Source organism: Saccopteryx bilineata, chromosome 1 (assembly GCF_036850765.1).
Source record: "Saccopteryx bilineata isolate mSacBil1 chromosome 1, mSacBil1_pri_phased_curated, whole genome shotgun sequence".
Lineage (NCBI taxonomy): Eukaryota > Metazoa > Chordata > Mammalia > Chiroptera > Emballonuridae > Saccopteryx > Saccopteryx bilineata.
The window spans coordinates 236,425,202-236,496,598 of record NC_089490.1 but is presented as its reverse complement, the minus strand read 5'-3'; the positions used below and the strand labels follow the sequence as shown (position 1 = coordinate 236,496,598).

Sequence of the window (71,397 nt, the reverse complement as noted above, 5' to 3'; positions counted from 1 at the left end):
TCAAGACCCCGAGGTCGCCAGCTTGAGTGCTGACTCATCTGGTTTGAGCAAAGCTTACCAGCTTGGACCCAAGGTCGCTGGCTTGAGCAAGGGGTTCTACTGAAGGCCCACGGTCAAGGCACATATGAGAAAGCAATCAATGAGCAACTAAAGAGCTGCAATGAAGAATTGATGCTTCTCATCTCTGTCTGTTCCTGTCTGTCTGTCCCTATCTAGCCCTCTCTCTGACTCTGTCTCTGTTAAAAAAAAAAAAAAAAAAAAAGAATCCATGTGACAAGAATGCTCTAGATCAGGGCTCCCCAAACTATGGCCCGCCGGCCGCATGCGGCCCCCCGAGGCCATTTATCCAGCCCCTGCTGCACTTTCGGAAGGGGCACCTCTTTCATTGGTGGTCAGTGAGAGGAGAACTGTATGTGGCCCCACCAGCGCCGCAAAGCGCGGCATCGCTCACGCACAATACTACTTCTGGTGATGGGGGACGCATGCGTCACGGCTCCGGAAGCGCGTCATATCACTTGTTACGGCTAGCAGTGACAAATATGGAACCGGACATTGACCATCTCATTAGCCAAAAGCAGGCCCATAGTTCCCATTGAAATACTGGTCAGTTTGTTGATTTAAATTTACTCGTTCTTTATTTTAAATATTGTATTTGTTCCTGTTTTGTTTTTTACTTTAAAATAAGATATGTGCAGTGTGCATAGGGATTTGTTCATAGTTTTTTTTATAGTCCGGCCCTCCACTGGTCTGAGGGACAGTGAACTGGCTCCCTGTGTAAAAAGTTTGGGGACCCCTGCTCTAGATCATTAAAAACATTTTTTTCTTTGTTTATTGATTTTTAGAGAGAGAGGGAGACAGAAAGAGAGAGACATCAATTTGTTGTTCCACTCATTCATGCATTCATTGATTGATTCTTGTATGTGCCCTGAGTGGGGATCGAACCTGCAACCTCGGCATGTCGGGACAACACTCGAACCATTTTGCTGTGATTCTCTGCTTTCTGATTTTGGACCTTCATCCTGAAGGTGCTGCTTATAACCCCCATAAGAATAATGTACACAGGTTCCTGGGTCCTAGACCTATCCATTCAGAATCTCTTGAAGGACCTGGACATTTCTACATTTAGAAACAAACATGCTCACCTTGGCAGCACGGATACTAAAATGGGAAAGATATATACACAGAAGGTTAGCAAGGATGACACGCAACTTCGTAATGCGTTCCATATTAGAAAGAAAAAGACAGAAAACACTTCATGGGCCATATGGATGCCTCGCAGAGTGTCATGTTTTTTGTGAGAAAGGCCTGCGGGGTATTTTCTCAACCAGGTTGATATCTTCTGGGAAGGTCTTTAAAAAAATAAAGTTTCTGATCTCTACTTCAACCTCTTGAATTGGCATTCCTGGAAATAGCTTTTTCAGGAACAGTATCAGAATGCCTTATCAATATAGTAATTACGGTGTTTTGTTTGTTTAAGTATAAAGGGGTACAGGAAAGAGTGGACATTGAGAGGGAAAAGCTGTTGTTCTCCTGGATCAGTGAAAGCCAGACATTTATAGAGAACTCAGACTTGGTCCTCCCCACCGGAAGTTAAGGGAGGGGAGGAGTCCACTCCTCGGCACCCACTGAATGTTTGAGAGGCAGAGTTGCAAGGATTAAGACCTGCCTGGGTTCCAATTCCAGCTCAGCCGCTGAGTACCTGAGGACTGCAAGTTAGTCAGCGTCCCCTGGGCCTCGCTGTTCTCGCCTGTGGAGTGGAGACAGGGCTGAGACGTGTCTTGGGACTGTGGAGAGGCTCAGGTGACAGCAAAGTGGTAAGCCCTGTGTTCGGCACATAAGTGTTGGCTGTGTGTGAACTGGCTGCGATTATTGTTACCATTGTTATTACTCTATGCCAGCGGTTCTCAACCTGTGGGTCGCAACCCCGGCAGGGGTCGAACGACCCCGTCGGGATCGCGACCCACAGGTTGAGAACCGCTGCTCTATGCCAACACCTGGCACCTGGCACATCCCATTGCCCTAACAGTGTTCCTTTCAAATGAATAATACTACCCTCAAGCTACAAATGAGGAAATAGATGATGGAAACTTAGTCTGAGCCCTGAATTGATCGTGAGACCCCACCGCCAAAATTCATACCCTTTCTATTGTATCATGATTTCTTTCCTAAAAGTAATGTCTGGCATTAAAATGTTTGTTTGTTTGTTTTATTTCAGGAAACCATTTCTGAAAATTGCGTGGTGATTTTCTCAAAAACATCTTGTTCGTACTGTACAATGGCAAAAAAACTTTTCCAGGACATGAATGTTAACTACAAAGTGGTAGAGCTGGACATGCACGAATGTGGAAGCCAGTTTCAAGATGCACTTTACAAAATGACAGGAGAAAGAACCGTGAGTCCGTCCTGTCGTCTGTGGTGCTTTTCTCACCTAGTAGAGATGGTGACCTGGGGTGAGGGGTCACCCTTGTGTTAGGAAAGGGGACCCAGATATTCTCTGAGAATCTTACATTGATAAAGAAACGGCAGATCCGGGAACTAGGTTCATAGAATAGGAAATAGTCGAGTTTATTAATTTTATTTTCCTTGGGGGGGGGGGTGTGTACCAGCAGGTATGGAGGTGTCAGGGTGGCTCGACTGAATCTTTTAAGATCCTTCTAGAGCTCCTTCCCTTCACCTGGACAGAACAGACCAGGGGTCACTCTTCAGTTACTGTGCCAATAGGAGTGCTTTAGTGCTCCATGTACTTAAGATTCATGAAATTGGTGCATTATCATAAAAAATATATAATGTTGCCATTTTCCTTATGTGTGGGTGGAAGAAATTCATTAGTGTACTCTTCCCCTTTAGTAAACAAGTGTGAGAAATTTAAAATTGTTAACAATTAGAGGCCACCTTTTCTTTTTTTACCTTTTATATGCCACAATGATTAGGAGGAAGTCCCCAGACTGTGAGCATCTGTCTACATGGTTTTCTGCTCCTGACAGGAGGGTGACCCCTGTTCTTTTGTTTATCCTACAGGTGCCAAGAATATTCGTCAATGGAACTTTCGTTGGCGGTGCCACGGACACCCATCGGCTTCATCAAGAAGGGAAATTGCTTCCACTGGTTCATCAGTGTTATTTTAAGAAAAGTAAAAAATTTCAGTGATGGTGTTTGAAGGATGTTTTAAATATGTGAAGTATCTTCATGACAAAGTTGTTAAACTCATGAACAGTAAATTGCTATGAAAACCTCATCTTCCTGCTTACCAGTTTTTGAGCAAAAGAGATGCTATTTAAAACTGAGGGGAATGGGCCTGACCTGTGGTGGCGCAGTGGATGAAGCGTCAACCTGGAAATGCTGAGGTTGCCGGTTCGAAACCCTGGGCTTGCCTGGTCAAGGCACATATGGGAGTTGATGCTTCCAGCTCCTCCCCCCTTCTCTCTCTCTGTTTCTCTCTCTCCCTCTCTCTCTCCTCTCTAAAAATGAATAAATAAAAAAAAAAAATTAAAAAAAAACAAAAAAAAACTGAGGGGAATGGAGGTGCATCAGTGGATAAGAATATGGTTTTTTTGTTTTTGTTTTTTTTACAGGGATGGAAAGAGTCAGAGAGAGGGATAGACAGACAGGAATGGAGAGAGATAAGCATCAATCACCAGTTTTTTGTTGCGACACCTTAGTTGTTCATTGATTGCTTTCTCATATGTGCCTTGACTGCGGGCCTTCAGCAGACTGAGTAACCCCTTGCTCGAGCCAGCGACCTTGGGTCCAAGCTGGTGAACTTTTTGCTCAAGCCAGATGAGTCTGCACTCAAGCTAGCGACCTCGGGGTCTCAAACCTGGGTCTTCTGCTTCCCAATCCAACGCTCTCTCCACTGCGCCACCACCTGGTCAGGCAAGAATATGTTTTATTAGGAACTTATATGTGGATTTTATGTATTTGAGATTCTTTATGATGTATATTGTTCAGAGGGAGTACCTCCTGACCTTGTATGGCTTTCAGTGGTGACGAGTGATGTGTGATTTTTCTTTTAAAATATATATCAACTGATAGAGTTGTGAACTTGGCAGGGTCACGTCCCTGTGCTGTGTCATGACAACCCTCACACCTTGTAGTATATTAAATGGCTAGACTGGAACGCAACTTATGTCAATAAGAAAAGGACTTATCTCGTTCAATGACTTAGTAGTTCCAAAACTGCACCTGTGGGCCATGGGATAAAAGAAGCAACGGGCCTGAAATGGAGTCCTAGTTGTTACACCGGTGTTACCAAACGGAGGCACCTGCCTGCAGCTTCATCCTTTCCCAGGAGTGTCACAGTAACCAGCTACTTGGGACTCTCCTGGTCTGCACACTGAGGAGGTCCACCTGACGGACCTCTGCCTCCCCCACTCCGCTGTAAACCTTCTCTCACCCTTTCTGCCTATTAAAAAAAAAAGAAAGCCCTTCATTTTGCATTTTTGCCGCTCTTCAGCAGAAAAGGAAGAGTAAGGAGAGTTCAGCCTTGAATGAAGATGAATTCGTGAAGCCATTCAGAAATGGAGCTGAGTTTATAGGAAGGAAGCACCTAAGAGCTTAGCATTTCCCTCGGCAATGACACGGGCTGACAGCCAGGCACTGGGAAGCAAAAACCTACCCAGAGCGGCCCTGGCCGGTTGGCTCAGTGGTAGAGCGTCGGCATGGCATGCAGAAGTCCCGGTTCGATTCCTGGCCAGGGCACACAGGAGAAGCGCCCATCTGCTTCTCCACCCCTCCCCCTCTCCTTCCTCTCTGTCTCTCTCTTCACCTCCTGTAGCTGAGGCTCCACTGGAGCAAAGATGGCCCGGGCGGCGCTGGGGATGGCTCCTTGGCCTCTGCCCCAGGCGCTAGAGTGGCTCTGGTCGCAACAGAGCGACACCCCGGAGGGGCAGAGCATCGCCCCCTGGTGGGCAGAGCGTCGCCACCTGGTGGGCGTGCCAGGTGGATCCTGGTCGGGCACATGCGGGAGTCTGTCTGACTGTCTCTCCCGGTTTCCAGCTTCAGAAAAATACAAAAAAAAAAAAAAAAGAACCTACCCAGAGCGAGGAAGATGAGTTTGAACAGAAGCAGAGTGCTGCTTTGTGGTCGATGTGAACCAAGACGTCTGGGACAGTCTTGCAGAAGACAGCTGGTGGCCATTCAGAGACACCACTAAAACACGAATTTGGGCTATGTCATGCTCTTGTGATATGTTAGAACACTGGGATAGAACCGAAGGGAACCAAAGTTTTCCTACCAGGGAGCTGCTTTTGAGATACTGACTTTAAGCAGTTTATTTTATTTTATTTTATTTATTTTTTGTATTTTTCTGAAGTTGGAAACGGGGAGACAGTCAGACAGACTCCCACATGCGCCCGACCGGGATCCACCCAGCATGCCCACCAGGGGGCGATACTCTGTTGCAACCAGAGCCATTCTAGAGCCTGAGGCAGAGGCCACAGAGCCATCCTCAGCACCCGGGCCAACTTTTGCTCCAATGGAGCCTTGGCTGCAGAAGGGGAAGAGAGAGACAGAGAGGAAGGAGAGGGGGAGGGGTGAAGAAGCAGATGGGCGCTTCTCCTGTGTGCCCTGGCTGGGAATCGAACCCGGGACTCCTGCACGCCAGGCCGACGCTCTACCACTGAGCCTACCAGCCAGGGCTAAGCACTTTAATAAGACATGAAAGACTCAGGAAGAACACTTGACTCCCCCTCCTTTCTTGCCCGGATTCAGAGAAACCTGCTTCAGAAAGATCTTAAGATGTTACCTTAGCCTAAGTGGAATTAAGTGTGATAAACAAGAGGTTTCAGGCAGGGGCCCATTAGCCAGACACCCCGTGTCCCACTATCTGAGTTGCCCAGCAAGCATGCAGGTTGTGCTCTTCCTCAACAATGTGAAAGTCACCCATTCTCACTTCTGAAATCTAAGACCCTATTCCCCTTTGTCCTTTGTCCAAAATATCTGACACAGCCAATACTGTTTTGCTGTCTTTGGAATTTTCATTCCTGTGTGCGTTCCCTATATGCGTGTATTAAATTTTTTATTTTTCTCCTGTTAATCTATCTCTGCTAATTTGATAATTAGCCCCTGCTAGAAGTCAGCAGGTGAAGTATATATGTATTTTTTAGCCCCCACAGAATAGAGAATGGCACATCCTCTGTTCTGCATTAAGTCATGAGAAATTTTACATGCTTGCTGTGTTGTTAAATCTCTGTTACCGAGTAGAAGAAGTCTATTACCTTGTGTGTGACTGTGATTTATAATAAGAACTAGCTAATGGCTTTTATCCCTTGCCTGGCACACTGCTCTTGAAACCCTTGGAATTTTCTGTGAAGGGAGCCAGAAAGGGGTCTTTTGTATTAACGAGGTGACATCTGGAATGCCAGTAAGGATGCAGGTTGCCCAGGTTGCCAGGGGAACCGAGTAAGAGTTGGGACCGTTGAGGCCTATCCCCACTTGAGGGAGGGGGGACGGGGCTGCAGATTGAAGTCAGTCAATGGTTTCATCATGCCTGTGCAATGAAGCCTCTGTACAAACCCCCAGGTGGGTTTGGAGAGCTTCTGGTTGAACACCTGGATTCAGAGAGTGATGCACCTGAGGGCATGGTAGCTCTGAGCTCTCCCCAGTGCTGTCCGTGGGCATCTCTTCCATCGGGCTGTTTCTGAGTCACATCTTTACAATAACCTGGTGATCTGGTAAGTTTCTGAGTTCTGTGAGCTGCTCTACCAATGAACTGAATCCACGGAGGAGGTCCTAGGAATCCTCCATCTCTGCCAGTCAGTCAGGTGTCTGCTGTGGGGGTGGAGGGGGCCAGTCTTCTAGGACTGAGCAAAGGCTGGCTGGCATGGACATTCCGTTTTAACCAGGTATGCAGGTTTCTGGTCACCGAACCCAGGGCGAAAGGGGAGGGATCTGGATGGGGAGGTCACCACACAGCACGGGGTCCTCAGTGAAAACCATCCTACCTGCTCCTTAGAGAACACTCCTGTTAGATCAAGACAGAAGTGTTCATTTCACTTTCCACACTTAACCAGGTATGATAGACGACTAGGTAGGTGACTTAAGCACGAAACTCAAAGTTCATTTTTATAAAGGGCAGGTGGCATTTGAGAAACGGAGGCAATGAGAGTCCCAGCACGGTGCATAGGGACAGAGCAGACACTCATCTGTAACGACTGTTCCAGTCACAATGCTGCAGGAATATGCGCAGTGGACGGAACCACGGAGAGGACAGAATGAACTCTACACGCTAATGAACTCTAAGCAATGTGCTTTTTGCATAAAAAAAAAAAAAACACAAAAAACCTTCCTATTTATTGACTTGAAAGAGAGAGAGATGGGAACATTATTCTGTCCCTGTATGTGCCCTGACCGGGATTTGAACCAGCAACCTCTGTGCTTCCGGTCGACCAACCGAGCCATCCAGCCGGGGCCACCATGTTTCCAGTATTGACTCGAAGACGGCGAACTGGCCACTGACTGGGCAGTGACGTGACTCAGTGGCTGGTGCATTTGGGGCGTGGAGACGCTGTGTGGATGGAGCAAGACCCCGTGAGATTTCATCTCGTAACTCGGAGCAGCGCACGATGAGGGAGGGGGTTGTTTCCTGCTGCGGTTTTCCATTGGCCCTTTTCGGGAGGAAGCTGGCCACAGGTCACAGAGACCGCAGGGTGGTGAGGGAGGGTGCTGCATGGTTGTATCGTGCACCCGGCAGGGTTTTCCAGGCCCTATGACTTTAGGGGCGCCTTCCATTTCTTCTCCCTGCCCAGGCCTTTGCCTGAGCAACTCTGTTACCATGGACTGGATGGCAAGAGGACAGCTTATTTCTCTCAGCTGACCTCGTCTTTGTGAAGGCCCTCTGCAGGCTCTGCACCCCAGGGCAGGGGGCAGAGAGAGAGAGCAACAAAGCAAGCTCTCGTTTCTCTTTCAAATGCACCAATCCGTTACCAGGTATTAGATTTAATTACTACCCAAATTCCCATTATCTTCAAATATCATCACACTGGGGTGAGGGTTTCAACATATAAATTTTGGGAGACATTAAGTCCATAACACCTTACCTTAGAGCTTATAAAATAGAGTATCCAAGAAAAAAAACCTTTTTGTCCAGAACCATAGGCTAGAAAGAATGGTGACTAGTTTAAGAAAAGTGTTACCCTTTATCTAGTCTTTTACTTTTTGTTTTTAATTTTTATTTATTGATTTGAGTGATACAGAAACATCAATCTGTTTCTATATGTGCCCTGACCGGGGATCAAACCAGTATCCTTTCTGCATCAGTCTGTTAATCTACCCAATTGAGCTATCCTGCCAAGGCTGTCTTTTTTTTTTTTTATGTATTTTAATTTGTTGTGTTTACATAGATTCAAGTGTCCCACCAAGTATATCCCCCCACCCCCGTGTTCCCCTCAACCTCCCCCTTGCCCCCCTCTTTGCCACACCCTGCCCCCTTCCCTGCAGGATTTGCTTTCCTTCTCTCTATAATGCCATGTATGTCAAAATAATTGCAGCATTGTTTACAATAGCCAAAATCTGGAAACAGCCCAAGTGTCCGTCAGTGGACAAGTGGATTAAAAAGATGTAGTACAGCCTGACCAGGCGGTGGCACAGTGCATAGAGCATCAGACTGGGATGCGGAAGGACCCAGATTCGAGACCCCGAGGTTGCCAGCTTGAGCACGGGCTCATCTGGCTTGAGCAAAAGCTGACCAGTTTGGACCCATGGTACCTGGCTCGAGCAAGGGGTTACTCAGTCTGCTGAAGGCCCACTGTCAAGGCACATATGAGAAAGCAATCAATGAACAACTAAGGTGTCGCAACGAAAAACTGATGATTGATGCTTCTCATCTCTGTCCGTTCCTGTCTGTCTTTCCCTATCTATCGCTCTATCTGACTCTCTCTGTCCCTGTAAAAAAAAAAACAAAAAAAACTGTGGTATATACACACAATGGAATACAGTGCAGCAGTGAAAAAGAAGGAAATCTTACCTTTTGTGACAACATGGATGGACCTGGAAACTATTATGCTAAGCGAAATAGGCCAGGCAGAGAAAAAATATATATATGACCTCACTCATTTGAGGAATCCAATGAACAATGTGAACTGAGGAGCAGAATAGAGACAGAGGCGGGATCAAAGGGACCAGAGGGAAAGTGGACAGAGGGAAAGGGGATGAGAGCATGGGAATCAGAGATGGAAAAGAGATTGTCTTTGTTTTTATTTTTTTTTAACAGAGACAGAGAGAGAGTCAGAGGGAGGGATAGACAGGGACAGACAGACAGGAACGGAGAGAGATGAGAAGCATCAATCAGTTTTTCGTTGCATGTTGCGACACCTTAGTTGTTCATTGATTGCTTTCTCATATGTGCCTTGACCATGGGGCCTTCAGCAGACCAAGTAACCCCTTGCTTGAGTCAGCGACCTTGGGTCCAAGCTGGTGAGCTTTGCTCAAACCAGATGAGCCCGCGCTCAAGCTGGCGACCTGGGGGTCTGGAACCTGGGTTCTCTGCATCCCAGTCCGACGCTCTATCCACTGTGCCACCACCTGGTCAGGCTGGAGGGCATATTTTGATGCGACTTGATCTCACTCTCTTCCTTACTTCCAGCTCCAATCTTAGAACTTTTTGGAAAAATTTTATGGGGATTCAGAGAGAAATCAATTTCTGCAAATTGGCACTGAAACAAAATGTGTACTTACATAGTTGACTTCTGTGTTCTCTCTTCCCAAAGGCAACATTGAGTAGATATTTTCACACAAGAAATCCTGTTTTAGGCCCTGGCCGGTTGGCTCAGTGGTAGAGCATCGGCCTGGCATGCAGAAGTCCCAGGTTCGATTCCCGGCCAGGGCACACAGGAGAGGCACCCATCTGCTTCTCCACCCCTCCCCCTCTCCTTCCTCTCTGTCTTTCTCTTCCCCTCCCGCAGCGAGGCTCCATTGGAGCAAAGATGGCCAGGGCGCTGGGGATGGCTCCTTGGCCTCTGCCCCAGGCACTAGAGTGGCTCTGGTTGCAACAGAGCCATGCCCCGGAGGGGCAGAGCATCGCCCCCTGGTGGGTGTGCCAGGTGGATCCCGGTCGGCGCATGCGGGAGTCTGACTGTCTCTCCCCGTTTCCAGCTTCAGAAAAATACAAAAAAAAAAAAGAAAAGAAATCCTGTTTTAGCCTGACCGGGCGGTGGCGCAGTAAATAGAGCATCGAACTGGGATGCGGAAGACCCAAGGTCAAGACCCCAAGGTCGCCAGCTTGAGCGAGGGCTCATCTGGTTTGAGCAAAAAAGCACACCAGCTTCAGCCCAAGGTCGCTGGCTTGAGCAAGGGGTTACTCGGTCTGGTCTGCTGAAGGCCCACGGTCAAGGCACGTATGAGAAAGCAATCAGTGAACAATTAAGGTGTTGCAATGTGCAACGAAAAACTAATGACTGATACCTCTCATCTCTCTCTGTTCCTGTCTGTCTGTCCCTGTCTTTCCCTCTCTCTGACTCACTCTCTGTCTCTGTAATAAATAAATAAATAAATAAATAAATAAATAAATAAATAAATAAATTTAAATTAAAGAAAAAAAAGAAATATGCCTGACCTGTGGTGGCGCAGTGGATAAAGCGTCGATCTGGAAATGCTAAGGTTGCCGGTTGGAAACCCTGGGCTTGCCTGGTCAAAGCACATATGGGAGTTGATGCTTCCAGCTCCTCCCCACCTTCTCTCTCTCTCTCTTTCCTCTCTCTCTCCCTCTCTCTCCATTTCTCTCTCCTCTCTAAAATGAGTAAAAAAAAATTTTTTTTAAATCTAAAAAAAAAAAAAAAGAAATAGAAAGACAATTACATGTTTGCAGTGCATAGAGTTTATTTGGTACCTCTATCAATTTCTACAATAACACAAATGACCAGGAACAGTCTGCATAGTGCCCATTTGCAATCCATGTCTAAAATTATTTTTTCAGTATGGTATTTTGCAAAAACAGTCAAGATTTCACAATATGGGTGAAAACTTTTATCTTGAAATAAATTGAATGCATTAGTATTTCTTCCATTTTCTATCAGAAAACAGCAAAATTACATTGTTGGGTATTTTATTCACATTGAAAACTTGGAAGACTTGACAAAGCATCAGTAAGATTATCACCAGACCCAGGATCCCCCCATCCTCTCTCTTCAGGGTCCTTTTGTAAAAATGACAAGGTTATAAATCTGAATCATGTGCTTTTAAGCTCCAGCTTGACAACTTGAAGTTTTCTTTCAGTTTTATAAAAGATTCCTGCTTGAAAGGCAAAGTGGATAAAAATGAGAATGTCAAGAGACAGACACCTGGCCTGGCTACTTTGTATTGCAAGTTACAACGTTTTACAGCTATAGTCGGCCTTTTGAATAAAATTTGCTTATAGGCCCGAAATAAAATATTTTTCTTTTGTCTTGAAAAATTCCCTTAAAAAACTAACCATTTCTGGAACTAACAGTATTTTTCATTGTGTTTAAATATGCAACTTGGTCCTTGGATATGTTAGATCAAGTTCAGCTTCTTAGATACTTTGTTATATAAAACAATAAAAATCCTCTCAAACTACAACAAAATATTACTGATGTTAACAGTCACATATGTATTATGCATAAGTATCCCAGATTATACTGTTAATGGGTGCTTAAACTACTAATGAAGTGGTTCTCAAAGTGTGCGCCAGGGCACACTGGTACACCCTAGAAGATTTCCAGGTGTGCCCTATGGTACTCCAGAGAAATATGTGCCTGTTAGGGACCAAAAAACCAACAGAGTTTTTGGAGTTTAGATTTTTGAAGGACAGAGGTGTGGGGAATTGGCTGTATGCTGACAGTCTGCCCAACCCCCACTTCCTTTGCCTGATTAGGTTGCAAAAGGTTGTTAAGCTGTGGTGCTGGATTGTTTACACTACCCCCCATGTTCCCTGGGAAGACTGGAGGCAAGTTTCTTCTATCCTTTGTTTGGTATCAAGTTAAGATGATATGTATGGTGGGGGTTTTCTGCACTCAACACAATTAAGAGTAAAAAGAGAGGAATTTTTCAATGTATTGATGAGGAAATGAGAATTTGCCTTTCAAATATATGCCCAAACATTGAAGAAATCACTAGAACACATTAGGCTCATGTTTCTCATGAACACAAGAATGAAAAAACTTAACACATTTGCTCCAGGACCTGCCAAATTTACTAAATCTTACTAGAAATGTATCTACATATATAAAAAGATAACTTTTTGTTGTTTTTATTTTTTAACCCCTCTTTTTTACAAATTCTAAAAAGCATAACTCAAAAATAGTAACATAAAAATGTTTTTTAATGTCAAAATAAATTTAATTTTGTCATATTTATTTCATTTAATTACCATAAAAGCAAACTTGGACTTCATATTTTTTCTTTAATATTTGACTTGCCTGACCAGGCGATGGCGTAGTAGATAGAGCGTTGGACTGGAATGTGGGAGGACCCAAGTTCGAGACCCTGGGGTTGCCAGTTTGAGCACGGGCTCATCTGGCTTGAGCAAAAAGCTTACTAGCATGGACCCAAGGCCACTGGCTCGAACGGGGGGGTTACTCAGTCTGCTGAAAGCCTGCGGTCATGGCACATATGAGAAAGCAATCAATGAACAACTACGGTGTTGCAACGAAAAACTAATGATTGATGCTTCTCATCTCTCTCTGTTCCTGTCTTTCCCTATCTATCACTCTATCTGACTCTCTCTGTCCATGTAAAAAAAATTTAAAATATAAAAATAAAAAATTTAAAATTTAATATTCGACTTAATTATTATAACATATTTCTCAGAAATTTGTATATGTGCGCCTACAATTATTTGTAGAATTTTAAATGCACCCTGACTTCAAAAAGTTTGAGAACCACTGTACTAATGTATAATCAAATTCTGGGTTGGTTTTTTTCCCCAAAATTTTATTCATTTTAGAGAGGAGTAGTAGGAGGAGGAGCAGGAAGCATCAACTTCCATTTGTGCCTTGACCAGGCAAGCTTAGGACTTAAAACCGATGGCCTCAGCATTCCAGGTCGATGCTCTATCCACTGCACCACCACAGGTCAGGCTAACCTTTTAAAACTTAATAGTTAAATTCCCATTCAGGCCTGACCTGTGGTGGCGCAGTGGATAAAGTGTCGACCTGGAATGCTGAGGTCGCCGGTTCGAAACCCTGGGCTTGCCTGGTCAAGGCACATATGGGAGTTGATGCTTCCAGCTCCTCTCCCCTTCTCTCTCTCTCTCTCTCTCTCTCCCCCACTCCTCTCTAAAATAAAAAAAAAAAAAAAAAAAAAAAACTATAATAAATTCCCATTCAGTACATAAAAGTGAAAGCTCTAGAAGACCCTTAGAGTTCTTTACTTTGGAAATACTAACGCTATTAAGGCATTACTTAATGTATAGACCCTATGAAAGGAATAGTATGCCTGTGTTGGAGAGTTAGTCATATTTTAAGGCAGTCAAAAAGCTCATGTTTTTCACTTTATTTAAGGCTCCTGCTTAATTTATATTCTATGCAGGCATTATTCTGTGTAATTTAAATAATCCTCAAGTGGTCAATTATGGAAATCAAAGCTTTTACACAAAGCAAACACATTTAGAACTAGATAATACCTCTCCCAAACCAATTTAAAAAATGCTTTTATAGGTATCTCATCCCTTTGGAGAATTTTTTCATTATCAGAATCTGGCTATAAAAAAAAGAAAATGTAACTCAAATGCACTATAAAAGTTATGTTAGTAGACCAGACCAAAGAGCCCATATTTAGAACAGCACAACAAAAAATTTGTTTTCCAATGTATATGATTTAAGATTTAATTTGACTGTATATGGATTCTAAACAGTTTACATTGCAAAAAAAGCCTAACCAATAATTGAAACAGAAGTTCCCATTCACACTGGTATTGATACAGAATCCATCAGTTACTTGGTCACAGTATATAAAATAGGAGGTCTTTCACTTCAGTCATTACCCTTAATAACCCAAGGGTAGCCCTGGCTGGTTGGCTCAGTGATAGAGCGTCCGCCTGGCATGTAGATGTTCTAGGTTCAATTCCCAGTCAGGGCACACAGGAGAAGCGTCCATCTGCTTCTCCATCCCTCCCCCTCTTGCACCTCTCTCCTCCCCCCCTCCTATAGCCATGGCTCGATTAGTGAGTTGGCCTTAGGCATTGATGGCTCAATGGTCTCTGCCTCAGATACTAAATAGCTTAGTTCCAAGCAACAGAGCAATGGCTCAAGATGGGCAGAGCATTGCCCCCTGGTGGGCTTGCTGGGTGCAACCCAGTTGGGGTACATGACGGAGTCTGTCTCTGCCTCCCCTCCTGTCACTGAATTAAAGAAAAATAATAATAACCCAAGTGTTCATTAAATGAAACCAGCAGATAAATAGTTAACTTACTATTTCTTTTGTGCAAGCACAGATTCTGGTAACTTCTAAAAGTACTTAAATTTGAATATATTTTAAAATTAAATAGTATCACGTGTTCATAAGGTCAGTATGATGGTGCTAAGCAGAGGCAAAAGAAAAACCTTCTAGGCTCAGAAATTTTTTGTAGTTTCATTGTATTTATACAATTCATTCTCATTGAAAACTATCACCTCAATTTCAGTAATAGAATTCGGTAACATAACTCATCTATGTAGTTTATGTTTCTTTCTACCAATTTCCAATATATATAATTTGATATTTTCAGGGTTTAGGGAAATGTGTCATTTATTATAATTTTACTCAAACAATATGCTTAACTACAGTATTAGTTTTTTTAATGTAAAAAACATTACCACAGGATTATTTTAAATTAATTTCAAAAGTGAATAAAAGCTCACCAATTAAAAAAATGTTGATACTCAAACAAATAATAGATAAGAACTTCCCAAGCCTGTGGAAAGAACTAAAGCCTCAAATTCAAGAAGCAAACAGAACTCTGAGTTTTCTTAACCCCAACAAACCTACTCCAAGGCACATCATAATGAAATTGGCACAAACCAACGGCAAAGAAAAAATTCTCAAAGCAGCCAGGGAAAAGAAGAATACAACATATAAAGAAAGGCCCATTAGATTATCATCCGATTTCTCAACAGAAACTCTACAAGCTAGAAGAGAGTGGACCCCAATATTTAAAGTCCTGAAAGAGAGGAACTTTCAGCTATGAATACTATACCCATCAAAGCTATCCTTCAAATATGAAGGAGAAATAAAAACATTCACAGATACAGAAAAGATGAGGGAATTTATCATCAGAAAACCCCCACTCCAGGAATTACTAAAGGGGATTCTCCAATCAGATACAAAGAACAAAAAAAACAAACAACAAAGCCACAAGTAAAAGCTCCAAGAAGAACACAATAAAACCAAATTTAAACTGTGACAACAACAAAAAGAAAGGGGGAGGAGAGGATGGAGATTAACAGTAGCAAAGGACAATGGAGTGCAAAAGTACTCACAAAATAGTGCACTACAATGAACAGGGTAGGAACCCTTTTCATTACTTAAAAGTAACCACCATTGAAAAAACCACCACAGAAGCACATGATTTAAAAAAGATAGCAACAGAGGAAAGATGTATGGAATACAACCAAATAAAAACAAAAGATAGAAAGATGAAAGAGAAGGATCAAACAAGACACAAAACTAACAGAAAGCAATCTATAAAATGGCAATAGGGAACTCACAAGTGTCAATAATTACACTAAATGTAAATGGATTAAACTCACCAATAAAAAGGCACAGAGTAGCAGAATAGATTAAAAAAGAAAATCCAAATGTATGCTGCCTACAAGAAACTCATCTAAGTAACAAGGATAAAAACAAATTCAAAGTGAACGGCTGGAAAACAATACTCCAAACAAATAACATCCACAAAAAAAAGCAGGCGTAGCAATACTCATATCTGATAATGCTGATTACAAGACAGCAAAAGTACTCAGAGAAAAAAATGGCCATTTCATAATGGCCAAGGGGACACTGAATCAAGAAGACATAACAATTCTTAATATATATGCACCAAACCAAGGAGCACCAAAATATATAAGACAGCTACTTATTGACCTTAAAACAAAAACTGAGAAAAATACAATCATACTTGGAGACCTCAATACACCGCTTACGGCTCTAGATTGGTCATCCAAACAGAGAATCAACAAAGATATAGTGGCCTTAAACAAAACACTAGAGCACCTGGATATGATAGACATCTACAGGACATTTCATCCCAAAGTGACTGAGTATACATTTTTCTCCAGTGTATATGGATCATTCTCAAGAATTGACCATATGTTGGGTCACAAAAACAACATCAGCAAATTCAGAAAAATTGAAGTTGTACCAAGCATATTTTCTGATCATAAAGCCTTGAAACTAGAATTCAACTGTAAAAAAGAGCAAAAAAATCCCACAAAAATGTGGAAACTAAACAACATACTTTAAAAAAATGAATGGGTCAAAGAAGAAATAAGTGCAGAGATCAAAAGATATATACAGACAAATGAAAATGACAATACGACATATCAGAATCTATGGGATGCAGCAAAAGCAGTGAAAAGAGGGAAGTTTATATCACTTCAGGCCTATATGAACAAACAAGAGAGAGCCCAAGTGAACCACTTAACTTCACACCTTAAGGAACTAGAAAAAGAAGAACAAGACAACCCAAAAGCAGCCGAAAAAAGGAGATAATAAAAATCAGAGCAGAAATAAATGAAATAGAGAACAGAAAAACTATAGAAAAAATTAATAAAACAAGGAGCTGGTTCTTTGAAAAGATCAACAAAATTGACAAACCCTTGGCAAGACTTAACAAGGAAAAAAGAGAAAGAACTCATATAAACAAAATCCAAAATGAAAGAGGAGAAATAACCACGGACAACGTAGATATACAAAGAATTATTGTAGAATACTATGAAAAACTTTATGCCACTAAATTCAACAACCTAGAAGAAATGGATAAATTCTTAGAACAATACAACCTTCCTAGACTGAGTCAAGAAGAAGCAGAAAGCCTAAACAGACCTATTAGTAGAGAAGAAATAGAAAAAACCATTAAAAACCTCCCCCAAAATAAAAGTCCAGGCCCAGACGGCTATACCAGCGAATTTTATCAAACATTCAAAGAAGACTTGGTTCCTATTCTACTGAAAGTCTTCCAAAAAATTGAAGAAGAAGCAATACTACCAAACACATTTTATGAGGCCAACATAACCCTCATATCAAAACCAGGCAAGGATGGCACAAAAAAAGAAAACTACAGACCAATATCTCTAAATTTCTTTTCTTTTTATTTATTCATTTTAGAGAGGAGAGAGAAAGAGACAGAGAGGAGAGAGAGACAGGGGGGAGGAGCTGGAAGCATCAACTCCCATATGTGCCTTGACCAGGCAAGTCCAGGGTTTTGAACCGGCGACCTCAGCACTTCCAGGTCGATGCTTTATCCACTGCGCCACCATAGGTCAGGCCAGACCAATATCTCTAATGAATACAGATGCTAAAATACTAAACAAAATACTAGCAAATCGAATACAACAACATATTAAAAAAATAATACATCATGATCATGTGGGATTCATCCCAGAATCTCAAGGATGGTTCAACATATGTAAAACGGTTAACGTAATACACCATATCAACAAAACAAAGTACAAAAACCACATGATCTTATCAATAGATGCAGAAAAGGCTTTCGATAAAATACAACACAATTTTATGTTTAAGACTCTCAACAAAATGGGTATAGAAGGAAAATATCTCAACATGATAAAGGCCATATATGATAAACCATCAGCTAACATCATTATAGGGCCACTACAATCAAAACAGCACGGTATTGGCAGAAAAATAGACACTCAGACCAATGGAACAGAATAGAAAACCCAGAAATAAAACCACATATATATAGTCAAATAATTTTTGATAAAGGGGCCAACAACACACAATGGAGAAAAGAAAGCCTCTTCAATAAATGGTGCTGGGAAAACTGGAAAGCCACATGCAAAAGAATGAAACTGGACTACAGTCTCTCCCCCTGTACAAAAATTAACCCAAAATGGATCAAAGATCTAAACATAAGACCTGAAACAATTAAGTACATAGAAGAAGACATAGGTACTCAACTCATGGACCTGGGTTTTAAACAGCATTTTATGAATTTGACTCCAATGGCAAGAGAAGTGAAGGCAAAAATTAATGAATGGGACTACATCAGACTAAGAAGTTTTTGCTCAGCAAGAGAAACTGATAATAAAATAAACAGAAAGCCAACTAAATGGGAAATGATATTTTCAAACAACAGCTCAGATAAGGGCCTAATATCCAAAATATACAAAGAACTCATAAAACTCAACAACAAACAAACAAACAATCCCATAAAAAAATGGGAAGAGGATATGAACAGACAATTCTCCCAGGAAGAAATACAGATGGCCAACAGATATATGAAAAGATGCTCATCTTCTTTAGCTATTAGAGAAATGCAAATCAAAACGGCAATGAGATACCACCTCACACCTGTTCAATTAGCTATTATTAGCAAGACAGGTAATAGCAAATGTTGGAGAGGCTGTGGAGAAAAATGAACCCTCATACACTGTTGGTGGGAATGTAAAGTAGTACAACCATTATGGAAGAAAGTATGGTGGTTCCTCAAAAAACTGAAAATAGAACTACCTTATGACCCAGCAATCCCTCTACTGGGTATATACCCCCAAAACTCAGAAACATTGATACGTAAAGACACATGCAGCCCCATGTTTATTGCAGCATTGTTCACAGTGGCCAGGACATGGAAACAACCAAAAAGCCCGTCAATAGATGACTGGATAAAGAAGATGTGGCACATATACACTATGGAATACTACTCAGCCATAAGAAATGATGACATCGGAACATTTACAGCAAAATGGTGGGATCTTGATAACATGATACGAAGCGAAATAAGTAAATCAGAAAAAACCAGGAACTGCATTATTCCATACGTAGGTGGGACATAAAAGTGAAACTGAGAGACATTGATAAGGGTGTGGTGGTTACGGGGGGAAGGGGGAATGGAAGAGGGAAAGGGGGAGGGGGAGGGGCACAGAGAGAACAAGATAGAGGGTGACGGAGGACAATCTGACTTTGGGTGATGGGTATGCAACATGATTGAACGACAAGATACCCTGGACTTGTTATCTTTGAATATATGTATCCTGATTTATTGATGTCACCCCATTAAAAAAATAAAATTATTTAAAAAAAAAAAAAAAAAGGGCATCCATATCGGAAAAGAAGAAGTAAAGGTATCACTTTTTGCAGATGATATGATCCTATACATCGAAACCCCAAAGAATCCACAAAAAGACTACTAGAAACAATAAGCCAATACAGTAAGGTTGCAGGATACAAAATTAACATACAGAAGTCAATAGCCTTTCTATATGCCAACAATGAAACATTTGAGAATGAACTCAAAAGAATAATCCCCTTTACGATTGTAACAAAAAAAATAAAATACCTAAGAATAAACATAACAAAGAATGTAAAGGACTTATATAATGAAAACTATAAACCATTGTTAAGGGAAATCGAAAAAGATATAATGAGATGGAAGAATATTCCTTGTTCTTGGTTAGGAAGAATAAATATAATCAAAATGGCCATATTACCCAAAGCAGTATACAAATTTAATGCAATTCCCATCAAATTCCAATGACATTTTTTAAAGAAATGGAACAAAAAATCATCAGATTTATATGGAACTATAAAAACCCCCGAATAGCCAAAGCAATCCTAAAGAAAAAGAATGAAGCTGGGGGCATTACAATACCTGACTTCAAACTATATTATAGGGCTATGACAATCAATACAGCATGGTATTGGCAGAAAAATAGACACTCAGACCAATGGAACAGAATAGAAAACCCAGAAATAAAACCACATATATATAGTCAAATAATTTTTGATAAAGGGGCCAACAACACACAATGGAGAAAAGAAAGCCTCTTCAATAAATGGTGCTGGGAAAACTGGAAAGCCACATGCAAAAGAATGAAACAGGACTACAGTTTGTCCCCCTGTACTAAAATTAACTCAAAATGAATCAAAGATCTAAACATAAGACCTGAAACAATTAAGTACATAGAAGAAGACATAGGTACTAAACTCATGGACCTGGGTTTTAAACAGCATTTTATGAATTTGACTCCACAGTCAAGAGAAGTGAAGGCAAAAATTAATGAATGGGACTATATCAGACTAAGAAGTTTTTGCTCAGCAAGAGAAACTGATAACAAAATAAACAGACAGCCAACTAAATGGGAAGTGATATTTTCAAACAACAGCTCAGATAAGGGCCTAATATCCAAAATATACAAAGAACTCATAAAACTCAACAACAAACAAACAATCCCATAAAAAAATGGGAAGAGGACATGAACAGACACTTCTCCCAGGAAGAAATACAAATGGCCACCAGATATATGAAAAGATGCTCATCTTCTTTAGTTATTAGAGAAATGCAAATCAAAACTGCAATGAGATACCACCTCACACCTGTTAGATTAACTATTATTAACAAGACAGGTAATAGCAAATGTTGGAGAGGCTGTGGAGAAAAATGAACCCTCATACACTGTTGGTGGGAATGTAAAGTAGTACAACCATTATGGAAGAAAGTATGGTGGTTCCTCAAAAAACTGAAAATAGAACTACCTTATGACCCAGCAATCCCTCTACTGGGTATATTCCCCAAAAACTCAGAAACATTGATACGCAAAGACACATGAAGCCCCATGTTCATTGCAGCAATGTTCACAGTGGCCAGGACATGGAAACAACCAAAAAGCCCATCAATAGATGACTGGATAAAGAAGATGTGGCACATATACACTATGGAATACTACTCAGCCATAAGAAATGATGACATCGGATCATTTACAGCAAAATGGTGGGATCTTGATAACATTATACGAAGTGAAATAAGTAAATCAGAAAAAAGCAGGAACTGCATTATTCCATACGTAGGTGGAACATAAAAGTGAGACTAAGAGACATTGATAAGAGTGTGGTGGTTACGGGGGGAGGGGGGAGAGGGAAAGGGAAGGGGGAGGGGGAGGGGCACAAAGAAAACTAGATAGAAGGTGACAGAGGACAATCTGACTTTGGGTGATGGGTATGCAACATAATTGAACGACAAGATAACCTGGACATGTTATCTTTGAATATATGTGTCCTTATTTATTGATGTCACCCCATTAAAAAAATAAAATCATAATAAAAAAAATAAAAAAAAATGTTGAGGGTGAATATGTTATTTGCAAGACCTTTTATGCTACAAGCATTGTGCATATAAGCTCAGTGAAGTAATTGGTAAACCAAAGATTTTGACAGTGGTCTTTATAATTATGCAAATATGAAGACTGAGACATGCTATTTGCTGAAAGAATATTCAGTTCCTAATTTTCCAAAGAGGGCTTTTTTTATGTTAGATACATCCATAATTGCAAACAAAGGCTGAATGATCTACTTAAAGGCCACAAAATTTATGCAAATATCTAATACAAAAGGTATACATAACTTGATTTGGGGAGAGAAATTATCAATATATTGTCCTGACAGTACTGCCCATTATTAATTAAAAAAGTATGCCGGTATATGATCTTAAAATCTATATGGAACGAAAAGCAATCTGCAAGAGATTCATCTCAATCCTAACTATGGTGACTTTTCTATTATTCATTTTATTGATATTTCCCAGGTAAAGCAACAATAGAGAAAGAAGCAAGACAAAAATGTCAGGAGTTTTGAAAGAAAAGTAGAGGTATAACAGTAGTTTTCCAACAATTAAGAGATTAGCTAATATTAGAAAAATAATTCTTCCTTGTGCATGTATATATACATTGAGGCTATATGACATCTCTCTAGGGAGAATATTGCCTTAACAAATTAGTCCAAACCTGTGGTATACAAGAGCAGAGTTTTTCATTTTTGATTACTTACTGTAAGAATTATCACTTACGAGAAACTTGTACTTGTGTGTACCTTATCTAAAGGTCAGATTAAAGACCAGGTATTCACAAAGATTCCCCTTCATTGTTTTGGTACGGCTTTATTGTGCTTTTAAAGATGTTTTTCACTTTCAGTTCTCCTCAAATTTATTCAGGAATTCTGCCTTAAATTTCCAGAACAATTTTTTTGTGTATTTTTCTGAAGTTGGAAATGGGGAGGCAGTCAGACTCCCGCATGCGCCCGACCGGGATCCACCCAGCATGCCCACCAGGGGGCGATGCTTTGCCCATCTGGGGCGTTGCTCTGTTGCAACCAGAGGCATTCTAGCACCTGAGGCAGAGGCCATGGAGCCATCCTGAGTGCCCGGGCCAACTTTGCTCCAATGGAGCCTCAGCTGTGGGAGGGGAAGAGAGAGACAGAGGGGAAGGAGATGTAGAGGGGTGGAGAAGCAGATGGGTGCTTCTCCTGTGTGCCCTGGCCGGGAATCGAACCTGGGACTCCTGCACGCCAGGCCGACGCTCTACCACTGCGCCAAACAGCCAGGGCTCCAAAATAATTTTACGGCCCTGGCCGGTTGGCTCAGCGGTATAGCGTCGGCCTAGCGTGCGGAGGACCCGGGTTTGATTCCCGGCCAGGGCACACAGGAGAAGCTCCCATTTGCTTCTCCACCCCTCCGCCGCGCTTTCCTCTCTGTCTCTCTCTTCCCCTCCCGCAGCCAAGGCTCCATTGGAGCAGAGATGGCCCGGGCGCTGGGGATGGCTCTGTGGCCTCTGCCTCAGGCGCTAGAGTGGCTCTGGTCGCAATATGGCGACGCCCAGGATGGGCAGAGCATCGCCCCCTGGTGGGCAGAGCGTCGCCCCTGGTGGGCGTGCCGGGTGGATCCCGGTCGGGCGCATGCGGGAGTCTGTCTGACTGTCTCTCCCTGTTTCCAGCTTCAGAAAAATGAAAAAATGAAAAACAAACAAACAAAAAAACAAAAACAAAATAATTTTACATTGCTTTTGCAAAATCCTCAGAAAATGAGAGAAAAAAAAAAGCCTGATAAAATAGTATTCTACCATTTGTAATTTCTCCGTTATTTTGAAAGAATAAGCAAATGTTTGTCGATAGCATGTCTTCATTTACAGTATGAGTTTCTGTTTCTAGGTACACGCAGGAAGTGGGTTGGTGTTGTGTTGGACCTGATCGGATAATCACTTCTTAATCAACTCTCACCTTCCCTATGAAGACTGTTCTTCCACATTCTCCCAGGCAGGAGTGTTTTTCAAGTTAAGCCTATTGAAGTATTTTCCTAAAACATTTTCTCTCTCAAAATACATAATCCATGAAGTTCTACTTTGTCTTGTAAACCTTCCTCCCAGTTTAAACTTTTACAGGTATTATTGATTTTTCTATTACCTAAGCATCAGATATATTACTTGTAAATCACACAGGTTAAACTGGGCTCTACAGGCCCTGGCTGGTTGGCTCAGTGGTAGAGCGTCGGCCTGGCGTGCAGAAGTCCCAGGTTCTATTCCCGGCCAGGGCACACAGAAGCATCAGTCTGCTGCTCCACCCCTCCCCCTCTCCTTCCTCTCTGTCTCTTCCCCTTCTGCAACCAAGGCTTCATTGGAGCCAAGTTGGCCCAGGTGCTGAGGATGGCTCCCATGGCCTCTGCCTCAGGCGCTAGAATGACCCTGGTTGCAACAGAGCATTGCCCCCTGGTGGGCATGTTGGGTGGATCCTGGTCGGGCGCACGCGGGAGTCTGTCTGACTGCCTCCCAGTTTCCAACTTCAGAAAAAACAACAACAAACACAACAACAAAAACAAGAAAACAACAACTGGGCTCTACAGTCACACAGGAAGATAAAATGAAAGGGTTTCCAGAGGGGTAACATTAGATTAATTCCATTCGCTAGCATTTTCAGTATACCCATAAAATAGTTACTAAACTAAGGAACATATGACAGTGGTAATTAATGGAATTTCCAAGAAATTTCAACCAGCAAAAGAGAGTAGGATTTTAAAATTTTTGCTTTACTAATTACATATTTTCTAGGGAATAGTTTAATTTTCCTTAAGATAGCTTTTTCTTAAAGCAGTATTTTCCTAAATACTAATGTACAGTAATCCTAAAAGTCATTCAGAAAATAAAACTTCTTTATCACTTGAGTACATTTTATTCCTAATGAGATCGTTTATTTTTCTATAGGACTATATTGTATAGCAACATAGGTTATTAAGACAGTAATCATGCTTGAAGATCAATATGAAGTACAAAAGTATGTTTAGTTTGCTTTTATACTCCTACAGCAACCACACACACACACACACACACATACACACACACACACACTTCCTAATACCCAAAAGGTAAGTCTTGAATAATTCTGTTTTCACCCCTGCTTCTGTTTTCCCATTCTGCGAGGATAGGAAAACTGCAATGAAAATGAAGATTTCTAGCTCTAGCCCAACACTAGATTGGATCCTGGCTTGCTAACCTAAATTAAAAAAAAATAAATCACCTTTTACGTATCTAAGATTCATTCCAGCTCTAAAATTCCAGGATTGGAAAATTAAGTTATCTTCTGTAGTGGCTCTTTTTAGTTTGTTCCCCTTCTTTCTTAAAGATTTTTTCATTTTAGAGAGAGAGAAAGGCAGGGGAAGGAGCTGGAAGTTGCTTTTTGTGTCTTGACTGGGCAAGCCCGGGGTTTCGAACCTGCAACCTCAGCGTTCTCAGGATTCCAAGTCGAGACTTTATTCACTGCACCACAGGTGAGGCTCCTTTCTTTATTAAATCATACCCTAATCCATTTCATTCAACTTACCTAAATATTTTTAAAAAGTCACATCTTCTCTGATGGTTGTTAGTATTAGCTCATGAATATATCTGTCTAAAAACACTATAGAAACCAAGTGAGATTGAAGATGATCTTGAGTTTACTTAAAGAATTCCATAACTGTAACATACTTCTATTAGGGTCTTTAAACTTCAAATCAATCTGAACATAATAGCTAAGATGTTAAATCCAATTTTTTTTTAAAGCTTTTATTCAATTTTCAGAGAGGGGAGAGGGGAGAGAGAGAGAGAGAGAGAGAGAGAGAAAGGGAAAGAGGGAGAGAGAGGAGGGAGGAGCAGGAAGCATCAACTCCCATATGTGCCTTGACCAGGTAAGCCCAGGGTTTCGAACCGGCGACCTCAGTGTTCCAGGTCGACGCTTTATCCACTGTACCACCACAGGTCAGGCCTAAATCCAATCTTTGATAGAGGATGAAAAGATAAAACATCAGAAGCAACATAATTTTTGGTGGGTGGACTGTGGAGGTGCTACTAGTTTTGCTGACCAAAACCTCAGGTGCATCATAGCAGTTATAAATCGCTCTCACTTGTCTTGAAGCCCACATTTCAGAGCTAGTATTAATATGTCAAATCATATTTGAAAGAAACATGTTCCTGCCACTCCTAGAGCCCAAATTTCCCACGAAACAGAAGACAGTATCTACACCAGGTCTAACACTACTCAGGTTCCCCAACTCCAAAACATAAAATCTCTATAACCCAAGCACAAAAAGGGCTACAATTTACATTTACTGGTCTGCCTTTTTATATAAGTGATAAGGGATTTATAACCCCCCCCCCACAAACCCTCATCACTATTTAAAGAACACATTAAGAACTGAAATTTTGTGTGTAAACTTATACAACCATGATATAATTACAAGCAATGTGAATGGCATTTTAACAGGTTAAATCTACCCAGAAAAGGGTACTGCTCAAGAAAATAATGGACTTTAGTGTAATGAAAAGAAGTTTAATATACACAAATAGGAAAAAAAGCACTGTTACAACTGGTTAGTGGTAATGTGTTACTTACACACTGCCCCTCACATCTGAAACACATAACTTGCTTTACTCGTTAACTCTATTAAAAAGAATGATCTGCCACAATGAATAATGAACAAATAGGCCATCAACATGTTTACAAATAGGAAATAACTAAAACCCATTTACAATTGGCTAAAAAAAAGTTAAAAGTACTTAGAACAGTATTTATTGTACAATAAGGAAAAAGCTAATCAGTATAGTTAAAAGTTTTTCATACTTTCAGATTATGAGTAGGGGGAGTTAAAAATGCTTGAAGCATTTCATGTTGTTTCATTTATGAAAAGATAATGACAACGTGTGGCTGTTATAAATCAGAAAAAACTCTCAGGTCGTGCCCTTGACCACAGCAGTAAAATACACAAGAACAAACCAAATAATCCAAAAGACTTTCTCAGATGACACACACTTTAAAATCCCCTTCTCGGGTTGCCATTATATTTCTGGGTAACAGTAAGAATGCTGCAAGTGTAAATAAAACACGAGAAACTGTCTTTTTTACTGAATAGGAAACCTGCTGTTTATGTGACTCTGGAAAACTCTTAAAGGAATCTGTAAAACTCATCCATGATTTAATCAAATGTCTTGGTTTTTGCCATATCCTCTTGGTATAAAAGTTTACAAATGAGTTTCAGGTGCCATCACAGTTACATGGTCCAGTGCATTTCAGTGTACGGACATAGCAAAGCTGTCCTTTCCCAATGAAAACATCTAAGAAAACCTGACGCACTTTTCAAGTGACATGATATGGAACTACTTACAAATTTGGCTCTTACTTCTTTTAAATACAAATGTGATCATTTACCAAAGCAAAACTATTTTACAGTGTCTACTAATAAGAAGTTCTCTATTAAAGGGAGCTACAGGGTATTCTAAAGCTATTTCCCAGAAGCTAGTTTAGCAGACAGAAAGAACTTTGGGCTTATCTTATTTTTCTTTCCTTCCTGTTTTTTTTTTTGGTAAGGTGAACTTTCCATGATACACACGCTGTGCCCTCATATCATCAGCTTTCACTGGGTAAGAGTAGCTGGGAAGTCGCTGCGTATTTTTAGGTGCTCGCTGACGGCAACGGACCGCTTGGATCACGCTGGTGCGTATGGTTAACTTAAATCACATCTAGTGTGAAATTTCGAATCACATCCAGAGCTCCTGTGTCAAAGCCACACATGTCCAGCATGCCTCTGTCATCTGGGTCTGCAATGGTAAAGCCATTGGATGTCATTCCACAAACAATCAGTTTAGCTGGTATGTCCATTTTCTGTAGGTAAAGATCAAAATACATATTAAAAAAAGTGGTATGAAAGCAAAAGCAAGTAACCTCCAAAATTAAAACACTTTAGTATCACTGCTTTTCATTACAAAGTTTTTTTTGTGTTTTTTTTTTAAAGATTTTTTTATTTATTCATTAGAGAGGAGAGGGGGAGAGAGAGAGAGAGAGAAGGTAGGAGAAGCAGGAAGCATCAACTCCCATATGTGCCTTGACCAGGCAAGCCCAGGGTTTCGAACCAGCAACCTCAGCGTTTCCAGGTTGACGCTTTATCCACTGCGCCACCACAGGTCAGGCCTTTTGTTGTTGTTTTTTTTTTTTTTTACAGAGACAGAGAGAGAGTCAGAGAGAGGGATAGACAGACAGGAATGGAGAGATGAGAAGCATCAATCATCAGTTTTTCGTTGTGACACCTTAGTTGTTCATTGATTGCTTTCTCATATGTGCCTTGATCGCGGGCCTTCAGCAGACTGAGTAACCCCTTGCTCGAGCCAGCGACCTTGGGTCCAAGCTGGTGAGATTTGCTCAAACCAGATGAGCCCGCGCTCAAGCTGGCGACCTGGGGGTCTCGAACCTGGGTCCTCTGCATCCCAGTCTGACGCTCTATCCACTGTACCACCGCCTGGTCAGGCAAGAGCCAATACTTTTTAATATTTTTTTATTGGTTTTAGAAAGGGAGGGAGGGAGAGTGACAGATAGACAGGAACATTGATCTGTATGTGCCCCAAGTGGAGATGGAACCAGCAACCTCTGTGCTTCAGGATGATGCTTCCACCAACCGAGCAGTGTGGTCACGGCTGGCTGGCTTATTTATTTTAGAGAAAGATGGGGGCCAGAGGGAGAGGAGAAACACTGATTTGTTTTTCTACTTATTTATGCATGCACTGGTTAATTTCTGTATGTGCCCTGACCAGGGATCAACCTGGCAACCTTGGCATTTTGTGGCATTTTGAGATGACCCTCTAACTAACTGAGCCACCTGGCTAGGGCCACCAATACTCTTGCTTCAAGTACTGCAGAGTCCAGTACTGGTGTTGTGTTCCTTCAGTATGTTCTTTTTGGAAAAAACATAGTGAAGATGGAGAACTGAGTCTCATCTGGGGTGAGAGTAAGTTTCTTTACCTTCCGATACTGCCTCAGTGCGACAGCTGGGTGGACACTCCCCGTGAAGGTCTCATTGTCGGTGAAGACGATGAAGACGTCGGCTGCTGTGTTTGTCTTCTGAGCCCAGAGCATGGGAAGAGAGCAATCAGTTCCACCTGCTGGAATCTAATGCAGAGCAAACAATAAAAATGAAAAACACAGTTTCTATAATATGTCGGAAATAAAACATCTAAAAGTACTACTTTTTACATTATCTTTTTGTTTAAAGCTAATACATAGGCCTTCCCAAAGTTTATACACACATTTTTTATTTTATGCTCATGAGAAAATTGAGATGAAACTATTTCTCACAAACTTATTATCAGGCATGACATCAATAACACACTTATACAATAAACATTAAGTAAACTTAAAAACATCGTTTTACCTGATTCATAGCCATTAAAACCTGCTGTAAAGTCATATCTGCAGTTACTGGACACGGGACCATTTCATGTGAAAAAGCAACTACGTAAGAATCTTTTTCTGTTCGTGTGACAACCTGAAAAATTCAATGGTAGTGACTGTCAGCAGTTTTGGGAAAAATAAATGCAGTATTTTCAAGTTCAAAAAACTTCACCTTGAAAGGAGACACACTATGATGTTTATTTCACATTTAGTTGTGAAATTAAAATTTCTATTCTGACTATTCTTTGGATATGCTTTTCCAGTATACCTATAATACTGTCTATACCTAAATATGTAAGTATACCCAAGTATATATGTACAATAACTTAAAACTTGGCTAATTTTTAATCATCATTATTATTTAGAAGTTGCATTTAACAGGGTGACATTGACCAATCAACGAGTACGTAGATTTCAGGTGAACATCTCCATAACATTTGAACTGTTGATTGCGTTGTACACCCCTCACCCAGTCAGATCATTTTCTCTCACTGTCTACTGGCCCTCTTTACTCCCCACCCCTGTAACTACTTCACTTTTATCCATGTCCACGAGTCTCAGTTTTATATCCCACCTCTGGGGGATATATATTTGTCCCAATTTTAAATTTTTTTTTTTTTTTTGACAGAGAGGGACAGATAGGGACAGACAGACAGGAAAGGAGAGAGATGAGAAGAATCAATTCTTTTTTTTTTTTTTTTTCAGAAAATAATATATTTTTTTAATTTATTCATTTTAGAGAGGAGAGGGAGAGAGAGAGAGAGGAGAGACAGAGAGAGAGAAGGGGGGAGGAGCTGGAAGCATCAACTCCCATATGTGCCTTGACCAGGCAAGCCAGGGTTTCGAACCGGGGATCTCAGCATTTCCAGGTCGACACTTTATCCCACTGCGCCACCACAGGTCAGGCCAAGAATCAATTCTTTGTTGCAGCACCTTAGTTATTCACTGATTGCTTTCTTGTATGTGCCTTGACCAGGGGGCTCCAGTAGATGGAGTAACTTCTTGCTCAAGCCAGCGACCTTGGGCATCAATTCGGCAACCATGGGGTCATGTCTATGATCGCACGCTAAAGCCAGCGACCCCGTGCTCAGGCTAGTGAACCCATGCTCAATCTAGTGACCTCGGGGTTTCAAACCTGGGTCCTCCGCATCCCAGTCTGATGCTCTATCCACTGTGCCACCACTTGGTCAGGCTTAAATTATTTTTTGATATGAAATGACATTTACATAAAACAAAAACGTGCCAAATAACCAAACTGTCAAAACCAAGTAAAAACCAAATTCCTGATCATTCTGGGTTGAGGGCACTGCCCCAGCCAGCACCCCCCTGGGCTGCGGAGCCCGCCAGCGGCTGAAAAAGCCTCACCATGCACATGGTGGCGGCCACGGTGCTGGCATTGAGGATGCTGCCCAGCACTCTCTGGTTCATAGAAGCACTGACGTCAACAGCCAGCAGGAAACGCTTCCCAGTCGGCTCGACTGTCTAAAAACAAAATGAAATAACTATTAAAATCAACCACAGAAATTTCAAGCAGAGTATATTTCTAATGAAACATACTGACTTATCCTGCATTTGAAAAATTCTCAAATAAAAGGCCTAATTTTTGAGTGACCCATTAATTGAAAAGTGTCTAAAGAGCTGTCATAGTGCCAGGTGGGTACCGGAAATATTGGGGAAGACTTTGTTAAGCACATGACTGTCTAACCACTATGCTGTACACCTTAAACTAATACAAATACTGAGTGTACACTGTAATTAAAAACATTTTTAAGTGCTTAGTTTTTGCGAGAGGTAAAACAAAGGAAATAAGATAGCCTACTTAATAATTTCATTTAAAGAAGTTACCTTCTTTCTGTTTTTAAAGTTTTCCTCATGAGGTAAACTAGGAATTTCTATCAAGAAATTTTTTTTTGGTGGTATAAATACTGTAACATAAAACTGGATTTTTAATCATTAATTGTATGGTTCAGTGGCATGAAGGTACATTTATAATGTCATATAACCGCTTCCTACTATCTCTAGAACTTAATGTCTTCCAATGATAAACATGGACTGTCTTCCACCTTATGCCTGAATTTCCACTCAGCAGTGTTTTGTAGTTTCCAGTGTATGAGCCTTGTGTGTCCACAATTAAATTTACCGCTAATTCTTTTGTCCTTTTTATGTTATTGTAAATGGAAATGTTTTAACTTGGCTTTTGAATTGTTCAGGGCTAACATATAGAAACACTACTGACTTTTGCCTGTTGACTTTATATCCTGCAATTTAGCTGAATTTGTTAGCTCTAGTAGTTTCTTATGGGTTCTCTACGATTTTAAGATCATGTCATCCAAGAAGAGATAATCTTTCTTTCCAATTTAGCTGCATTTATACTAACTTTTAGTATTTTCAGTATTTTGCAAAATTGAAGTGGCACTGTGGGTGTTTTATCTTGTTTCTGTTCTTAGGGGAAAAGATTTCATCTTATACCATTGAGTACAACGAGAGTTGTACATTTAATATACAACCTTTATCATGTTGAGGAAGGTCTCTTCTATTCCTAGTTTATTCAATGCATCTTTTTTTTATTATGAAAGGGTTCTGAATTATCAAATGCTTTTTCTGCATCAACTGAGATGATCATGTGGTCATCCCTTATTTCATTAATGTGATTACATTCATTGATATTTATATACTGAACCATCCTTCATGCTGAGGATAAATCTCACTTGTATAATCCCTTTAATTTGCTGCTGAATCTGGGTGCTAGTGTGATGTTGAACAGCAAGAAAATTTTATTGTTTATTTTTCTTTTTTTAAATTTATTCATTTTAGAGAGGAGAGAGAGAGAGAACGGGGTGGGGTGGGGGAGAAGCAGGAAGCATCAACTCCCATATGTGCCTTGACCAGACAAGTGCAGGGTTTTGAATCAGCGACCTCAGCGTTCCAGGTTATCCACTGCGCCACCACAGGTCAGGCTAGAAAAATTTAAAACCCTAATTTTTAACTTATGGCTCTGAAGTAGGATTTCCATTCCTAAAATCACTTCCTATCAAGACATTAAGATACACTACTGAGTAACAGGAAAGACAGGACAAAGTACCAACTCAAAGGACTCCATGGTAATGCAAAATTTTAAGTTTGGTAATTTAAAACTTTACTCATAAACTTACAATGTTAATTATATACCCACCTTCACATGAACTAAGGGAAAACAAATGAGTATCTAAGCAAAAATAGTTAAACTATTAATACTTTAAAATGTGTTTTTACAGAAGATACCATGTCCTACCTAACTAGGTCATTTGTTTTAAAACAAAAATAAAACCATCACCTTAAATGTTTTGTAAAAAGCAGTATCCAAAGCTTTCAAAATTTCTTCATCAGGACGCCACTTCAGTTTTCCTCTGAGTCCGTGACCTGTTTTATAAGTTTCTAATGCAACTAAAACATGAAATGGATGTATACGAGCCTAAAAATAAGACAAAGACCGAAAGTAAATGCAATACTCGCATAAAAAATAATAATTATGTGCCCTAGACATTTGTTATTGTAACTAATGTACTTCATAAAGAAAAGAAAAATGAGGCCAGTCATCTTAGACTTCAGTGTCACAATGCAATCTGGTATGATATGTCTCAGAACACCTAAAACACATGCTGATGGCATTTCCAAAATTTAGGAGCCAACTTTTTCTTTTTTTCCTTTAACTAGTACAGATTTTATTTTTCAAATCGAGCTTTCTATTTTTTTCTTTTTTTGAGAGAGAGATGACAAGCATCAACTCATACAGTGTGTCCGTAAAGTCATGGTGCACTTTTTACTGGCCACAGGAAAGCAACAAAAGATGATAGAAGTATGAAATCTGCACCAAATGAATAGATAACCCTCCCAGTTTCTGTAGAATGATGTGGCAGCATGTGCACATACGCAGATGATGGCATAACACCGTGTATACAGCGGAGCAGCCCACGGCCATGCCAGTCGAGATGTGGACGGTACAGAGTAAAGTTCAGTGTGTTCTGCGGCTCGTTAAATTTGAATCCGTGACCAAAGTGCAACATGAATATCGGCGTGTTTATAACAAAGTGCCACCACATAGGAATAACATTACTCGGTGGGATAAGCAGTTGAAGGAAACCGGCAGTTTGGTGGAGAAATCCGGTTCTGGTAGGCCATCAGTCAGTGACGAGTCTGTAGAGGTTGTATGGGATAGCTACCTAAGGAGCCCTAAAAAATCTGTGAGCCCACATTGAACTGCACTGAACAGGTATGAAACTGGGAGAGTTTTTCTTTTATTTGGTGCAGATTTCACATTTCTATAGTCTTTTGTTGCTTTCCTGTGACCGGTCAAAAGTACACCATGACTTTACGAACACTCTGTAGTTGCGTCACTTTTAGTGTTCATTGATTGCTTCTCATAATGTATCTTCACTCGGAATGGGGGGCTCCAGCTGAGCCAGTGATCCCCTGCTCAAGCTGATGAAGCCGCGCTCAAGTTGGTGACTTGGGGGATTCAAACCTGGGTCCTCAGTATCCCAAGTTGACACTCTATCCACTGCACCACTACTTGTCAGGCCAGGAGCTGACTTTTTCATTCAGTAGTAACTAGTAAAGGTAATGCTTACCTTTTTTAACAGTTTATCATTGCAGAGTTTTTCACATACTAAAGATACTTCTGAATTCCCTGGTTCAAGCACGGAATTAGCAGTCATCTTTCCTAGATTTCTCAGTAATGCAGTAAGAGGCATTTCTTGTAACAAAGCCTTCCACACCTGTTGTAATAACACAGACAGAAATGTGACTCAATATAATGTACCTCTATCAATAATAATATCAAACTTAATATATTTTCTAAGGCTTTCTTTTGGGGTTGAGAATTTTACAAGCAAAAATTTGTACTAATTGGTCAAAAGTTTATCAAATTAATTTTTCATTTACTGAATGCCAACTGTACCTAGGCACTGTTAGATGTTTTTTTTTTTTTTTTTTTTTAAAGATTTTATTTATTGATGAGAGAGAGAGAAGGGGGGGAGGAGCAGGAAGCATCAACTCCCATATGTGCCTTGACTAGGCAAGCCCGGGGTTTCAAACTGGCGACCTCAGCATTCCAGGTCAGTCAACACTTTATCCAGTGCACCACCACAGGTCCAGCCAGATGTTTTAAGTAAACATTAACTTCAAGAAACATTTAAAATTTTTCTTATAAAGAATTAATGACTATGTCGCTACCCAAAGTTCATCTGTTGCATACACATCCCAAAGTACTCGTCCCTGCCACGTACTGCTGACACACAGCGGCCCACTCACCTCCCTGGACTTCAGGTGGTTTGTCAGCAGGTGCTCCCGAACCAGCCTGTGCTCCTCTATCAGGTGAATGACCTCTAGCTCATCTCTTGTGCGCTTAACCTTTTCCACAGCCTCCAGGTACCTCAGTAACTTCTCATTCTCCGTGGACAGTGCCTTCTCTTTATACAGCTCCTGGACCTCCTTCCAGCCCTTGGTAATGTATTTGGTCACAATGGCAAGTCCTTTAACAAAATAAAAGATTGGATCTTACCTTGCATTAAATTAAACTAAATGTTTCATGTGATCATTTCTCCTATTCCGTTTTCCCAACTAAAAACATGTCATTTGACAGGCTGATTTTTGAGGAGGTTCGTACTTTAAATTTTTTTTAAATTTTATTTTAGAGAAGAGAGGGCGAGAGAGGGAGAGGGAGAGAGAGAGAGAAACAGGAACATTGATCTATTCCTGTATGTTCCCTGACTGAGGAATCCAACCGGCAACCTCTGCACCTTGGGATGATGCTCTAACTAAATAAGCTATCTGGCCAGGGCTAAATTATTCCTGACCAAAAGTTTTTCTTAGTTCTTTCTAAGGAGTAAATAATTACTGTAGATCCAACTAACTTCTCAATTGCTGAGACAAAATCCTGAATTGTTAAAGGTCAGCACTATTTCAGGCAGGGGAAGATTGAAAGGGGGCTATGGAGCCTGGCCATCTGCTCCCTACTGGCTAGAAGCTGCTTTGCTTACAACAACTGTCACATACCCAAGACACTTTTTTTTTTTTTTACACAGAGAGTCGAGAGAGGGACAGACAGGAACAGACAGACAGGAACAGAGAGATTAGAAGCATCATTATTTTTCGTTGTGGCACTTTAGTTGTTCATTAACTGCTTTCTCATATGTGCCTTCACGGGGGGGGGGGCTACAGCAGTCGGAGTAACCCCTTGCTCAAGCCAGTGACCTTGGGTCCAAGCTGGTGAACTTTTTTTGCTCAAACCAGATGAGCCCAAGCTCACACTGGTGACCTCAGGGTCTCGAACCTGATTCCTCCAAATCTCAGTTTGATGCTCTATCCACTGAGCCACCGTCTGGTCAGGCCGAAGCCACTTTCTTTTTTTTTTCTTTTTACAGAGGCAGAGATAGACAGGGACAGACAGACAGGAATGGAGAGAGATGAGAAGCATCAATCATTAGTTTCTCGTTGCACATTGACTTCTTAGTTGTTCATTGATTGCTTTCTCACATGTGCCTTGACTGCGGGCCTTCAGCAGACCGAGCAACCCCCTGCTGGAGCCAGCGATCTTGGGTCTAAGCTGGTGAGCTCTTTGCTCAAGCCAGATGAGCCCGCGCTCAAGCTGGCGACCTCGGGGTCTCGAACCTGGGTCCTTCCGCATCCCAGTCCGACGCTCCATCCACTGCGCCACCACCCGGTCAGGCCCAAGCCACTTTCTTAGTCCACAATCATCTGGATGAGCCTTTCAGTCAGCACCATGACATTTGAAGATGGAGAATATTAACCTGTAAATCTGATTCTTGATTATTAATGTCTGGATTGCCTGTGGTAGGTGTTTAATTCCAGGCTGGCATCAAATATATTTAAATTAATCATTGTGTTTTGTTGAGAATGAAAGGCTATTCCAAAAAATACTATGCAACTGTTTTATGTCAAATAAATTTATTATTTATTGGTTATTTGTGTTCCCTCCTGACCCCCTCCCACTAAGGATGTGATGCTTACCTTCACTGGAAGGTTTAAGATGTGACAATCTTAAAAGGTCTTTGTGAGACCAGCCATTTCTTTGTTTGTACTTCGTAACTGCCAGAGCAAGGGCCATGCCGCCTTTCCCATTGTACCAGTCTGCCACAGCCTTCCGGAGGGCACGTCCCCACATGCCACACTTCATGCTTTCCTTCAGATCCTTCTTAAACTGGATGAAAGTAAAGAGGTGTGTTGGAATGCGACAAACCTCAGCAACAGCTTTAAATGCTGCTTGCTTGGTGCTTATGTCAGAACACTGGGAGCAAATGGCCAGTGCAAAGAGCATGGGCTCCTGCTTCGCGGTTCTGCCCTCCTGGCTGAATGACTTGATCTCCTGGATCACTTCACACCCTCTGCCATCTTCAATCAGCCTAATCAATGCTTCGGCATTTTCGAGGCCCAACTTCTGCTCTTTGATATAGTAAGTCCCACCTTCAGAGCCAAAACATAAGAACCGGTGTAGGCGATTCAAGTCAGTGACTTGCCACACGTAGCCGTCTTGAGAGTTGGCTATCTGCTTCTCATTCAGTGGTTGCATTTGGTTTACTGAGTCCTCCATTTTTGTCTTTTAGAAAACCTATCAAGAAGCACAATGTTACTTGGTAGAGTGACACAGTGAAATTATGAAGAGGGAAATATTTATTAATTTAGGCTTATAAAAATCTGCCATGAAATCTTTTGATTTAAAAATACATTTTAAGCTCAGTAAGTGGTGGTATGATAGTCAGAGGCAACAACTAAGAAGCCCCACTTTTGAGGTGCAGATTGTTGCTTCAGAGGCTTAGCACGTGGGTCAGCAGGGGGTCTCGAGGCCCAGAGAATGAAAGGGGTAGGGGAGGCAGTTACAGTCGCTGACCCTAATTCTTCAAGAACCTTTATTTCCTGAGTAACACAGTAAACATTTAAAACAATTTAAACCACTTTTTAAAATTTATTGATTTTAGAAAGAGAGGAAATCAATTTGTTGTTCTATTTACTTATGCATTCAATGGTTGATTCTTGTATGTGCCCTGAACGAACTGAACCCCCAACCTTGGCATATGGGGACAATGGTCTACCAAAAGAGCTACCCCTACCCAGCCAGGGCCTCGGTAGACATTTTTGGTTGTATAACCCACATCTATTCCGTCCCTACGCTCAACCCTTCACTTAATCTGCTCCTGGCAGTGATGTCCTTCAGGAGAAGCTAGGCCAGGCATGGCCAACGTACGGCCCACGTAATGAGTTTATGCAGCCCGCGATTAAAATTTTAATATTCTCCGCTACATTAAAATCTCAGCTACTCAGAAGTGGGAGCGTTTTTGACTATTGGAAATAGAGATATTTAAAGGAGACAGTGATATGCGGAAAAGAATTCCGCGTGTGACTAATCCTGGGTTAACTTCCAATAATTGGTCAAATGGATTCGTGATACTTATTATGAAGATTTACAACTTTTGTACTTGTCTGTACTCGATATGAACTGTTTGAAGTTTAGCGGCGATGTAAACCCCACATTCTTTTTTTAAAGTTTTTAATTTTTCTGATGTTGGAAACGGGGAGGCAGTAAGATAGACTCCCGCATGCACCTGACCGGGATCTACCCGGCATGCTCACCAGGGGGCAATGCTCTGCCCATCTGGGGCGTTGCTCTGTTGCAACCAGAGCCATTCTAGTGCCTGAGGCAGAAGCCATGGAGCCATCCTCAGTGCCCGGGCCGACTTTGCTCCAATGGAGCTTTGGCTGCAAGAGGGGAAGAGAGAGACAGAGAGGAAGGAGAGGGGGAGGGGTGGAGAAGCAAATGGCCGCTTCTCCTGTGTGCCCTGGCCGGAAATCTGAACCCGGGACTCCTGCACGCCAGGCCGACACTCTACCACTGAACCAATCGGCCAGGGCTGAAACCCACATTCTTTAGTCGGAGTTTGCCAGTGCGCACCAAAGGTCAAACAACTGGTTATTTTTGTGGTTAAGTGTGCTGAATCAAATGGCATTGTAGCATAGACAATAGCTGCGGTTGATAACTGAAAACGTGTCCAGGCTGTTTGTAAAATGAAATAATTGTTTTATTTGTGATATAACCCCTTCAAGCGCATTCTATTAATTAAATTTTGTTTCGATTGATTGCAATAGTTTGGATATTTATACGGTAAGTAATTATATTTTAATTAAAACATATTTTTATTAAAATAATATTGTATATTAAAATTTTTTCACTCACATTTATTCATAAACAAATTACATAATAAAATTTTGTGTACTTAAATGAATTATTTTTGTATTTAACATTCTTTAATTTTAATATTTCATCTGGCCTGTGAAAAATGTTTTCTTTCTAATCTGGCCCGGGGCAAAAACTGTTGGCCACGCCTGGGGTAGGCTGTTTCTCCAGCCCCTCGACTGCTCTGAGGCTGCGGTTCTCACACTCCATGCATTAACACTACTTCAAGTGCGAGTTAAACCACAGACTGGTAGACCCCAACCACCACCCCTAGAATTCCTGTCTTCATTCAGTCCCGGGTGAGGCCTAAGCATTCCTACTCATCACAGGCTTGCAGGTAATGCTCTCAACTCTCCTGCCAGGTGACTGGTACAGACATTAAGAGTGAACCACAATCTGGCCAGTCTGACGTGGTAAGTCTGCTGGGAATACTCCAGAGACTTCCTTCACTCTTAAAAGGGGACTTGGGATTTTAAAAAGGAATGTTTCCCCCTTTTCCCCTTAATGTGTCATTTGCAAGTGATGCCTGGAGCGGTATCAGCTACCTTGAGCCATGGAGGAACCAATTAAAGAGAACACCCTAATTTATAACAGCGGCAGAACAGACAAAAATGAAAGGAACCTGGGTCCTTGATATCACTGGGCTACCTGGAACTGCCCACTTACAGGTTTCCTAACATATTACAAATACATTCTCATTTATGCCATCCTTATTTAAGCCATTTATGTGTTTTCTGTTACCTGCAGTTGAGAGCATCCTGATTAACATCCTATCAGTTGTGTCAGCTTTAACTAACCACACTTGCTTCTTTCCATTTTCTCTAAAGCTACTAGAACCAGCTCCCAGGTGACCATACCCCTTTTACCCTCCCAACAACACAACCAAAGCCCCCCACTACGTCATTGGTGCCCCAATACTCTCACTACCGGGCAGCTGCTTATCTTATCCAGGGGCCTCCTGTCACCTGCCTGTTCCAACGTAGTGCCGGGGGCTTCACCCCTTGGCACCCAAAGACTTCATGGTAACAAAATCAACAGAAAGGATTTCACCCACTTACAGTACTATTAATACATTACTTCAAAGGGTTCCTACATTTCTTCTTAAATGTACATATCTGCATTCATTCCAAAGTCTCTCGATCGCTTGTTATTTTAAAATGCTAACTTTCGGCGCTGGCCGGTTGGCTCAGTGGACAGAGGCAATGGGCCCAGCGTATGGACCTCTTGGGTTCAATCCCAGGTCAGGGCATATACAAGAACCAACCAATGAGTGCAAGAACAAGTGGAACAACGGATGTTTCCCTCTCTCCCTCTCTCAAAGCGTCAATAAATAAAAACTAGACTCTCACATCTCAGACTTCTACCTTAACACGAGCATTCTGCAAGGGCCAGTGGAGTGACAGCGATTTCGTGACAACGGCCATGTTGGCTTTAGCTCATCACCGCATCTCGTAACCAGGACAGCTGCTTTCAGATGGACAAGAAACGTCTCTGCGACCTCGTTCCCCTCGGAGTCAGCCCTTCCTCAGGTCCGTCATCCCCCTGGACACCGGGCACATCTTCCTTCACCCCGCACCCCGGCCTTCCCTCCGGGATGAAGTTGCCCGTCTTCCCGCAAAGATCCTACTTGCGGGACTCAGGCCGGGGCGATGCCTCCCGGCAGAGGCCGCGGGGAAGCGGGGGAGGGTGCGGGGCAGGACGGAGGCGGGACCTCCGGACGCCGGCCTGCGCTCGGACGACCCGCCTAAGCAGGGGTGTCCCTCCTCAAAGCGGTGCGGGTCCGCTCCGCGGCCCGGACGGGGCGGGGCCAGCGACAACGTCGGTCAAGCGACGCGCGTGCTCGGCCTCGACCGCGGGGTCGCGCAGCGCGGGACCTGCAGGCCGGCCGTGGCCCATGCGCCCCGGGGCCGCTCAGAACGCACAAAGGCCCCGCCGGCCTCCCCCGGGGTCCTCACCTGTGCTCGGCGGCCGGTCTTTCGATCCGCAGCGGCCCCCCGGGACAGCCCCGTGCAACACGGGGGAACAACCAGACGCAACGGCCTGACCAGCGGCGAAAGCGCCGACTCCACGCCGCCGCCGGGACCTCCAGGTTCCGCTCCCGGAAGGAGCCCCGCCCATCTCGTCTGGCCCGCCCTCGCTCCCGATTGGCCGTATTCCCGGATGTGGCCTCCTGCGGCGCCTTGGAGCCCCGCCCTTTCCCTGGCCCCGCCCCCTGTATTGGTCCCGCCCCTTCCGAAGCTGTTACGGGTCCCGCCTGGCCCGGGGTGATTTTCTCCGGCTCCAGGCGGCTAGAGCGTCCCTCGCGCTCTGGCGCGTTGTAGGGACGGCCCCCGGAGGCTGTCGGGAAGTAGGCGGGGTGACGCGGGGTAGACGCGCTCCGCGGCGGGTTTTCCGCGATCAGTGGCCGGCGGCAGCGGGTGCCGGGGCGGCCAGCGTCCGCGGTGGAGCTGGGCGGTGTGTGGCCGGTGCCATGACGGGCAATGCTGGGGAGTGGTGCCTCATGGAAAGCGACCCCGGGGTCTTCACCGAGCTCATTAAAGGATTCGGTGAGAGCCAAGGGGACCGTCCTGGGTCGGGGGACACGGGGGAGGCCCAAGCTGGGCACGAAGGGGATCCCCGCGGCCACCGCCGCCCCATGTCGGAAAGCGGGCGACTGCGGGGACCTGGAGGGACCCGAAGACGGGGCAGGCTGGGCGCCGCCCCCATCCTGCCCGGGGCGGGCGCGTTTCGGCAGTGATTTGGAGAGTCACACCACGAGGGCTGGGACCGCGTGTGTCTGCACTGCCGCACCCTCGGGATCCGGCTCCCAGTTACTTATTTAGTGGAAATGACAACCCCGTCCCCAGCCCACCCCAGCCGCTTAAGCACCAGCTTTTCCCTTGTCCCCGTCGCATCTCTGCCGAGCGCCCTGCATCCCTGGCAGGTGCGCCCAGGTGCACGTCTCGGGCCGTTGATCTTGCAGGAAAAGCGAGGGCGTGCCTTCTGGACGGCGGCGAGCCCGGGGCCCGGCCGTCCAAAAACCCGGGATTCTAGTTATTCTGAGTAGAACACCCGGAGCCTGTGAGCAGCTCTGCGGACGCGCGCGCTCGCGGGCTGCCGGGCACCGACGGGCTTCTGCGCTGGGACCGCTCCTTGCTTATCTTTGGCTCCCAATCAAGTGTGTGTTTTTCTTCTTTCTTGAGAAAACGGAAAGTACATACCTACATCCATAAATGCAAACATTGTAAACGTGTGCATTTTAGAGAGGAAAGAGAGGGAAGGGGAGGGAGGAGCAGGAAGCATCAAGTCTCATGTGCCTTCACTGGGCAAGCCCAGGCCACCTCAGTGCCCCAGGTGGACGCTTTATGAAGTGTGGGTTCTTGAGCTAGTTAGTGCTCCCGACTTGGAGGCCACGTGCTTGCTTCTCATTTCCTCCCGGCTGTCGTCATCATCATCCACCCTAAATCATGAGCACATTTGACTTCTTACCCTTTTCTTGTTCCTCTTATTCCCAGCCTCTTTTTGGGAGGCAGTAAGTTTATTTTTACCAGTTACGTTTTCCCAACTATAATGAATTCTAGCTAATGTGTTAAAGCCTGTACTCGGAGTAAAAATAATAAACCTGGGTATAGATACTGTCTATATTTGAACACAGCCGAATATTTGGAAGATCACTTATCCACCATATGTTGTTCGCCTACTGTATTTCAGGCACACTTACTGGTACGGAGGTTTGGAGATGTTGAAGGTGAATAAGCCATGGCGGCTGTCCTAAAAGACTGACAAGCTATAATGAGGGGTATTGATTGCTGTGTTAAAGGGTGAACAGAATGTTACAGGGACACAGGCAGAAAGAAAAAGATAAACAGTAGCAATGTTGAAGTGTGCGGCTTAGGAAACAGCCAGCAAAGTGACTACAACATAATATAAATACAATATAACGAACTGGAGGAGTATTTGCATCTGAAACCAAAAGGTAAACAGAAAACAGATTGTATGCCATAGAGTGTGGATTGCCCTGCTGTTGCTGAGGGCTTTACTGGCAAAGCTGTCTCAATGCCAAAATGACATTCTTATAACTGAAAAATAACACTACTTAGGTGTAGTGTGCAGTGTAGATTGCAATGAAGTGAGAGAAGCTGGGAAGTCCCTTGAAAGGGTCTGAGATGACTGGCTTGACCTACAGCATGGGTTAGAGACGGGGAGGCATATTCACTCATTTTGCTTCATTGACATCCACAGGCCTGCAGACTGGATGTAGGGAAAAGGTGAAAGTGACTACCAGGTTTCCAGCCTGGCTGGCTGATGCAGTATGAGGGAACAGGCTTGATAGACAAAAAAAGATGGGTTCAGTTTTGAACACACACTGAGTTTGAGATGTCTGCAGGTTTAGTCATAAAATTTACCTTCGGAACCCTGGTAGGAACTATTAAACTTACCTTCAAGAAATATTGTGCTAGGCCAATTTGTTTATTTTAAAATGAATTACTCCATTAACAGCTATTATAAGTTTCCCTTTTGAGGGGAAATTATATGTGGATTGAGTGAATGTGTAAATACAAAATTTGGTGGGATAGAAAGTCATGGTAAAAGCAAAGTCTTTATTAAATTAAGAAACTGATGGAGCAGAACTATACTTTTAGGTGGTATGATGCATACATAATTTATAAAGGCCCCAAAACAAATTGGTCATCCACCAATTAAATATAGAAGCTGTGAATTTCCGCTTCCAGCCGGGATGAAGTAACAGAGAGTGGATTTACTTTTCCTATAACAAATCAATGACCCTACCTCTCACTTCAAAAATCTAGAAAAAGAATAGCAAAGTAAGTCTAAAGTAAACAGTTGAAAAGAAATTATAATAAAGATCAGAGTTGTAATTTATAAAACAGAAAAGAAAAATGGTGGAGAAAATGAATGAAACCAAAAGCTGGTTTCTCAACGAACAGTAACATGGATAAGCCCTCTAACCAGACTGATCTGGAGAGGACAGAAAGCACACGTGACCGATATTGGAAGGAAGAGATGCTATCGCTCCAGATTGGACAGATCGTAAATAACTAGGGGATGTCCTAACTGTATGCCAACAAATTTGACAAATGAGATGGACAAATTCCTTTAAAGACAAATTCCTTAAGCTCAATCAAAGAATTAGATAACCAGTATAACTGTATTTATTAGAGAAACAAAAAATGGAGAAAAAATTGTAGAGGAGGGAATACTTCCTTATTCTGTGAGGGCCAGCATTAGTCTAACACCCAAATGAGACAAAGACATTATGAGAAATGGAAACTACAAACCTACATCCATTATCAATATAAATGTAAACATTGTAAATAAAATTTTAGCAAATCCAATTTAGTACTATAATAAATGGGCAGTATATCATGACTGAGTAGGGTTTACCCCAGGAATTCGGGGTTGGTTTAACATCTGAGTGTCAATGTCATTCACCATACTAAAAGATGTAACAATAAAAACAATATTATCTCAATAGAAGGAAATAGTGTTTGACAAAATCCAACATCTGTTAAGAATTTTGAAGTATTAGATTTTGCCGTTTGTCAGCTAAGGGTAAGCTTGCCACTGTTGTACAGATGCCAGCAGAGAGCTTCTGCTTGAGAGATGAGAAATGATTGTATTACTCGTAGCACAGAAGGTAGCCAGAGACATGTTTTCATTGGTTCCCTCCACCTTCGAGTCATGGGAGTGAAGGGGGCCCACGTGGATGCTGCAAGCAGGAATCTGTCGTAGCTGAGCTTATAGAGAACTGCCAATTTTGTAAAGAGGCTGCTAGCAAACCTTCCCAAACCTTTGGCTATGGGGAGGTGGTATTACAATGCACAGCAGATAAGTTTTTCCTCTGCCCCTGAGAGAGCCACCATCTCTACCTTCCAAGTCTGTTTACTATACTAACATCTTTTAAAAGAGAACAATTCCAGGAGTTCCTCTCCAAAGACAAGCAGAAACAGGAGAAACTCACTGAGAACCACCTCTCCACAACATCCGATCTCCCTTTCCACCCCAAAGATGCAGTTCCCTCAGCTCCTCTGATTAATCCGACCTGCCCCATGGGCTGGTACCAAGTCTGTTTGATTTCTTTCATGTAAAGTTTACTTTAGAATGCCAGGAGGACTTCCCCTGAAGGTTGTTGCATGCTGACCTTTCCTCTTGGTCGAAGGCAATCAGGAACCCAGGTGTGGTGGGGTGTGTGCAGGGCAGCGGAATCTGCCTGGTCCCTCAGGGAGGGGGTCCAGCAGGATTCCGTCACCCACAGTAACTCTGGCCCACAAGTTGAGGCCCAGGTGAATAGCTTCTGGAGCCACCCAGGTGTTTCCTTGACAAGAAGGCTAAGAACTGAGCTTAGAACCCGGGTCTCTTGAATCATTCTCTTTTCCATTATACCATTCGTCATTTGAAATGAAAATGTACACAAGGCTGTTATTACTAGATATTGAGGGTATGTAAGGAGATGGGTGCTAGCAGGGAATACTCTGTGTTCCTTCAACAAAGAGATGTGTATGTGTTCAGCATAAAGTATTGTAAACTGTTACTGCTGGAAATTCTTCCTGTGCAGAGGATTTGGGGACACTTTTATTCAGTGGATTTTTGTTGTTTTGGAAGGCTATACACCATGTTATACTGTTTGGCCTCTTTACAGTTGATTTCCAACAGCAGTAACAAGTGTTAACAATTATATTAGTGTTCTGTGCAACTTTCCAACATTAATACAAGTAAACACAGATTCACATTTCTAAGGTTATTTTCCCAGCTTACTCGATGTGAATGTCTAGCAACAGGTGTTTCTAGTTCTCTATTACAAACACCATAGTAACTCTCCCTGTACATACGTATTACTCAATACCAGAGTGGGTGGGCACCTGATAGACATATGCTGTGCAGGGCAAATGGAGTTATGGAGTGAAGGCCCAAAGTCACATGGTTGGTTGGCCCCACCTTTTTTTAAGCCATTGATTCTTTTTTTTATTATTATTATTTTTAACAGACAGAGAGAGTCAGAGAGAGGGATAGATAGGGACAGACAGACAGGAATGGAGAGAGATGAGCAGCATCAATCATCAGTTTTTCATCGTGACGTCTTAGTTGTTCGTTGATTGCTTTCTCATATGTGCCTTGACCGCGGGCCTTCAGCAGACTGAGTAACCCCTTGCTTGAGCCAGTGACCTTGGGTCCAAGCTGGTGAGCTTTTTGCTCAAGCCAGATGAGCCTGCACTCAAGCTGGTGACCTCGGGGTCTCGAACCTGGGTCCTCCGCATCCCAGTCCGATGCTCTATCTACTGTGCCACCGCCTGGTCAGGCAAGCCATTGATTCTTTTTGTTTTTTTTTTCAGATTTTATTTCTTGAATTTACAGAGAGAGAAGGGGAACGGAACAAGAAATCAACTCATAGTTGCTTCAGTTTAGTTGTTCATTGGCTGTTTGTTGCATGTTGTATGTACCTTGACCAGACAAGCCCAGGGTTTCGAACTAGGGACCTCAGTATTCCAGGTTGATGCTTTACCCACTGCGCCACCACGGGTCAGGCTAAGCCAGTGGTCAGCAAACTCAGTCAGCAGAGCCAAATATCAACTGCAACGAATGAAATTTCTTTTGAGAGCCAAATTTTTTAAACTTAAACTATATAGGCAGGTACATTCCTTATCTAGGTAGTGCCCGCACGTGGAATTTTGTGGAAGAGCCACACTCGAGCTTCTCCAGCTCTCACTTGGAAATAACCTGGGATGTGACAAGGTACCCAGACTTTGAAACCAGCCGCGGGATTTTTTTTGTTTTTTTGTTTTTTAAACAAGTTTTATTTTATTTTTTTTACAGAGACAGAGAGAGAGAGTTAGAGGGATAGACAGGGACAGATAGATAGATGAGAAGCATCAATCATTAGTTTTTTGTTGCGCATTGCAACTCCTTAGTTGTTCATTGATTGCTTTCTCATATGTGCCTTGACTGTGGGCCTTCAGCAGACCGAGTAACCCCTTGCTGGAGCCAGCGACCTTGGGTCCAAGCTGGTGGGCTTTTGCTCAAACCAGATGAACCTGTGCTCAAGCTGGCGACCTCAGGGTCTCGAACCTGGGTCCTCGGCATCCCAGTCCGACGCTCTGTCCACTGTGCCACCGCCTGGTCAGGCCAGCCATGGGTTTTAATGAGTTTTTTGGCTTATACTAGTTGTAGTAAATTTAGGCAAGCCACTTAACATCCCTAGGCCTTTTTTCACATAAATATGTGCTTTGCAGGGATTAGAGAAAATGCATTTAAAGCACTTTATGCATAGAAGAAGGCACTGGTATATATGGTTGTTTTCTTGTTTGTTTTGTGGTAATACTAGCTGACATTTAGTGAACCTGTAGAGTGTGCCAGGTACTGTATTTCATGTGTCATGAATAATAAATTATCTCATTTATTCCTCACAACTCTGTAGGTGTGGGCAGCACAGAGGTTAGGTGATCATGCAGCTAGTCAGTGGAGGAGCCATATGCAAACCATGGCAGTTTGGAGGGCAAGCTCTTACTAGGATGCCATTACTGTGACCCCTACCACTGGATCAGGATCTCTCTGCTTTGGCACTGTTGACATATTGGACCAGATAAAGCTTTGTTTTGCAGGGCTGTCCCTGCAATTTAGGATATTTAGCACCTCTGGCCTCCACCCACTAGATATGCCACCAAGTCCTCCCTCCTGCCCTCCCTCACTGTGGAAATAGTGGCAGTAACAATGCTTCCAGGTATTATGAAATGGCCCTTGGGGGACAAAAAATCCTGGTGGAGAACCACTGTTTCAGGGGAAGAGCATGTTTGGGGAACGGATGTCGTTGAGAATATAGTGTGTCCGTAAAGTCATGCATTTTGACCGGTCACAGGAAAGCAACAAAGACGTTAGAAATGTGAAATCTGCACCAAATAAAAGGAAAACCCTCCCAGTTTCTGTAGGATGATGTGGCAGCATGTGCGCATGCGCAGATGATGACGTAACACCGTGTATACAGCAGAGCAGTCCATGGCCATGCCAGTTGATATGTGGACGGTACAGAGTAAAGTTCAGTGTGTTCTGTGGCTCGCTAAATTCGAATCCATGACCAAAGTGCAATGTGAATATCTGCGCGTTTATAATGAAGTACCACCACATAGGAATAACATTACTCGGTGGGATAAGCAGTTGAAGGAAACCGGCAGTTTGGTGGAGAAACCCCTTTCTGGTAGGCCATCAGTCAGTGATGAGTCTGGTAGGCTATCAGTCAGTGACGAGTCTGTAGAGGCTATACGGGATAGCTACCTAAGGAGCTCTAAAAAATATGTGTGTGAGCCCACATCGAACTGTACTGAATAGGTATGAAACTAGGAGAGTTTTTCTTTTATTTGGTGCAGATTTCACATTTCTATAGTCTTTTGTTGCTTTCCTGTGACCGGTCAAAAGTGCACCATGACTTTACAGACACACTGTAGTATAGAACAGAAATTTAGGAAAAGAGTGAGAACTATTTATGTGATATAAAAGTCACTGTTAAGTGGTAGTTATTTATTACCACTTAGAAAACAAATTGCACAATAAGAAAAAAAGAGGGCCAAGGGCCGAGTTGAGGATGCTCAGTGATCAAGTGGATGAAGTGGACAGAAAGCCACAGAGAAACAGAAGGGGCACTCATGGAGCAGCCGATCATTGGGGTCCTTTTTAAGTCATGAAAACACTCTCTTCCCATGTAAATAATTAGAGCACAGTAAAGATGTAACAGGATTCAGCTTGATCTATGAACTTTATTTTATTTGTTTTACTGTTTTTAATTTCTTGTGTCTCACTGTCCCCCAAATGTGCATTTCTTTCAGTTAATGTTATATTTAACGGTGGAGGGAAAAAGTGAGTTTCGTGTTTTGTTTATTAAGGAAATAACTTCTTATTTCAGGTTGCCGAGGAGCCCAAGTAGAAGAAATATGGAGCTTAGAGCCTGAGAATTTTGAAAAATTAAAGTAAGTATAATTTTAGCTGCATTAAAAATATGTCTATACTTAAGCAAAGCTTTGTCTGTTTATTTTACTTGGATTACCCTAGACTGATTACATTATCCCTTGCAAGTCTTTTTTGAGTCCTGTGAGATAGGAATTATTGTTCTCCTTTTATAGCCAAGAACCCGAGGCTCCTGGGTAAGTAGCTTGCAAAGGAGTAAAAACTACATCCCTGTAATGCCATTTAAGCGAAGTAATTGGTTGGTTGGTTTTTTTCACAACATCCACTTACTGATCTTGGATTAGAACATGGAGCACATTTTAACATAACAGACACGAATAAGAGGTGAATCTCCAAAACGTACTTAATAATGTCTGTTAATAGTAACTCAGAACTTGTCTCCATATTATCACATTCTTTTTTGAAGAGGTCACAGTCTGGGTTCCAAATGCAGATGTCAAGAGCCTCCTCTTTCTCCATCCCTCAGACTAGAACCCCCCACCCCCAGCCTCTTCTTATGCGTGCCTCCCCTCACACCCGCCTCAAGGTCCCCACGAGCTCACCATGTTGCAGAGAAAGAGCCAGAGGAGTGTGCACTGGTGAGGAGTTGTTGGGTTGGAGACAAGTAGCTAGCTGGCTTTACCAGGGACAGTGGGGGACTGCTGGGATAGGGCTTCTGCTTTCACGGTGAGACGAGGAGGGTTTCCTTCCCCCAGCGCCCCCCTCCCCATAAAAGTTGCAGTCCCTTTCGATGGAATCAAAGGTCACTCTTGGCTGAATGACCAGGGAAGGTTACTTAAAGATGTGTCCTTGGAACTGTCTTGAAAGGAGAGTAAAGATTTTTGTTGCATGGAACGCAGTTGTGGAAGAGTCTAGAGAGAGTCCTAGAGGGTGGATTTCATGTTTCCCAGGCAGCATCAGTTCCTTTAGGAAAGTGGTGGCTTCATCCTGTGCCAGGTGACAGCTTCCATTCACACTGTAGGGTGAGGACTTTTCCAGCGCCCAACCATCATGCGGAGTGACTCCCATATTCCACAGGTGGATGCTATCAGATGTTCTCTGCACACTTCCTAAGTGAACTTTCTTTTCTTTGTTGTTTTTTTTTGGTTTTCTTTTTCTTTTCTTTTTTATTTTCCAATTACAGTTGACATACAATATTATATTAGTTTTGGGTATACAACATAGTGATTAAATATTTATATAAATTATGAAGTAATCACCTTGTTAAGTCTCTTACCCATCTGACAGCATATATAGTTATTATAAGATTATTGAGCATTTTCCCTATGCTGTACTTTACATCCCTGTGACTATTTTTTTAATTTTTATTAATTTTTAACTTAACTGTGTTTACATGGATTCAAGTGTCCCGCTGAATATAATTCCCTCACCCCCCACTCCCATGTCCCCCATTACACCCCTTTAACCTCCTTCCACTAACTCCCTCCCCCCTTCCCTCTAGGATTTGCTGTCCTGTCACCAGTATCTATGTGTTATGTATATATAATTTCACTAATCCCTTCACCTTCACCTTCTCTGATCCCGTCCCCTCATCCCCCTCCCTTCCCTTTGACTGCCGTCCCTCTGGTCCCTGTGACCCTGCCTCTGCCTCTGTTCCATTCTTCAGTTTACTTCTGAGTGAACCTTCTTCATGCGTGTTGGGGTTCAGTCTAGGCCAGCTGCTGCTTCTGGTTTTATCTTTTCTTTTTGAGTGAAATGGTACAAGGCACAAATGAGTAATTCACAGATTTGAGAAAAAACCTTTTATTCTAATTTTATTTTAACTGTTGTAATTTTAAGGTTTATTAGCCTGTTTCAGGCAACATTCTAGTAACTGAGTAGCAGTAGAAATCTTTATAAACAAGTTTTGATTTTACTTTATTTGCATTGTATTTGTTAAGTAACTGAGTAAAATTTAATGTATTGACAATTGTTATAAAAAGAAGCAGGGTTTGGTGTCACTGATTTGTATTTTATTTTGTAGGCCTGTGCATGGGCTCATTTTTCTTTTCAAGTGGCAGCCAGGAGAAGAACCTGCAGGCTCAGTGGTTCAGGACTCCAGACTTGACACGATATTTTTTGCCAAGCAGGTATGGTCCTTGGGTATCCTGAAGTCTTGAGAGCAATCCTTTTTTTTTTTTCCTGCATTTTTCTGAAGCTGGAAACGGGGAGAGACAGTCAGACTCCCGCATGCGCCCGACTGGGATCCACCCGGCACGCCCACCAGGGGCGATGCTAGGGCGTCGTGCAAAAAAAATGGGACCTGCCTCTTCAGGGGGAGCTGAGGAAGCTTCTTTCAGCAGTGCAGCTCGAGGTTAAGTGGGATTAATGGGGAAGAGCCCGAGGACCACCCCAGAGGATACCAGCTGCAGGGCAAAGGGAGGAAGACTAGAAACGTGTCACTGGGCACCGCAAGCGGGGAGGGGCATGAGATGTGGGGGACGGCAGTGAGTTAGGGTTCAGTGTAGGCAGCTCTGCTGACTCCGCGGAAATGTAATTGATATGCAATAGCTGCACACAATGTATAAATTTGATGAGTTTGGAAGGAGTTCTTTTTACTTTTTTAGTTTTTTTCCTAGCGATGAATTATCAAGTCTTTAGGTCATAGGCATGTGTGATAGATAGTATTCTCTGCCATGTCTCAGCATCTGGCCTGGCAGTGGGTGCTTATTATGTTCTTAACCCTTTGAGTAATGTGTTTTTCTCATGCTCACTGACCCCTGGGAGTGAGTTTTTAAAAAAATGAAATTAGTTCCAGTTATAGTTTTATTAACTTAAAATCATGTTTGTTTGATAACCAATGAATAGAAACAAGAGAAACATACATTTGCCTTTTTTTAATGTTGCCTTACACATTTTTAAAATAAATCGATCATACTCTGGATGGTCAGGAGGCACGAGGACATACATGAACGTTTGTACTACTCAAATGGTTAATGTGTCATGATTCTGAAAGAGTGTGTGAATAAGTGTATATTTTCCCATCTGCCAACTTCAATCCTACCCCATCTTCACATAATTTTGCCTTTAATAATTTTGGCCCAAGATAAAGAAATACGTCTAACGTCTTCCAAGGTTTTAGTTAACCATTCTTATGAAGTGTCCTTTATAAACAGTAAAGTTTTTCACCCAAATTTACTGAAGAAATGTGATGCTAATGAAAAGAGATGTTAGAAGAAATGAGCAACCATATGAATTGGATTCTAGCTCTGTTACTTTTCTCTAAGCCATCAGTTGGAAAATAGTTTTTAGCACAGAAGTGAACCGGAAGGGAGGGTGAGTTTTGTGGGCATATTAGATCAGGAAAGATTGGGCTAGTTGCCCTGCCCCATTCTGGTGTCAGGGATGTTACGTGTTCATTTAATGCACTTAGTTTCCTAGAATCTTCAACTCCAGAACTGCACCAAATTCGTGAAACTAGATTAGAATTGAAGTTAAACATATTACCCGTTTATGCGAAGACTATATGAAATAAAATTGGAAAACTATTAGGTTTATATTTGGGGGGCCATTGTCTCCAGTTAAAAGCTGCTCCCCCCCCCAACAAATTATTGATACTTTGCTTTTTCTGTTTTATAGGTAATTAACAATGCTTGTGCTACGCAAGCCATAGTAAGTGTGTTATTGAACTGTACTCACCAGGATGTCCATTTAGGAGAGACATTATCAGAGTTTAAAGAATTTTCACAAAGTTTTGATGCAGCTGTGAGTACAGTCTTATTCCTAAAATGCCCTATTTGTGATTGCTCTTATTTTAATGGGAGACCTTAAAAATTGTTTTTTAGATGAAAGGTTTGGCGCTGAGCAACTCGGATGTGATCCGACAGGTGCACAACAGCTTCGCCAGGTAAGAGACCACACGTGCAGTGAACCCTGTCCCTTTCTTTGCTTGTGCGGCTCTCACTGTGTGTTTCTTCCCTGCAGACAGCAGATGTTTGAATTTGATGCAAAGACATCAGCAAAAGAAGAGGATGCTTTTCACTTTGTCAGTTATGTTCCGGTTAACGGAAGACTCTATGAACTAGACGGATTAAGAGAAGGACCAATTGATTTAGGTAATTCGGTTCCCGGACCTGGTGTCTCCCTTTTGACCAGGAACAGAGGTTGGATGTCCACCTCTGTGTCCACCTCAGTGCTGCTTCAGGTTTGAAGGGGAAGGTGACAGCAGGGTGGCCTGACCCTCCTCAGTACTCAGTGACATTAACAGATGGGGAGACATGTTGACTACTGAATGCAGTTGCAACCTCTAGTGCAGCGGTTCTCAACCTGTGGGTCGCGACCCTGGCGGGGGTCGAGCGACCAAAACACAGGGTTCGCGTAAAGCCATCGGAAAAAATGTATTTCGGAAAAAATGTCCGGGGTTGCGACCCACAGGTTGAGAACCGCTGCTCTAGTGTTTTTCTAAGAGAAGACTTTTTAAACTCTAGATTACATAGTTTATTATTTTTTTTTAGTTAGCTTTTAAAAACTACTTCATCTAGTGAACTTAAGTGATTCTTGTCATTTTTAACCTGATAAGGGATAGTAAGCATTTCTTATCATCTCTCACTAAAGTATTTTTGTTTTCAATCAGATCATTCAGTCACTTTGATTTCATTGTTTAAAAATACACAAAAATGTTTTTCTTCAAATTTTCTGTTTACATAGTACTTTGATGTGCTGTCCTTGGTGCCAAAGGGTAGGCTTGTCCTGATGCACCCTGCCTCTAACCTGAAGCAAAGATGATAAATGGATTTTTTTGTTTTTGTTTTTGGTGACAGAAACAGAGACAGAGAGAGGGACAGATAGGGACAGACAGGAAGGGAGAGAGATTGGAAGCATCAGTTGTTCGTTGCAGCACCTTAGTTGTTCATTGATTCCTTTCTCATATGTGCCTTGACGGGGGTAGGGGGTGCAGCTGAGCCAGTGACCCCTTGCTCAAGCCAGCAACCTTGGGCTTCAAACCGGTGACCTTTGGGCTCAAACCAGTGACCCTGTGCTCAAGCTGGAGAGCCCGCACTCAAACTGGCAACCTCGGGGTTTTGAACCTGGGTCCTTCACGTCTCAGCCTGATGTTCTATCCACTGCGCCACCGCCTGTTCAGGCAAGGATGATATATAGTCATTGAGGGTGAGGGCACACTGGTGGCCCTCACAGAGCACAGAAATAACAGGCCCCGAAAAGAATTTTAGATCCTTATTTTTACCCATTAAGTTCTTTTTATTATTTATTTTTTAATTTAGTGCAATTTTTAAGTCCTCCCAAAGCCTGTTTTAATTCAAGCTAATGTTTTCCGCTGTCTATAAAACTTACACTTTTACACAAGAAATAATATAACAAAATTTCATTTTGTTTTTTGGTTTTGTTTTTTTTTAACATGCCCCGTGTATAGGACCAGTAAGGTTTACCTAATGCAGATCAGCATGTTACCTCAAAATGTAAAAATATTTATTTCTTAGGTCTGGTATAGAAAATGAATAGTGTTCTTTCAGTTCAGTGGATGTTGACTTTTCCTCATCTGATGGTTGACCTGACCTCCACATTCTCTCTGTTGGCTCCTATCTGGTGGGCCATCGTTCATCAGCACCCCCGTTCATTAGTACGCTTGAATATACAGGAAGTAAAAGCTGAGAGAACGTGGTTCTGCCCCATACCTGGTGGCCGCGCTCACGCTTACGTGGGGAGAGAGGATCAGGACCACTGGGTAGAGCTGGTTCCGCATCCTGTGAGGATTTCAGTTTTCTTTCGTTATGGTGCTGGGAGTCAGACGGAAAAGGACTGAATCCTTGTTTTGCTACTAAACCGGGGGCTGGATTTTCTTAGCTGTCAGTTGCATCATCTGTAAAATGAAGGTAGTTATTCTCACTTCACAGAATTATGAGTTTTAATAAGATAACTCCCTAATTCCTTCCTTCTTAAACATTTGTTTAGCACCTACTATGTGACAAAATAATGTGGCAATGTAAATTATGACAGTTCTCTTTCCCCTTAATAGTTACGAAGCAAATCAGAGTTAAACTTGGGGTGGTGAACACACAATATCATACGCAGATGAGTTATTACAGAATTGTACCCTGAGATGTATGTAAATTCATTAACCAATGTCACCCCAACAAATTCAGTTTGAAAAATTGAAGCTGAACATAGTTATGCTTTCCCATACTGAATTTTGTAAAATATCTGTGTATAAAAAGAGCTTCTGAGGACCAAAGTTTTTTTTTTGTTTGTTTGTTTTATATTTTTTCTGAAGCTAGAAACAGGGAGGCAGTCAGACAGACTCCCACATGCACCCGACTGGGATCCACCCGGCACGCCAACCAGGGGCGATGCTCTGCCCATCCGGGGCGTTGCTCTGTTGCATCCAGAGCCACTCTAGCGCCTGAGGCAGAGGCCATAGAGCCATCCTCAGCTCCTGGGCCAACTTGGCTCCAATGGAGCCTTGGCTGCGGGAGGGGAAGAGAGAGACAGAGAGGAAGGAGAGGGGGAGGGGTGGAGAAGCAGATGGACGCTTCTCCTGTGTGCCCTGGCCGGGAATCGAACCCAGGACTCCTGCATGCCAGGCCGACGCTCTACCACTGAGCCAAATGGCCAGGGCCAGGACCAAGGTTTTGAAGTAACACTAATGCTGCTGTCATTGCTGCACTGTGTTTTCTCCAGGGGCGTGCAGTCAAGACGACTGGATCAGCGCTGTGAGGCCCGTCATAGAGAAGCGGATACAGAAGTCAGTGCCCAGCTAAGCTCGCTGCCAGAACCTTCTGGTTTTTCAACATTTTTAAAACCTTTTATTTCATTTTTATTTTAGCAGCATTCACTGAATATCTGCCTTTGATTAGGTTAATGTGTTCAGGGAATCTATTTCAGAAAATCTCTAAATTCCACAGAGTAACACGTCAGCATGTCTTTACAGGAGTTAAACATGCACCCCTCTGTGTAGTTAGATATTTTGTACAGTTACTTCATAGAGCTTTGTTTTTGAGCTTCTGTTTCTTTTTTTTTTTTGGTGAGAGAATGAGGGAGGGATGAAGGGAAGGACAGACAGGAAGGGAGAGAGATGAGAAGCATTGATTCTTCAGTGCGGCACCTTAGTTGTTCATTGATTGCATCTCATATGTGCCTTGACCGGGGGCTACAGCAGAGCGAGTGACCCTGTGCTCAAGCCGCAACCTCAGGGTTTCGAACCTGGGTCCTCAGCGTCCCAGGCCAACGCGCGATCCACTGTGCCACCACCTGGTCAGATACACTACAGTCTTGATGGCTGGAGCCCTAAGTCTCGGCCTGAGGTAGACTGATACTACCAGCTGTGTCCTGCCCTTTGGAATTGTTTCAGCTATGATAGATCCTCTGCCTTACGGTATACATTTTAGTATTTCCTTGCCTGTTAGTTTTTGCTGGGATTTTGACAAAAATTGTGTCAAACATTTATATCAATTTGAGGAGAATTGACATGTTTACTCTGTGAATCTTTTTTTTTTTTTTTACAGAGAAAGAGTCAGAAAGAGGGATAGGGAGAGAGATGAGAAGCATCAATCATTAGTTTTTTGTCGTGACACCTTTGTTGTTCATTGATTGCTTTCTCATATGTGCCTTGACCGTGGGCCCTCAGCAGACCGAGTAACCCCTTGCTCGAGCCAGCGACCTTGGGTCCAAGCTGGTGAATTTTTGCTCAAACCAGATGAGCCCATGCTCAAGCTGGAGACCTCTGGGGTCTTGAACCTGGGTCCTCCACATCCCAGTCTGACACACTGTATCCACTGTGCCACTGCCTGGTCAGGCTACTCTGAATCTTCTAATACATGGACCATTGACTTTGATGTCTAAGAGCATCATCGAGTAATCACAATAGATGATCTTAATTTTAATAAAGTTACAGTTCTTTATGACATTATAACCTTTAACTCTTTTTAGGTACAGTGAAGGTGAAATTCGATTTAACTTAATGGCCATCGTGTCTGACAGAAAAATGATATATGAACAGAAGATAGCAGAACTGCAAAGACAGCTTGCTGAGGTTTGTGGCCACGTTTTTAAGCACAGAGTTTATTCTCAGAAAGAATTTATTTTTTCCCTTCCTCGCTACTCCTTTCCTTTACCCTTTCCGTTCTTTCATTTTTTTTGTATTTTTCCGAAGTTAGAAGTGTGGAGGCAGACAGACTCCCGCATGCACCTGACCGGGATCCACCCAGCATGCCCACCAGGGGGCGATGCTCTGCCCATCTGGGGTGTTGCTCTGTTGCAACCAGAGCCATTCTAGTGCCTGAGGCAGAGGCCATGGAGCCATCCCCAGCGCCCGGGCCAACTTTGCTCCAATGGAGCCTTGGCTGTGGGAGGGGAAGAGAGAGACAGAGAGAAAGGAGAGAGGGAAGGGTGGAGAAGCAGATGGGCGCTTTCTTTTTTTAAACATAGACTTAAGCATCCTGAGTGTTGGTTAACAAAGTACACTTAGGTGTCAGACTGCCTTGGTTCAGCTCCTGGCTTTGCCGCCTTGTGGGTGTGTGAATTTGAGTGTACTTCTTTTTGTCTCAGTTTCCTGTGTAAAATGAGGATAATAGTATTTACTTTATAAGGTTGTAGTGAGAATTAACTGAGAGAATATATATATAAACCACTACTAACAGTGACTGACAAGTAGTATATACTAAATAAGTGTTAGCAATTCATTATTACCATCATTACATAGTTAAGCAAATTAGACTACATTTCTCACGGAATCAGTTGGGTATATATTTAGATTGACATATGATCTTTACTAGTTTTATGATTGACTATTTTTCTGCGGCAAATAGAATAGACAAGAGGATAAATAACAGACAAATATCTTTTTACATTCCTTTGATCGCATTTTCTTTTCTTTTCTTTTCTTTTTTTTTTTTTGGTATTTTTCTGAAGTTGGAAACGGGGAGGCAGTCAGACAGACTCCCGCATGCGCCCTACCGGGATCTACCTGGCATGGCCACCGGGGGGCAATGCTCTGCCCATCTGGGGCGTTGCTCTGTTGTGACCAGAGCCATTCTAGCTCCTGAGGCAGAGGCCATGGAGCCATCCTCAGCACCCGGGCCAACTTTGCTCCAATAGAGCCTTGGCTGTGGGAGGGGAAGAAAGAGACAGAGAGGAAGGAGAGGGGGAGGGGTGGAGAAGCAGATGGGCACTTCTCCTGTGTGCCCTGGCCGGGAATTGAACCCAGGACTCCTGCATGCCAGGCCGACGCTCTACCACTGAGCCAACCTGCCAGGGCTGATCGCATTTCTTAAGCACATATTTAAACAAATTTATAGCTGAACAGACAGGTACAGCATTAAAGTATGTTACAGTATAGATTGTTTTTAGGTGAACATTTTTATATATTGTAGAATATAGAAATACAGAAGGTATTACTTAAGGTTCTTGTCCTCTGATATTGCATTTATTAGGCTGGTATTCTATTACTGTATTATGAGTAAGAATTGTACTATGTTTCAATTATTAGGGTGTGTTATTTCTTTTCTTTCCCCTAAGGAGGAACCCATGGATACAGATCAGGGTAATATGTTAAGTGCTATTCAGTCAGAGGTCGCCAAAAATCAGATGCTTATTGAAGAAGAAGTACAGAAGTTAAAAAGATATAAGGTATGTCTTTAATTTGTTCCTTTCATGTTTTAATGTGGATTGGTATATTTTGGCAGGAAGGCACGCTGAATACTTGATCCTTTTTCTCCTGTTACTGATTAGTTTTCAGAACGCGTTGGTTACCTGGCACTGTCCAAAAGTAACTGAGGTTTCTTTCTTTTTAATTGTTTTTTTTTCCTGTGGCAGAGACAGAGAGAGTCAGAGAGAGGGACAGATAGGGACAGACAGACAGGAAGAGAGAGAGATGAGAAACATCAATTCTTCGTTGTGGTTCATTAGTTGTTCACTGATTCTCATATGTGCCTTGACCTGGGGGGCTACAGCAGACAGAGTGCCCCTTGCTTGAGCCAGTGACCTTGGACTCAAGCTGGTGAGCCTGTTCAAGCCTGATGAGCCTGCGCTCAAGCTGGTGACCTCGGGGTCTTGAACCTGGGTCCTCCGCATCCCAGTCCGACGCTCCATCCACTGCGCCACCGCCTAGTCAGGCTTCTTAAAATTTTTTAAAAAGTATTATTGCGAACAGATTTTTAACCTATTTAAGAAATTCTGTAAGATGGCGCAATAGTTCATATGAGAAATCAAAGAAGCTCAAATTTGGATGAGGGCATGTTGAGATGAATTTACAGAAGGTGGAAACTCTTTCTCTCCAGGGGAGGGAAGTCAGTCGAAACTGTGACAGATGGAATACCTCATCCATAGCTCAGTGGCAGCGAGGGGCCAGAGTCGGAAAGTGGAGAGGGTGTGCTCAGTGCGGGGGTTTCTATGGAAGCACAGAGTCCCCTACAGTCTGCCCTCTTCTGATCAAAAATAATTCCAAGAAAGATAATCTTGATCACAGAATAAAACTGGTCTCATAATGCTTGGCCTGATTATTGGATAAGCGTGGTAGGGAACCTGAGTGTTCATTTGTCATGTGGGTCTTCTTAAGTTTGCTTTAAGTTTTCATAAACAGTTTCAGCTTAGACATTTTAAAAGCCTACAGTAGGAAGCCACGCCCAAGGGACACTGCCTGTTTGTTCCGTTAGTCTTTTTTCTCAGTGAGAACAGAATCTCTTTATTTCAAATATCTTTCTTTGGAGAATAGAGGTGTTCTCCCCATTCCTTTTTTGAGTTGTATGCAAAAAATTAAAATTTCAAAAATATAGTGGGAATGTAAACTGGTATAGTTTGATACTTTGTTTTCTTTTCAGATTGAAAATATCAGAAGGAAGCATAATTACCTGCCTTTTATTATGGAATTGTTAAAGACGTTAGCAGAACACCAGCAGTTAATACCACTAGTAGAAAAGGTAAGGGTTTTACTGGTGAATACTTAAACTTTTCTCCCTGATTCTTGTAGAATTTATTTATTTTTAATTGTATTTTGTGAGTACAGTTGGCGTTCAGCACTATTTTATATTGGTTTCAGGTGTACAGCACACCATTCGACATTATTTATACAGGTGACTTCTGATCATTCAGCGGCCTGCCTGGCTCCATGGGTAGTTATTATAATATTGTTGACTATATTAAATCAGGTTAGGTTGCCCAAAAACAAAAAAAAATTTTTTTTGGCTTGAGTAGAGGTAAAATGTGTTGAGGTCTTTTGACTTTTGTTTGCTTTTACCTGCTGTTTTCTATTGTAGGTGAGCATTAATCCAACTAGGTGTTTGTAACGTAGAAACAAGGGTGGCCTGCTGTTCCAGTCGCCTTAGTGTCACAACACAGCTGTGCTACACTCGAGGAACATTTAAAACATTTTCCTTTTTTTAAGCTAAAAACAAATTTTAATGTTAATAATTGAAATAGTTGGTTTTTCTTATTTAGTAAAAATTTGAATTATTACATAATTTAGAACTAGAATGGACAAAGCCAATACGAAGAAATAGGGTTTCTTATCCCAAAGCTAGTATTCTTTCCACTGACGGAAACTAGCATTGGTTAGTGAAACAGAAATTCTAAGATTTTTTTTCTTCATTGTAAGTTACTTAAATATTAAATAAAATACTTGTTGGATAAATGAAACACCTCTAAATTGTTTTTAAGTTTAAACTGTAAATCGGGGTTTCTGGAAGGGACCATCCCTGGACCTTCCCCAGTTAACTCTGATCTAGGGGAAGGGATTTTTAATAAGCCCCCCAACCCCCAGGCGAGTCTAAGGCAGCTGGTCTGTGTGTCACATTTTGAGAAACATTTTGAGAAGACATGACTGGGCAAATAAAATACTGGACTGTTAGCTTAGAGACTAGCACCTGGTAGGTTAGTTTTCCTTATTAGTTTTAACAGCTTATGAAGCAAAGCTACATTTCAACCCAGGTGTTCTATAGTATCATAAATTCTAAAAAAACACAAGCTGTGAGGTAAGGTTTCTGTGTGTACCTTATTAACCAGATCCTGAAACGTGTGTTGCAACTTTTAGCATTAAATGCAAAAATTAATTGCAGAAGACTGCTAAATCTTCTCTTTCTGGAATACATTTTTCTGTTCACGTATTTCAGAGTATTAAAGTTACAAAAGTCCAACATAGAAAACTGATTTTTAAAGTATTAGATTAACAGTTAGGGTCCTGTGATTCCCAAAATTGCTCAGTTAACAGAGTACCTAGCTATCACTTTCTTTGTAGGAAACACGATGACATAGTTCTCTATTAAAATAAGATAATAATGTAGCCTGTTGTGCTAAATCATATGATATATCAGATTTATATAGAGATAAATATTATTAAGGAGCAAACAAATGTTATTAAAGAATTTTAAAATATATAGTACTTTTTTTTTTTTCAGAGACAGAGTAAGTCAGAGAGAGGGATAGCTAGGGACAGACAGACAGGAACGGAGAGAGATGAGAAGCATCAATCATCAGTCTTTCATTGTGACATCTTAGTTATTCATTGATTGCTTAGTTATTCATTGTGCCTTGAGCATGGGCCTTCAGCAGACCGAGTGACCTCTTACTCAAGCCAGTGACCTTGGGTCCAAGCTGGTGAGCTTTTTGCTCAAACCAGATGAGCCCGCGCTCAAGCTGGTGACCTCGGGGTCTCGAACCTGGATCCTTGGTATCCCAGTCCAACGCTCTATCCATTGCGCCACCGCCTGGTCAGGCTAAAGTATATAGTGCTTTAAAATTGTTCTATGGCCTGACCTGTGGTGGCGCAGTGGATAAAGGGTCGACTTGGAACGCTGAGGTTGCCGGTTCGAAACCCTGGGCTTGCACAGTCAAGGCACATATGGGAGTTGATGCTTCCTGCTCCTCCCCCTCCCCCTTCTCTAAAATGAATAAATAAAAGCTTTAAAAAAATAAATAAATAAAAATTGTTCTATGGATAAATATTTTTGTGCAAATTAGGAAAAGGACAGTTCTTGCTATTACAGAACAAGACTCTTATTGACTGAGGTAACTGGCCAGGGCTGTGGAAAAGGACAATTCTTGTTTGGTTTTAATGACAGAATAATTCCAGGGTTTTTTTTTTAAAAAGAGCATTGTTAGGGATAGCTTTTCAGCTTTTGCATTAGAGCCATGTGATCCCTTAGTTCCCATTTTGAACACAAGGTGGCAGTATAAGAACGCCTGGTGTTGGAACACCAACGCTGCCTGTTCTTAAGCTTGCATTGTTTTTATGAAGGGGTTGTTATTGACCTCCTAGCTTTTGTCTGTTTCTCCAAACGGTTCTTTGATTGCATATACAATATTGCACTTACAATATTGAGCTGCACTTGTTTCCTGTACATATGCAATTTTATCTTCCTAAGTTCTCGAGAATTCAGATCATTATATGAATACAATTTTTGAAATGTTTTAATTACTCATTCATCTAGCTGCATCTCTAGTTCAGGCACTCTGTTAAAGTCTGCGGCTGCACACGTGTGAATAAGACATCTCTGCTGTCTTAAGCAACTTAAATAATTACTGTACTGTGCTGAAGAGCATTTTTTGATAAGTGCAGAATAAGGTCATGGGAAAGATCCTGGAGGAACACAGGGTAGCTCCCAAAAAGCTTCATGCAATTTAAAATTTCACACCCACAAAATTTTACATCAGTGTTTAGAATTAAATGCTTAATCTCTACCAGAAAATCAGCTTCCTTTGCAAAAATATATTTTTGTTCATTTTTGAAAACAGAAGTCATTATATCATGGAAAAAACCATGTTTTGCTAATAAAAATGTGCTTAAAAATTTAGAAACATAATAGATTGAGATTAATTTTTATAATTACATGCAGTATAAAGACTAATAGTGATAGTTACTTAAACTCGAGTTAAACTCATTCAAATATACAGAACTGATATAGGGTTTTTCTTATATTCCATTTGAATGAGAAATGGGAACATATACAAATATATTGTTTTGAAATATTTATGAATTAATATGACTTATAGAATGGGTAATTATGTATTTTTAAGTTATTACAATTACTGTAATACATTTCAAGTTCTGACAGGAAAGTAGAAACTAAACATAACCCTTTTTGATAGAGAGTGAATTATACTATTTAATTGTCCAGGACTGGTTGCAAGTCTCAAGTTATAAAAGTTAAATGCTCTAGGAGTCTTATAAACAAGGCAGTAGAAGCCTGTTAGCTTAAAAATGCCGTCTCAGACACATTTTATTTTAATATGCTCTAAAACAGACCTTTAAGATTTGATCATCTGCTATCTTTAATTTCTAGGCAAAAGAAAAACAGAATGCAAAGAAAGCACAGGAAACCAAATGAAGAGGATGCTTGGGATGGGCACCCATTTCCGCTTCCGCCTCTCTCTCCTGGAAACCATGAAAGACAAAGAACTGACGCAGTGCACGTTTGGCGGTAGTTCCGTCTGTCCTGTCTCTCATGCATGGGTTCACGAAAGTCTCCCTGCCCACACTGTGTGCATGTAGTCGTGCCTAGCAAATCAAAGTCCTGTTCAGAGTGCTTGCCCAAACTCCATTATTTCCATTGGATCTGAGGACCTCTGTTGATTCCCTGGATATATAACTACCGTAATGAACCTAGAAAATGCACAGATGACATTCTCTACCTGTAATTGTTATCATTAATCCTTTGATCTTTTAGCTCAGTTTAAATGCTTAAAATTTATAAATGTCTGGTCTTAATTAAACTGGTTCTCTTGTTCTCATCATTAATGGGGGAAAAAAATCAGTATTTGTGTCTTTGATATCTAAATATTTTGAGAATTTTAAAAGAAATTTTATCTCCTATATCAATTATTTGAAAAATTATGATTTTAATGCAGATCATTTGAAAAGATCAAAAGTACAGTTTCTCTTAGTGGTTTTCATTGCTGCCAGTAGAAAAAGTAATAAACATCCCAATTTTATTTTCACAAACTTTTTTCATGTGTGTGGTGTTATTTATTTATGTAATTGTAAAACTTCAGGAAGGTGTATTATTTTCAAAGCAAAATTTCAGGTTAAGAACAAATTGTAAATCTTAATTATTTCTGGTGTTACACTCAGTTTGGCAACATTTTTTTTCAATGTTAAGGTGTGTTTTTATAAAATGTGAGAGATTTGAGAATTCAGAGTATCTGTTTCTTTTTAAAAAAGGGGTGGGGTGGGGGCTGGAGGATCCTTACATGGCAATTTGAACAAAATCAGTGCAGCTCATTAGTTTTGAAAAGACACGTATAATTTGCCCACAATGGAGTTTGGTTTTTTCCATTGCTTTTGAGAGTTGCTTTGTTTTTTATTTTATAAATGTAATATTTTATTCTCACCTGACCTGTGGTGGCATAGTGGATAAAGAGTCGACCTGGAATGTTGAGGTTGCACATTTGAAACCCAGGGTATGCCCAGTCAAGATACATATGAGAAGCAACTACTATGAGTTGATGCTTCCTGCTCCTCCCTCCCTTTCTCTCTCCTCTATCTAAAAAAATCAATAAAAGAAAGACTTAAGAAGAAATAATATTATTTTCTTGTCCAAGTTAAATTTTAAAGGATATTACATAAAATGTCTGTGGTCTACTTCTATGAGTCATATTTTTGAAACTGATATATGACTTTTTAACGTTTTATTATGGAAAAGATTAAACACATGGAGGTTGAACATGTACCCATCTTCCAGCTTCAGACACATGAATTTTCTTTTTTTGTTACAGAAAGAGAGAACCAGAGGGACAGACAGGAAGGGAGAGAGATGAAAAGCATCAATTCTTCGTTGCAGCTCCTTTGTTGTTCATTGATTGCTTTCTCATATGTGCCTTGACCGCGGGCCTTCAGCAGACCAAGTAACCCCTTGCTCGAGCCAGCGGCTTGGGCTCAAGCTGGTGAGCTTTGCTCAAACCAGATGAAACCGCGCTCAAGCTGGAGACCTCGGGGTCTCGAGCCTGGGTCCTCCGCATCCCAGTCCGACGCTCGATCCACTGTGCCACCGCCTGGTCAGGCAGACACATGAATTTTTTAAGGATTGTTTTTAAGCTTTCTGTGTAGTAGTATTAACTAATGTCACAAAACCTGGTGGGAAGTTGAGTAGAAAAATGAAAATACTTTCCATACATAATTTCAGTTGGAGGTCATCAAGAAAAATAGGTAGTTTTTTGTTTGTGTATATTTTGCCCTGGATATGATAGTAATGATTTTTTATTTTATTTTATTTTTTAGTGAGAGAGAGAGAGAGAGAGGGGCAGATAGGGACAGACAGACAGGAAGGGAGATGAGAAGCATCAATTCTTTGTTGCAGCTCCTTCGATGTTCATTGATTGCTTTCTCATATGTGCCTTGACGGGGCTGGAGGGTGCAGCTGAGCCAGTGACCCCGCGCTCAAGCTGGTGAGCCCATGCTCAAGCCAGAGGCCTCGGGGTTTTGAATCTGGGTCCTCTGAGTCCCAGGCTGACACTATCCACTGTACCGCCTCCTGGTCAGGTGTGGGGTGATTGAATTTTTTTCCCTGCCAGAATATATTACTGTTGTATTCCAAATAATAGGTAAGTAAACCATATCAAAGCATCAGCCAATTATTCATATAACTATTGCAAGGGTTTCTTTCAATAAGAAGACACTCCATAAATGCAGTTAAGTACGAACAAAACAAGCATGCAGTTTAAGTATACATATATGTATCTATATACATATATATAACATTTGAGTAGTGTATTTATTGTGCAATATAAGGCATATGTATAATGACTTCCCAGCAATAATAATACTGCTGAATATTGAAACTTTAGGCATTTTCAATTCATTGTTTTACTTTTTTCCTCTTAGTTATTTTTTTCCCTTTGACTCAAACCATCTATCAGTGGCGACTCCAAGTGGGGTCCACAAACCAGCACCATTGGCACCCCCTAAGAACTAGCTAGAAATGCAGAATTTTCTGGCCCCAGACCAGTACAGTCAGAACCCACATTTACCAGTACACCCTGGTCGATTCCTACGCACATTAAAATTTAGCAAGCACAACCTCATTTGTTATTTTTATATTTATAGAGATAAAGGCTGTCTTTGTGGTTAGTGGGCACTGCATTTTGTTTTCTGCACTTAAAACAATGGTTTTAGGATTTTTATAATCTCCATGGCAAAACATGAAAATGCAATTGATTCGAAAATTTGTTAAGAATAAAATGGGAAACCGAAGTGTTTTTGCATATCAACCCTAACCCTTAGAAGATGTGAAGCAGGTCCTGTTATTCCATTTTTTAAAATGAGGTTAAAAAGCATTAAGATAGTAACTCGCTCCAGATCATATAGCCAGGCAGTGGTAGACCTAGACTTCTGGCTCAAGCTAACTGGCTGTGGATTCAGTCATTCTTCCTTCCCTTCCACCCCCCTCCCCCGCTCCTCCCCTTATTCTTAGAGGTGAACGTTGCATCAAGGTCAGAATCACACAGTGCAGGCAGTCACATGGGAACACTGTCCTGGATTTATTAGAACTTCGTGGGAGACATCGATGACCTGTGCTGAGTGACTAAGGAATGCACGGATTACCTGGTAACAGTGAGCTCTGGGCTGCAAAGGCTCTCTGTGGGTGGGCAATGCCCATGATGTTGATGAGAAATGAACAAGCTCTCTGGTCGGGCCTCCCAGGCTGTGTCTCCTAGTGAGGGTGCCAAGGTCCAACATCTGACCTTTCAGCTTATGATCTGAGGCATGGAGAGCACACTCACCGAAGGCAAAAAGGACACTGGATAATTGAGACAACTTAATAAAACTTGCAGGAGACTAATGTACGCCTGAAAGACAATTTATTCATTTACTTTACAATTATGACTGCCAAGAGGACTAGACATTCCTATCAACCTATCAATACATTCTCTCCTTGGTAGATTAATTTACCAAGGAAACAAATTAAGGCCAGAAGGTTGGTTGACTACAGAACTGGTCCAAAGGAAATTGTTTTTTAGAGATACTGGCTGTGGAAGCCTGTGACATGATTTACCATACTAGATCCCAATCACTAAGACTGCTTGGTATGTGACTTACCTTGGTCAAAAGGTTAAATGCCTTCTCCTGCCTATTGATAGAGACACAATGACAACAATTTAAACAACATAACTATCACTTTTCTGGTTTTCCCACTTTCTTGTTTCAACAAATATTTTCAAATATGTTGTCATTTACATCTATATTTATTTGACTGTTATTTTGTTCTAATCTGGCTTCGTGATGGCATTTCGATAGGCTCCTGAATTTTTTTAGACTGTCTCCAGATAAAGGGACTATTACTTATAACCTATGAAGCACCTGTGGGTGAGAAACCACTGTTTCTATCCTAACGTTGTCAATATGACCTTTCCTAATACCACATGTCTGAACTAGTCTATAAGTAATTTATACATTTGGGATGCCCTGCATGCTTATCATGGTATGGAAAGCTTTCTCTTTCCACATGATTGTTATTGGAGTAGTTGTATTGACAATACTTTAGGTATTGTGGTTACTCTTTCTAGAATGTAGTTATATTTTACGAGATGGAAGGAGATGTGAGCTGGGGTACCAGACACACAGTACGATATGTAGATGCTGTGTTATAGAACTGTACACCTGAAACCTGTATAATTTTATTAACCAATGGCACCCCAATAAATTCAGTAAACAATTTAAAAAAATTTAGTTACATTTTAGACCAAAATTTACTTGAATTAACATTTACAATAACAAAAAGAAAGATGCGTCAATGTAAGTAGCCTTATTGTATGTATCTTTTCGTTAGTAATTTGGTCACACTACTTGGTGGCCTCTACTGCCATTCTAAACACTACATTCTTAGAAAAAAATTTTTTTTTATTTTTCAATTCCAGTTGATATTCAATATTTTATCAGTTTCAGGTGTACATCATAGTACCCACCTGGCACTATAAATAGTTAGAGTTATTACAATATTACTGACTAAATTCCCTATGTCATACTTTATATCCCCATGACTGTTTGCAACTGCTAATTTGTACTCATTAATCCTTTCCCCTTTTTTACCCAGTCTCCCAATCCCCTTCCCATCTGACAACCACCAAAATGTCCTCTGTATCAATGAGAACTGTATCTTCTTGCTATCCTTCTGAAAATTGGTGAACACAACCTCACAATGAAGGCACTGGACTTCCTGCATATGATTTTATTGTCAAACCGTATCTCCACCATGCAAAATGTTGGAGGGCCGACTACCGGTCGTGGGTTTGGGAGACCTGCGACCCCAGCATTGCTATGCCGTTGCCTATCATGTGATGTTGGCCCGTATTCTATTATCTGCTGAAACGTACTTTGTCCTTTGTTATAAGTTTCAAGTAGCACTTACAGAGTAAACAGATGGCTCTCACATCTGTTTATACGACTAACCCTTAAAATAAATATTGCTTCACTCAAGCGTCATTGTATTAGACACACGCTTCTGAACCTCCCTGTCATGGTTGGGGCTAAACATAAGAATTAGGTTTAGAAGACTGCTTTTCTTCTTTCTTTCTCTCTCTCTTTCTTTTTAAAGTTTATTTATGTTTTATTTATTCATTTTTAGAAAGAGAAGAGAGAGAGAGAGAGAGAAGGGAAGAGCAGGAAGTATCAACTCCCATATATGCCTTGACCGGGCAAGCCCAGGGTTTTGAACCGGCGACCTCAGCGTTCCAGGTTGATGCTTTATCCACTGTACCTCGACAAGTCAGGCTCTTTCTTTTTTTAGTGAAAGAAGAAGGGAAAGAGAGAGAAAGACAGAGAGAAACATCAATTTGTTGTTCCACTTATTTATACATTCATTGGTTGATTCCTGTATGTGCCCTGACTGGGGATTGAACCCACAACCTTGGCGTATTGGGATGGTGGACTAGCAACTGAGCTAACTGGCCAGGGTTTTCTTCTTCTTCTTTTTTTTTTTTTTTTTTTTTTTTTTTTTTGTATTTTTCTGAAGCTGGAAACGGGGAGAGACAGTCAGACAGACTCCCGCATGCGCCCGACCGGGATCCACCCGGCATGCCCACCATGGGGCGACGCTCTGCCCACCAGGGGGCGATGCTCTGCCCCTCCGGGGCGTCGCCATGTTGGCGACCAGAGCCACTCTAGCGCCTGAGGCAGAGGCCACAGAGCCATCCCCAGCGCCCGGGCCATCTTTGCTCCAATGGAGCCTTGGCTGCGGGAGGGGAAGAGAGAGACAGAGAGGAAAGCGCGGCGGAGGGGTGGAGAAGCAAATGGGCGCTTCTCCTATGTGCCCTGGCCGGGAATCGAACCCGGGTCCTCCGCACGCCAGGCCGACGCTCTACCGCTGAGCCAACCGGCCAGGGCCCTTCTTCTTCTTTTTTTAAAAAAGCACATATGATGTTTAGAAAACATTTGGTTATATTTTCTAAGCTTTTATCCCTATATTTTGGGAGTCCATCTCCCCCCTCCCCCCATTGACAACCTTATAAACTAATTAACCTAATTTATATTATCTTGAAGCAGTCTTTTTTGGTGATTTTAACCTCTAAGATGCTATAAGGGTATAAACTGGTTCTGACACAGGATCTCCAGTTTGACCTCTAGTCAGTCTTTGTACCTTCTTTCCCAATGCAGTCACAAAAAGGAAAAACCAACTCCTTTCTGATATGTCTTCAAGTAAACATAGACGATTTTGGGCCTTGTGATAGAATTACCATTAAAAATTTTTTTTGAATGACATATTTTATCATTATGAATGTCAGGATAGAAGCCCTATTAGAAATACCACATGATAGTATTGCAACAGAACAGACAAGATCGAATATAGGCCTGAGCACCTGATTCTTCATTCATTCATTCATCCAAAAGTATTTATTCAGCACCTATTCTGAGTCAGGCTCTAAACTGTGTAGTGGATACATGGATGAAAAGATAGTGTTTCCCTGTAGGCTTGGGCTGAATTTTTTTTTTTTTTTATAATTTTATTTTTTTAATGGGGTGACATCAATAAATCAGGATACATATATTCAAAGATAACAAGTCCAGGCCATCTTGTCGTTCAATTATGTTGCACACCCACCACCCAAAGTCAGACTGTCCTCCGTCACCTTCTATCTTGTTTTCTTTGTGCCCCTCCCCACCCCCTATCCCTCTCCCATTCCCCCCTCCCCCCCGTAACCACCACACTCCTGTCAATGTCTCTTAGTTTCAGTATTATGTCCCACCTACGTATGGAATAATACAGTTCCTGTTTTTTTCTGATTTACTTATTTTGCTTCGTATCATGTTATCAAGATCCCACCATTTTGCTGTAAATGTTCCGATGTCATCATTTCTTATGGCTGAGTAGTATTCCATAGTGTATATGTGCCACATCTTCTTTATCCAGTCATCTATTGATGGGCTTTTTGGTTGTTTCCATGTCCTGGCCACTGTGAACAATGCTGCAATAAACATGGGGCTGCATGTGTCTTTACGTATCAATGTTTCTGAGTTTTGGGGATATATACCCAGTAGAGGGATTGCTGGGTCATAAGGTAGTTCTATTTTCAGTTTTTTGAGGAACCACCATACTTTCTTCCATAATGGTTGTACTACTTTACATTCCCACCAACAGTGTATGAGGGTTCCTTTTTCTCCACAGCCTCTCCAACATTTGCTATTACCTGACTTGCTAATAACAGCTAATCGAACAGGTGTGAGGTGGTATCTCATTGCCGTTTTGATTTGCATTTCTCTAATAGCTAAAGAAGATGAGCATCTTTTCATATATCTGTTGGCCATTTGTATTTCTTCCTGGGAGAAGTGTCTATTCATATCCTCTTCCCATTTTTTTATTGGATTGTTTGTTTGTTTGTTGTTGAGTTTTATGAGTTCTTTGTATATTTTGGATATTAGGCCCTTATCTGAGCTGTTGTTTGAAAATATCATTTCCCATTTAGTTGGCTTTCTGTTTATTTTGTTATCAGTTTCTCTTGCTGAGCAAAAACTTCTTAGTCTGATGTAGTTTGGGCTGAATTTTAACCTTGTGGTATGAGACTATTCCTTGGTGGTAACTTCCCCAGGGGAGCAGGGACTACATGAGGATAAGTAACTGTTACCAGTGCCTTAGACAAAACAGTCTAAAGTTAGCCTCCTTGGCCCCATATGGAGCAATAATGTTTATGTCCTTTGAACAAATGTTTATGAGGATAGGCTTGCACTTGAGATCCCAACTTATTTGTTTTGTGGTCACAGTGTGATTATTCCTGTCAACTTCTTTTCTTTTTTTCAGACTCAGTAACAGCTATGTTTGTGGGAGGGAATAAGGGGAGAAAAGAGAGCAGAGATCTTAGTTGATTTTCAGTTTAGGTTCACTATCGAATCAGTAGCAACTGCAACTTGTAAGTTCTATCAGCATTTGGGGCTGGGAAGTGCTTCCCAGAAACTGGGAATCAGGGAAATAAGATTGCTTCTGAAGGTTAAATTGTAAGGTCAATACATAATAGATAGAGTACAAATGTAGAAAATCCCCTAAAAAAGAGGCCAACTATACCCAGGAAGGACACTTGGACATGACTAGGACCCAGGGACCCCAGCCTTAATGCCCACAGAGCCAGGGAGGTAATATAATGGAGTGAAGCCGACCAGGTGTTAGCACGCTTACTAAGAATGGAAGTCTTCACTTCCACAGATAAATGTGACTTTCTCCATTTTCTGGATAAGCATACCCCTCTGTCCAATTTTCTATTTTTACTCACTGGAGAGAGAACAACACACATTTTATTTTTCTCTCATTTCCTCTTAAGAGTACAGCCCTTGTCAGCGGATTTTCTAATCAGTTACACTCAATGCATCGAACAACACCGGACTCAATCAAGACCAAGAGGAGAAATATGTGCAATCAAGACCCTTGGGACACACAGGAGGAATGAGGCTGCCATCGTGGAACAGGGCAGACTGCCTAACAGCACATTTTATAAGCAGAAAGAGCACACTCTAAAATAACGATAGGAAGTACAGTGTAGTAAACACACAAAGCAGTGACTTGGTCATTTATTGCTGTGATGAAGCGTTATGGACTGTCCCTAACCTACGTGCTGTACTCGGTGTGAGCAGCAGTGTAGTAGGTTTGTTCACACCAGTGTCTTATTTTACTATCCCTGCCTCTTCACGACAAATCAGGAGGAATGGGCTGTGCTGGGCATTGATCACATCATGGCGGCTGGGGCGTCAATCACGTCACTACAGCTGTAGAGTCAAGTCAGGTCAGGTTAGGTCACATCAAAGAGGCTGGGTTGTGAGGCCACACACGTGACCTCAGGACAGCAGGGACGCCCCCCGGGGCGATAGGAATTGTTCAGCTCCATTAGAATGTTAGGAGACCGTGTCCTGCAGGCAGCCAGCCACTGACCAAACTGGGTGTGCAGGGCGGGGCTGCAACTTTTTTGGGGGAACTTTTGCCTCCATGTCTGTGAGGAATACCGGCCTTTATTTTACCTTGCTCCTAATATTATTGGCTTAGAGTTTGATAGTAAGGTTAGGCTGCCACGTAATGAGTCTCAAAAATTTTTTTTTAAGATTTTAGTTATCAATTTTACAGAGGGAGGACGGAGAGAGAGTGAGAAGTGTCAACCTATAGTTGCATCATGTGTTGAAACAAGTGTGTTAGGCTTGTTTGCTTATACTCTGCCTGATTGGTGCGTGAGCAGGTGGCAGCACCACGTGTGTATGGTCTGTG

The 71,397-nt window shown here is 41.9% G+C and overlaps 3 protein-coding genes across 8 annotated transcripts in view; 2 read left to right on the top strand and 1 right to left on the bottom strand.

Annotated features, from left to right (window-relative positions):
* The window catches only part of GLRX2 (glutaredoxin 2), a 13,147-nt gene extending 8,729 nt beyond the window's left edge, over positions 1-4,418 (top strand). The window contains exons 3-5 of one of the 2 annotated variants that reach the window (XM_066238286.1): positions 2,216-2,392; positions 3,019-3,130; positions 3,573-4,418. In XM_066238286.1, coding sequence (XP_066094383.1) covers positions 2,216-2,392; positions 3,019-3,130; positions 3,573-3,670 — 387 coding nt within the window. In that variant the 3' untranslated portion in view covers positions 3,671-4,418. Of the gene's footprint in view, positions 1-2,215; positions 2,393-3,018; positions 3,236-3,572 lie in introns of those variants that run through there. The other variant, XM_066238294.1, reaches the window with a different exon arrangement.
* Positions 4,419-26,730: 22,312 nt separating this feature from the next.
* On the bottom strand, positions 26,731-39,957 carry RO60 (Ro60, Y RNA binding protein). Of its 3 annotated transcripts, none has more exons than XM_066238219.1 (9): positions 39,805-39,957; positions 35,632-36,229; positions 33,913-34,133; positions 33,231-33,377; positions 31,937-32,074; positions 29,989-30,105; positions 28,604-28,717; positions 28,195-28,341; positions 26,731-27,063 (listed from the first exon to the last, which is right to left on the bottom strand). In XM_066238219.1, exons 2-9 carry the CDS (start codon positions 36,209-36,211, stop codon positions 26,911-26,913), a joined length of 1,617 nt encoding a protein of 538 aa, XP_066094316.1. In that variant the 5' UTR covers positions 36,212-36,229; positions 39,805-39,957; the 3' UTR covers positions 26,731-26,910. The 3 variants fall into 3 exon arrangements, with proteins under 3 accessions (XP_066094316.1, XP_066094334.1, XP_066094323.1); XM_066238237.1 differs by lacking the exon at positions 39,805-39,957 and adding an exon at positions 39,199-39,677; XM_066238226.1 differs by lacking the exon at positions 39,805-39,957 and adding an exon at positions 39,214-39,675.
* Positions 39,958-40,174: 217 nt separating this feature from the next.
* Positions 40,175-62,666, top strand: UCHL5 (ubiquitin C-terminal hydrolase L5). 3 transcript variants are annotated; one of them, XM_066238264.1, is made up of 11 exons: positions 40,175-40,395; positions 47,739-47,802; positions 49,764-49,869; positions 51,359-51,484; positions 51,565-51,626; positions 51,704-51,834; positions 54,416-54,479; positions 55,664-55,766; positions 57,254-57,361; positions 58,552-58,650; positions 62,008-62,666. In XM_066238264.1, the coding sequence occupies exons 1-11, from the start codon at positions 40,320-40,322 to the stop codon at positions 62,050-62,052; spliced, it is 984 nt and encodes a 327-aa protein (XP_066094361.1). In that variant the 5' UTR covers positions 40,175-40,319; the 3' UTR covers positions 62,053-62,666. The 3 variants fall into 3 exon arrangements, with proteins under 3 accessions (XP_066094361.1, XP_066094350.1, XP_066094370.1); XM_066238253.1 differs by having other exon boundaries at positions 57,251-57,361; XM_066238273.1 differs by lacking the exon at positions 51,359-51,484 and having other exon boundaries at positions 57,251-57,361.
* Positions 62,667-71,397: the final 8,731 nt, after the last annotated feature.

Bases quoted from the DNA above. Each gene is read 5' to 3' on its own strand.
- RO60 (XM_066238219.1), bottom strand. From the start codon at position 36,211: ATGGAGGACTCAGTAAACCAAATGCAACCACTGAATGAGAAGCAGATA. The intron at 28,718-29,988 runs GTGAGGCTTTTT...TGAATTTTTCAG, and splicing joins TGGCCGCCACCATGTGCATG to GTTGTCACACGAACAGAAAA. The intron at 27,064-28,194 runs GTAAAGAAACTT...CTTTACCTACAG, and splicing joins CACTGAGGCAGTATCGGAAG to AAAATGGACATACCAGCTAA.
- UCHL5 (XM_066238253.1), top strand. From the start codon at position 40,320: ATGACGGGCAATGCTGGGGAGTGGTGCCTCATGGAAAGCGACCCCGGG. The intron at 49,870-51,358 runs GTATGGTCCTTG...TCTGTTTTATAG, and splicing joins CGATATTTTTTGCCAAGCAG to GTAATTAACAATGCTTGTGC. The intron at 57,362-58,551 runs GTATGTCTTTAA...TTTTCTTTTCAG, and splicing joins AGAAGTTAAAAAGATATAAG to ATTGAAAATATCAGAAGGAA.